This window comes from Gobio gobio, assembly GCF_949357685.1.
Source record: "Gobio gobio genome assembly, chromosome: 1".
NCBI classification, from domain to species: domain Eukaryota; kingdom Metazoa; phylum Chordata; class Actinopteri; order Cypriniformes; family Gobionidae; genus Gobio; species Gobio gobio.
Genome location: NC_137097.1, coordinates 75,953,184 through 76,025,272, shown reverse-complemented (window position 1 = coordinate 76,025,272; position 72,089 = coordinate 75,953,184). Strand labels below are relative to the sequence as shown.

Here is a 72,089-nt window from a genome sequence, read left to right as displayed (position 1 = left end):
ACAGAGAAAAAGACACAAGAAATACCAAAATAGTATTTTATTATTTTTTAAAAGTTAAAGTTAAAAGGGCAGCATAATCACAATTTCATCCTCAAAAACCAGATGAGAAAACAATAAAAACATGAATTGTCCAATATCCTGTCCCAGGGAAAAACAATACCAAAATCCAGTCAAATCCGGATTTCCGCTCCGTATTTTCCTTGCCGCCGGCAAAGAATGTCTGTTTCAGCGAGGCCTCTAATAGCCGACTCCAATCCCGAAGAATCCCGGACCAGGATTTCCGGATGTCCGCGGCGCCGCTCTGCGTCTGTCAGTGGAGAGATCGTGAAATCAATGGGCCGCTTGCTCGTAGCCCGGCAACTTAAATCTCAGATTACTAAAATGACAACTTTCCTTTCCTACTTCAAGTGGACTCATCAACAGTGCTATCGTGTCTGCTGCTCTGCCGTCGACTCCTGGATCTGACACCTTAGCAGAAATGGACATCTAAGAACACCTTCTCTAACTCAGATGTTAAAAACACACACGCGCATCAGCGTGGGAATAAAAAGAACCACTTCCCTTTAGTCAGAGTTTTGTGAGCGTTGACACAGCAAAGTCTGGAATTCGGCTCCATCAGGCACAGGAAATCCAGCCAGCAACAACACCGAGGGAAAAGAAGATCAGTAAAAGTCCGCTTCAGCACACGGCTCGTTCATCTGTCCAGAGCGTTCTCTCTCCCGGTAAGAGATCTAGCGTCCTTTTTATTGGGAGTGATCTGATCAGCTGGCAAATTAGATCGCTGATGTGATTGGGGTTCTACAGGTGTGTCGATTAGTGTTTGTTATTGTTGCAGTTTGTGAAGGAGGAAAAACAGTGCCATCAATGATCCAGCAAAATCACAGCAAACAAGGAAAACCACAGCAAACAATATAAATGTGAATCCACCACAAACAATGTAATAAATTAGTCCACAGCAAACAATATGAAAGTTAAGGCAGAAATTGCTATATCAATCAATAACAATTTCCAAAATAAAATAAGGTTAACCAATCAATCACACTGCTCTACTTATTTTGTATTATATGACACTCCTCCCCCCCTTAACAGTTGTCGTCCCGACAAAGTCTTAGTGTCCATACCTGTCTGGAGGCCTACCCCTATTTTGTCTCTGGGACCTACGCAGGGGTGATCTGTCCCCTGGCTCAGGCCTCACAATAGGGGCTACTGGGTCATCATCCACTGAAACTGCAGGAGGGGCCCAGGCTATGAGCACAAAGGTCAGAGGTAACAAAGGCCCAGGATACAAAGCATTCGAAATATTGGGGTTCACCGTTTCAGTCTCTGGGGCTTGAGGCTCTTCAAGGGGGTTGAAAAGGCAAGGCCTTAAGTGATTCCGATGAATTGTCCTGATGGGGCCTTCTTTTCCTTCAGGCTTTATCTGGAAAACTGGCAGGCCTGGACGTAGTTGGTCAATAACCACATAGAGTTGGGGCTGCCAATGCGGTGCCAACTTCCCTTGTTCTCTACGGCGGAAGTTGCGCAAGAGCACCCGCTCTCCAGGCAACAAGGGGAGTTTCTTTGTTTTCTGATCATACCTGGCCTTGTCCCGCATTCTGCTTTCTCTGGTTTTTGCTGCCACCTGTCTGTAGACTCGCTGTAGGGTCTGGTTGTGTTGGTAAACCCAACCCTCCAAGTCTTGTCTTTGGGTCAATGGTGGCACCCCAACAGCCGTTTCTACTGGCAGGCGGGCGTGTCGGCCAAACATGACAAAGTGTGGGGTCAGTCCAGTGGTCTCATGAGGGGTGTTATTATACATCTGCAGGAGAGTCGGCAAATGATCTGGCCACCGCACTTGGTCTTCTGGACTCAATGTTCCTAAAAGAGACAGAACAGTCTTGTTAAACCTTTCGCAGGCCCCATTTCCTTGGGGCCTGTAGGGTGTAGTTCGAACTTTGGCACACCCATACAGATTGCACAGCTGTGCCACCATGGTCGACTCAAAGGCTGCTCCTTGATCGGAGAGGATTTGTTCTGGACACCCCCATGGCTGGATAAGATAGCGCCAAAGGGCACGTGTCGTAGTGGCTGCTGTCTGGTCTTTTGTGGGGACAGCCCATCCGTACTTGGAGAAAAGGTCTGTTATTACCAACAGATAAGGATAAGTGTCACCATGCCTACCAAGAGACAAATAGTCAATTGAAACGGTTTCCAAAGGGTATGATGTAAGAATAGGCACTAAGGGTTCCCTTTACCTCTGGTCCTCTTTTCTGTTGAGTGCAAATTGAACATTTGGATGCCCAGTCTTGCAAGTCAGCACCCATCCCGGGCCAAAAGAAGGTTTTTCTCAGCAAGCCCTCGACCTTGACTATCCCCATGTGGCCTGAGGCGTTGTGATACTTCTCCCACAACTTATAAGTCTTGTCTTTGGGGACCACGATTTGATAGAGGCTCAACCCTGTATGACGCTCTTGGGCCCTCCGCTTTAACACACCCTCCTGGATGTGTAATCGACTCCATTCCCTTAAGAGGCGTTTTGTTGCAGGTAGGCACGCTTTCCTCTCCTCTGCTCCTGGAAAACAATTTCCAATCACCCAACCCTTCATTTGGGCCACCGTCTGATCTTTCTCCTGCCAATCCCTCCAATGGTCTTCAGCTTCTGTGCTAGCCTCTGACTCCACCACTGCTGTCTCCACTTGGGCCTGTCGGTTGGATCCTGTTTCCTGTGGTAACCTGGACAAGACATCAGCATTACGATTGGAAGCGCCTGGGCGATACTTAAGTTCAAAGTCAAAATTCGCCAGCTGCGCTGCCCACCGCTGTTCTGTGGCCCCCAAGTGTGCCGTATTCAGATGGACCAGAGGGTTATTGTCCGTAAAGGCCAGAAATTTATTGCCCCACAAATAGTCTTTGAACTTTTCGGTGACAGCCCATTTGAGGGCTAAAAACTCCAGTTTAAAAGAACTGTAGTTTTGGTCATTCCTCTCGGTGGGGTTAAGGCTTCTGCTGGCATAAGCTATAACTCTCTCTCTACCATCCTGTAGCTGTGCCAACACAGCTCCCAAACCTCCCAAGCTAGCGTCTGTGTAAAGATGGAAAGGTTTTGAGAAGTCTGCATATGCCAAGATTGGGGCACTCACCAGAGCAGTCTTCAGAGAATCAAATGCCATCTGGCAATCTGTGGTCCAGTTGATGGAAGCATTTCCTCTCCTCATACTAGCAGAACCTACTAGGAGAGCATTCAGGGGTGCAGCTATTTTAGAAAAACCTTTTACAAATCTTCTGTAGTACCCCACGAAACCAAGGAATGAGCGTACCTGCTTAATGGTAAAGGGGATGGGCCAGTTCTCAACGACAACTGTTTTTTCGGGATCTGTGGATATTCCCTCACCAGAGATGACATGGCCGAGGTAGGTGACTTTCCTCTGGAACAGGCTGCATTTATGGGGCTGCAACTTTAAGCCATGGGCTGCCAGCTTCTCAAAAACCTGCTCCAGGTGACTGATATGGGTGTCAAAGTCTGGGGAGTATACAACAACATCATCCAAGTAGATCAGGAGAGAGTCATGGACCTGCCCACCCAGGCACCGCTGCATCAGGCGTTGAAATGTTGCAGGTGCATTACAGAGGCCAAAGGGCATCCTCTGGAACTCGTACAAGCCCAAGGGTGTGGTGAATGCAGTCTTCTCTCGATCCTTCGGGTCCACATCTACTTGCCAATATCCACTGGCCAGGTCAAGGGTAGAATACCAAGCAGCTTGCTTGAGGCTGGTGAGGGATTCTTCTATCCTTGGCAAGGGATAGGCATCCTTGTGGGTTAGGGCGTTCAGCTTCCTGTAGTCCACGCAAAAGCGCCAGGATCCATCCTTCTTTTTCACAAGGACAATTGGTGCTGCCCAAGGGCTGGAGCTTTCCCTTATGACATCATTATCCAGCATGTTTTGCAGAAGTTCCCTCAATTCAGGGTAAAGGCTTGGTGGAACTGGCCTGTAGCGCTCCCTGCTGGGTGGTGCAGAACCTGTAGGTATGGAGTGGAGGACTGCACTGGTCTGGCCAAAGTCCTCATCACCTGCTGCAAAGATGTCTCTCCATCGCTGTAACAGTGAGTCCATCTTCTGTTGTTGGTCTGTTGTTAAGCCATCCCCTTTCAGCAGGTTGACTGGATGGTGATCTGTTGTGCTGATGTGGTTTGTCTGCACATCCACTTCCACCACACCTGGATCTAAAGTCTTCAAAACAAGGTCCTTTTCCCCTCGAATCTGCCTTGGATCAACCTGGAAAACATTAGCAAGGGGGCGGCGTTGAGGTATCAATATGGGGTAAGGATTGAGGTTACGTACCCTTATAGGGAGGCGTCCTTTCACCACAGTAGTAACAGTCCGGGCCACCTGCCACTCGTCATCTCTTTCTGGGCTCTCCACCACAACACAAAGATATGACCCGGCTTTTGCACCATAGAGGTGTGTCCACAGTACCATCTCACTGTTCGGAGGCAAATAAACTGGGTCTTGGCGGGTTAACCTGGCCACTCCAATCTGTCCATCAGATGATTCAGCCTGCGAAACCTTTTGACAGACCGCAAAAGCACGCTCCCATTCCCCCTTCGCTTCACGTGACATAGTTGCACCGAAGACAGTCAGGCCAGGGTGAACCCCTTGAAACAGCTCTTTCCAACAATGTGAAATGACATTCATCCCTAGAATACCCCTTTCAGCACTCAGGCACTCATCCTTTACAATGATAACCCCTTTACCTGGCACGGTAACTCCTCCCACTGAAAAATCCAAGATGGCGTAGCCAGTATATGGGATCTGTAGTCCATTAGCTGCTTTTAGAGAAAGCCAGTGCAGATCTTGTGGGCTTCGCTTCTGCTCTCCGCTCAGCCATTTCTGGAAGAAAGTTTCACTGAACAATGTAACTTGTGAGCCTGTATCAAGCAAGCAGGGCACTTTCACTCCTGCAACAACGACTTCAACTCCTGGACACGTCCCCACCAGGGATGGTTTGTCAGTTTGATTTCCCTGGTCCCCCTCCCCAACCACCCGGCTCTCAGTGGTTGGGGCTGTTAGTTTAACGGCCGCCTCCCCTGTTGACAGTGCCTTTGAATGTGACCAGCCTTCCCACAGCCTCTGCAGATTGGTCTGCCCCGGTCGTCCCATTCCAAAGTCTGGTGGCGCCTGGGGGAGGCAGTATAGCGGCCTTCCTGAACAGCCCCCCTAGGGGATAAAGGCCGATCTCTATGCACCCAAGTCTGAGGAGAAAGTTGGCGTTTAATCTCGTCAGTTAAGGTTTCTTTAATAGCAGAAAGTTGGTCTGTAATTTCTTTTCTAAGTTCGGCTCTTACTGTCTCCCTCCACTCCTCTAGGCTTGGTGCCACCATGGATTGGTTTGTCTGTGGCACAAAGATACGTGAGGCACAGACAGGCTCCATCTTCAACTCAGCTTCTAATGCTCTCACTTCACTACACACCTCAGTGAAGGACAATGTAGGTTTTCTACGCACCTGCCTTTGGAGTTCCTGTTGCACCACACCAGGCCTCAAACCCAGGACAAGCTGGTCCCTAATAGTCATCTCATCCTGGGCAGAGCCCGCTGGTTCCTGCTCCCTCCATGCAGAGAATAATTCCCGGAGACGGAGAATGAAAGCAGAAATGGTTTCCTCTTCCTGTTGATGACATTTAAAAAATTGTGCCCGGATCTGGGCTACTGGTGTTACACGCCCATACAGCCTCTTTAACTCACTCAGCAGGTCTGCACTTGTTAAGCGTCTTCCTGGATTCAGTAGCCTCACCTCTCTTTTCGCCTCACCCTCAAGTGCCCCATGTATAAAGTCAATGTTCTGTTCCTCATTTAACCCTTGTGCCCTCAGCATAGCCTGTACCTGCCCACTCCATTCAGAAAAACTCATTTTACTTGAGTCACCATTAAACTTTGGGATCCATGGGACCCCCATAAACCAAGGCATCATCATTGCATTTATCACAGGCTGACTAAGTGGAACATTTTCTAATCTGGCCCCAGTTCCTTGTGACACATTACACCCTGGGCCTTCAGGCTGCCCTTCATTTTCATCTGCCATTCTTCACTGTGTGGTGTGGAAAGGGAACCCTGCCTGACTACGCCACTAATGTAACAGATTGGAAGTCTGTTAGTTTTAAATAAATTAAGATTCCCAGCCACACCAACACAGAGAAAAAGACACAAGAAATACCAAAATAGTATTTTATTATTTTTTAAAAGTTAAAGTTAAAAGGGCAGCATAATCACAATTTCATCCTCAAAAACCAGATGAGAAAACAATAAAAACATGAATTGTCCAATATCCTGTCCCAGGGAAAAACAATACCAAAATCCAGTCAAATCCGGATTTCCGCTCCGTATTTTCCCTGCCGCCGGCAAAGAATGTCTGTTTCAGCGAGGCCTCTAATAGCCGACTCCAATCCCGAAGAATCCCGGACCAGGATTTCCGGATGTCCGCGGCGCCGCTCTGCGTCTGTCAGTGGAGAGATCGTGAAATCAATGGGCCGCTTGCTCGTAGCCCGGCAACTTAAATCTCAGATTACTAAAATGACAACTTTCCTTTCCTACTTCAAGTGGACTCATCAACAGTGCTATCGTGTCTGCTGCTCTGCCGTCGACTCCTGGATCTGACACCTTAGCAGAAATGGACATCTAAGAACACCTTCTCTAACTCAGATGTTAAAAACACACACGCGCATCAGCGTGGGAATAAAAAGAACCACTTCCCTTTAGTCAGAGTTTTGTGAGCGTTGACACAGCAAAGTCTGGAATTCGGCTCCATCAGGCACAGGAAATCCAGCCAGCAACAACACCGAGGGAAAAGAAGATCAGTAAAAGTCCGCTTCAGCACACGGCTCGTTCATCTGTCCAGAGCGTTCTCTCTCCCGGTAAGAGATCTAGCGTCCTTTTTATTGGGAGTGATCTGATCAGCTGGCAAATTAGATCGCTGATGTGATTGGGGTTCTACAGGTGTGTCGATTAGTGTTTGTTATTGTTGCAGTTTGTGAAGGAGGAAAAACAGTGCCATCAATGATCCAGCAAAATCACAGCAAACAAGGAAAACCACAGCAAACAATATAAATGTGAATCCACCACAAACAATGTAATAAATTAGTCCACAGCAAACAATATGAAAGTTAAGGCAGAAATTGCTATATCAATCAATAACAATTTCCAAAATAAAATAAGGTTAACCAATCAATCACACTGCTCTACTTATTTTGTATTATATGACATAGACAGTGTTTATATCTGAACCACACAATTTGATCTCAGTACTTCTGTGATCATTTGAAATAGTGTGGGTAAAAAGACCTGAAATAGATAAATATTAAGTCTGCATTTTAAAACAAAGGAGGATGGTTAGTTTGCACATCGAAAGATGAAATCCGATTTAAAGCTTGTGACATAAACGCACACATCAACCTGATCACTTTATTTCTACACTGTAAAAAAAAATCCTAATTTTACGGAAAATAACTCTAAATTGTTTACAGTTTTTTCCTGTAATTTTGAATTATGTTTAAAACTATGTAAAATTACAAACAATATTTGTAAATAAACAACTTGACTGTTATTTTAAGGATTATATCATTAATGACAAATTACAGTAATTCTCATTTTTATACAGGAAAATTACTGGATTATTTATACAGTATTTTTCTGTTTTCTTAAATTACAAACAAATGTAAACATTACAGAACTAATTTGTAATAAAATATTTAGCTCATTATATTAATGGTTTATGTCCATAATAACAATTTAACATTCTTTGTCATTTTAATGTAAATCTTATTAGTTTCACTGTAACAATAAAATCGTAAAAAAATGGTAAATGACTGGCAGCTACGACTGCCAAACAAAAACGGTAAAATTAAAGTAAAATATCTTAATTCAAATAAAGTGCAAAAACTTTACGTAAATTTACATTAAAAGTTTGAGAGAGAACTTTTGAGAGAAAAAAAGATTTTTCCTTATTTTAAATTAAGTTATTTTACTTTAATTGTATGTTTTTGTTTGGCAGCCGTTGCTGCCAGTCATTTGACTTCTTTAATTATTATTTTCTTTACAGTGTAGGTGTATTTTTACATTCAAACTGTAATTCTGGATACAAATATAACAAACTATATAGGAAACAAAATATCAAACAATAATCTGTTCAAATCTGCACTGCTCTCCAGGTTGAAACTTTCAAGCCTCTGCCCACACCACAAAACACCAATTAATGAAATATAACAGCAAATAAATATAAATATACACATTTGCTTACTGTAGTTTAAAACAAGTTATTTCTATGGTTGCAAGGTTATTTGCTGTCTTTCCGTGTTCACTTGAGCGTGATTGGTCAATCTGAACGTCATCTAGAAATCTGGCCAATGACAACTGTGCGCGCCTTCTACCGATCAAGTTTGAATATACACCCGTAGCCGTTGGAGTGGCTCGCGGGCGCGGCTTCTAATCTGCAACAGGACTGCTTCGGTCCGTCCATTAATGGCATTACATGGATCATTTTACATCTGTTAAAATCTTATTTTGGACAAATTTTGATTGTGGGATGTTGACTTAGAACGAAAAACATGAATATGAACAGACATTTAAAGGTCCCATGGCATGAAATTTTCATTTTATGAGGTATTTCAACATTAATATGAGTTCCCCTAGCCTGAATTTTGTCCCCAAGTGGATAGAAATGTTGATCGGTGTAAAACCGAGTTCTGGCTGTCTTTCTCTGCCTTTGAGAAAATGACAGGCCAGACGAGCCAATCCTGAAGTCTCCTGGTTTGACGTCCAAGCAGGAGCAGTTTCCTCCCTTTCCTCCGCCCAGAGAATCTGGCACACCCATGCAAACACTCGAGAGATCATTACTTGTGAACGAGTGAACGCTGGCAGTTTCTCAGTGTTTGGATGTACAAATGAAAACAGAAGTCTTTTTTCAGTTCCTTCTGATCTGTGATCAGTGATTTCTTATGTGTTGCTAATTATTTATTATTCGTGCACACACTGCGGCTTCTCTCTCTCCCGACAGAACGGTGTTTTCTATCTTGTGAGTCAATGTTTTTGTACGTCCTCGTGGCGTCTATCTGTTCTTAAATGTGCATACAGTCATGAGTTTCTGCTCAACATCGGCAGAGCCACATCTTTAGAAATAAACCTCACGCACGCCGAAGCTCGGCCTTCAACATCCCCGACCCCCAGTACTGCATCTGGCCCACAGCGGAGGCACCAAACGCGGCGTGAGATTAAGCAGAAGGGGGGTAAGCGTGAGGGTATCCGGCTAGGCTAGCCAGCTTTCCCCACAATAAACTGGATTACATTCGATTACTGCTGTTGTCTTTGTTTGCGCTGTGTAAGTTACTCAATGCGCGTCATTGACACTTTTCATATGATTGGAACATATCAAGAAATAATGCTTTAATCAAACTTACTAACTCGTTCATCTCGCTGTAATGGTACATTGCATGTGTTACAAAGTTGGTAGAATAATGATGAAGACGGAGTCGGCGTGACTGGGACTCGTGTTTATTCAGAACTCTCAGATACAAACACAATAAACTCGCGCTGACAGACAGCGCTCTCATAACTCAGTAGTTACTATAAATAACTGTGTTAGCAATCGCTCCGTCTCCGTGATGTCCGGTTCGCGAACGAATCATTCTTTTGAATCGGTTCTTTTTAGTGAACCGAACCAGTTCACCAAATCGGACTGAATCGTTCTAAACGGTTCGCGTCTCGAGTCAGCGCTGATCCATAATTTACTAAAGTTACTAACTTTCTGACATGAGTGACAGCCCCTCCGACTAGAAATAAACTAATAACCTGAAGTATATTCTTGTAACTACAACAGTTCACCCTGAACTGAGACATGCTGAGAGAACTGATGAGAAGTGAACTCAGGTCCATCCGTCTCTCTGGCAGCAGCTCGTGCGTCGTAGACCTCGTTAAACCACGCCCCCTCCGCTCATATTAAATGCAAAGATGTCAGCCAATCACAACAGTGGGCGTTTTTACTGAAGTCTCACAGCAGACACGCCTCTTGAAGCAGGGCATTCAGCCACAGGGCAAACAGCAGTATAGACAAAATGCCTTTTATTTCTAAATTATGACATTTTATGATGTAAAAATCATACTAACAATATAAGTACACCTCAGGAAACACTATAAAATAATAGAAAAATGCCATGCCATGGGACCTTTAAGTTACCAATGGCGGACAACAGACGGCAGAAGGTAAATAAATCCCTTTATATTTTTTCTACTGTCACATCAATATATAGTGCATTGAAGTGATATGCTAATCGCGAATAACTTACATATTCTGTTTCTGTGTTTTGTTATGTTGTAATACTGTTAAGCTAGGGCTGGGCGCTATGATGAAGATAGTGACTATCCTTAGAAATTTTGCAATTATGTTTCCTTTTTATATCGCGCAATGTAAATATATCCGCGTAGCACTGTACTAACGTTACTTACAGTTATTGACATTTTGATAAAGAAACATGCATGAATGAAGAATAAAGAGTAACGTTAAGCCGCCTTTCTCAGACAGCATGCGATCCCGAAATCAATTATCCTCTCTGTAAAATGCACACAATTATCTGTCATGTGAGGTATTGACTTGATTTAAACAGTCAGTTATGTTTGAAGTAACGTTAGAGTTAAACAGTTCAAGTTAACGCGGGGAAACCCGGATGCGTGTCATTGTGCATTCGTTCTTAAAGGGGCAGCAGATTAATAAACTGCCGTCTCATAATTTGAATCAAACAACAAAAGACTAGAGAAGACCTTCTGCGTTTTTAAGAATCAAGTGATATTAATGCATAGAATATCATACAGTGAAGACTAAGCAGTTTTATTCTGTAGTATTTCTTAATAAAATAACTATATTGTGATATCTTTATTGTGAAATAAAATGTCTCATGTATGTAGAATAATATGGTCATAATGCCCATCCCTGCTGTCAGCTAGTTTTAAGATCAAGCTTGTCATAAAAAGTAAAGGAGCTTTGGAAAGAGTGATCTGAGCACACTGTCATGTTCACTCGTTCCGCAGAGAGGACAGGAAACCACCATCCTTGGACTCTGAAGAATTATGGGCACACCAGGATTTTGGATCTACTGTGAAGTTTTTGTATGTATTTGTATGTCAGTAAGTGGATCATTAATATTAATGTTTAATCAAACAAATTAATATTCATTTGTGTGTGTGTGTGTGTGTATGTTTCTTCCCCCCTCATGATCCAGAAGTTTTGGGAATGGAAATCTGCCACATGATCTTCAGAGGAAGTGAGTATTCATGTCATATCCAACATTAATACTGTCACGGTGGCCTTATGTGTGTGCAAATGTGAACACAGGCAACTCAGCACCAAAGCACAACTCTGGTTCAAACGCGTCTTCTTGAGTATAAAAGCATAGCTCACTCAAAATGAAATCTCCCTCATGTCTTATCAAACTTGTATGACTTTCTTCTGTCAAACTAAATATTGTGAATAATGTTGGTACCCAAGCTACATTGGACCAAATGTTATGGACAATAATCACCAATAACCGTCTCAAAGCTGAGCGGACTCTGTGTTCATAAAGCCAGAATATCTCAATGTCAAATGTTGTTTAAAGGAAAGGTACAAAAACAAAATCCTCCCTGTTTAAGGACTTCTCAGTGAATCAATGTCTTTTTCTTTCTTTCTTTTACAGATCCAGCTGATTACTGGAGATTTGGAAGAGGATTGCTCTTTATCTGCTGTGTCTGTCCCTTCTGGAGCAGAATCAATCATGGACCTGTTGAATGTTTTGATTTATATTTCTTATTACACTATATAGCTTGGATTCTGAATTAAAGGTAAATGTTTGTCCACATATATTATCAGAGCTTTATGGAGCCCTCGGGGCTCAGTTGAATATAGAGGAAAACAATATAAAACATCAAAGCCAGGAATGCAAGAAGTGCTGCACAGGGTGTAAAGTCTCGGTGCTCTTTGGTTGTATGGGATAATTACGTTTCAGAAACAAAGGTAGTCCAAGGCACTCGATGGGTGTGTTGAAAAAGTTAAAAAGCCTTTATTTTTTCATGGCTTAAACATTTAAAATTGGTGACAGGTACACCTACGCGTTGCGGCTTTACATGCCTTCGTCAGGGTGTGTATAACAAACAACATCTCAAGCTCATTTTTAACCAGCCATTAATTGATCAAATTACAGACACCTGGTCACTCTGTGTAAGGAGAGAGAGAGAGAGAGAGAGAGAGAGAGAGAGAGAGAGAGAGAGAGAGAGAGAGAGAGAGAGAGAGAGAGAGAGAGAAAGACAGAGAGAGAGAGAGACAGAGAGAGAGAAAAAATATATATAAAAAAAAATAAAAAAAGGGGGAAAAAAACAAACAAAAAAATATATATTAAAAAAATATATATATAAAAGAAAAACAATTTTAAAGAAAAATAAAAATGATTAAAAAAATAAATAAATAAAAAAAATATATAAAAAAAATATATATAAAAGAAAAACAATTTTAAAGAAAAATTATAATGATAAAAAAATAAATAAAAAATAGAATAAACAATCATAAATATCAAAGATGTATACAAGTCAAAAATGCACGAATTAATATTGTATATAGTAAATGAACAATGAAATTAAGTTAGACATAGAAATACATAAATCAAGTAATTCATATGATTGAATTCAACCTAATTCGTAAACATCAAATAATTCATAATGTAACATATTACTAGAAAGAACTAAATTATATTACAAAAATGGTACAAAATCTAACTCTCCGTTTAAGCCTGGAAAAGAAGTTGCTTTCAGTGTATAGATCCAGAAAGACTCTCTTTTTAAAAGCCTATTAACCCTATCTCCTCCTCTTATTGATTTAGGGATATGCTCAATGCCGATTATTTTCAGTGTACTTGGGCTACCATGATTTGTATCTCTATAATGTATAGCCATAGGGTATAGGGGGTTACAGACTCGAATAGCATTTTTATGTTCTGATAATCTTGTCTTTAATTTTCTTGTAGTCATCCCTATGTAAAAGCAGCCACATGGACACTCCAACCTATACACCACGAATGAAGTATTGCAATTAATAAATGATCTAATTTTAAATTCTAAGTCTGAGGTCACATCTCTAAATATATTGGTTTAATCATATTATCGCAGTGATAACAGTTGCCACACCTGTAATTTCCTGTACTCAAACTTAGCCAGGTGTTTGATTTCTTACAGGGAAGATGGCTTCTTACTATTTTATCTTTAATCGTGGGTGCTTTCCGGAATGCAATAGAAGGAGATTTAGGCATGACTTCTCTTAGATAAGGATCACTCATAACTATTTCCCAATTACTTTTTATAATTTTCTTAATTCTGTTAGCCTCTGTGCTATACTGTGTCACGAAATAAACCGAATTATCAGAATCTTGTGATTCACGTTTTTGTTGTAATAGCTCATCTCTACTAATGTTTCTCACTTTATTGTATGCTCTGTTAATCACACTATTTCTATACCCTCGTTCCTTAAATCTTTGAGTCATATCTTGTGCCTTGATGTTAAAATCTTCTTCCTTATCACATATTCTTTTCAACCTCTGGAACTGGCCAAAAGGAATATTCTCAGTCATCCATAAAGGGTGAAAACTGTCTGCTCTTAATATGGTATTTCTGTCAGTTTCTTTCCTAAAAATAGTGGTATGCAACACTCCATTACTTTCTTTAACGATTTTTATGTCCAAAAAATGAATCTGAGTGTGTGAAAAATCTAGACTCAACTTCAAGTTTACATTGGTATTGTTTAAATATGTATGAAAAGCTTGCAGATCTACCTCAGACCCTGTCCATATCAATATAATGTCATCTATATATCTACCCGACCATTTCACATACTTTAAGTATGGATTTAAGTCAGAAAATACACATTTCTTTTCCCAAAATCCCAAAAATAAATGTGCATAATTTGGGGCAAAACAGGCACCCATAGCCGTACCTTTAATTTGTTTATAGAATTCATCTTGAAACAAGAAAATGTTGTTATTTAATGTCCATTCTGCTAATTGCACAATAAAACATGCAGGTGTCCTTTCAGTAGATGATCTCATTTCTAAATAGTGTGATAATGCTTCCAGCCCATCCTTATGGTCTATGTTTGTGTACAGTGATTCAACATCCATGGTCACCAATATGGAGGATTCAGTAGATTTCATTTTTTTGATGGTATTCAACACATGGGTTGTATCCTGAATAAATGAAGGAAGTTTACCAACCAATGGTTTAATAAAACTGTCCACAAATTTTGAAGCTGGCTCTGTAATAGATTCATTTCCACTGATTATTATAGGTCTCCCTGGTGGATTTTCAAGATTTTTATGTATTTTTGGAAGCATATAAAAGGTGGGAATCCTAGGATTTTTACAAGAGAGAAAATCACACTCATTTTTTGAAATCCATCCCTCATCTTTAGCATGTAATAGAATATCAGTCAGTTCATTTTTGATTCCTTCTATTGGGTTGGATTTCAAGCGCTGGTAGTGCTCACAGTTCTGTAGTTGTCGCAAGGCTTCTTCGATGTACTGATGTCTGCCCCACACCACAACTGCACCTCCCTTGTCCGCTCTTTTTATTACAAGATCATCGTTGTTAGAAATCCAGTTCAAAGCATCTCCTTCTTCTTTTGAAAGGTTATATTGTTTTCGTTTTTTAGAAGAAAAGATCTTGTCAATGTCATACGTTACTTTCTTGTAGAAGGAATTAAGCGTTGGATTGGATGCACCTGGCATAAATGTTGACTTGGGTTTAAAGGTTGTTATCTTCTTGTCATAAGTACGAGTAGCTGCTTCAGATGAATAGTACCAAGCTTTCAGTTGAAGACTACGATGAAACTTGAATAGGTCCACTTTAGTCTGGAATTCTTTAGCTGTATATATTGGGGCATATGTGAGACCTTTTGACAAAACAGAAATACAGCTTGTCGGTAGAGTGACCTTAGAAATGTTGATCACTTCATCTCCCTTGTTCGGCTCCTGGTGTATCTGCCTTGAATAGGGAATCTTGGTCGATCTCTTTCTTCCTCGTCTCGTCTTCCGCTGTCTTGTCTTCTGAATCTCTGATTCGTTCTGGACTTGTTCTCTAAAAAATCTCTTCTGGGTGAAGTCTCCACTGCTGAACGGTCTTCGTCGCTACTAGGTAAATTAAAAGACACTGATCTCTTTCTAGGAGTCTTCGCATTCCATTGTGACCAAGTGTATACCTTATGCTCCTTATAATCATTTTCATCTCTTCCAAATTTTGCCAGCTTATCTTGCTTAAGTTTTTTGGATAGTTGTTCTAAATCTTCTTTAAGTTTCTCTTCAAACTGAAAAAGCGATTCATACCCATCTGATGGAATCTCTTGCTTGATTTTAACAATCTGTTTTTGCATTTCAGTCTTCTGTTTTTTTGCTTCTTCATTTAGTAGCAGCATAAGATCTTGGGAGCATTTGTTTAGTATAGCTTCCCACTTTTGTCTAAACTCTGTTTCTCCATGACCAAACGAAGGACATTTTTTAATTCTGAGTCCTCTTGGGATCATATTTTCTCTCCAGTAATCAGATAATGTGACCATGTGAAGATGTAGTCTCAATTCTTTTTCTGAATGTCTCTTGAGTTCCAAACACAGTTTTTTAAAATATAAAATAAAACATATAAAACATATTTGGAAAATACAAAGCTAACAGTAAATGGCACAATTTGTTATTTTGTTCTGAGGTGAAATCATAACCTCATCATGATATTAGTAACCCTAACTTACAAGAGAAATGACATTTTTAGTTTTTCAATTCCTCCTGGGGCTCTGAAGAATTTGTTTACATAAATTTACATCTGAATAATACAAGTTTCATAATCAATAGTGAATCTGTGACAGTCTTGTAAATGTAAATGTATCAGTTTTGTATTTTTTTGTATTTTTTTTAAATGTGATGAAACTGTTCCACTGTTATCTGTGTTTGAAATGTATTATGTATTGTATTGTTTTACAGACTGTATTTTGTCTTCCAAAATAAAACTGTAAATTTAACACTTTATTGAATGTTTTTTTTATTGTAATAATCTGTAAAATAACAGTTTTTCTGCAGAATTTTTAGTCACTTCAGTCACTTTATTGAAGGTGTTTGATCATAATCTAGGAAAAATCAGTAAAATAACAGTTTAACACTGAATAAAAAATGATAAATGACTGGCAGCAAAGGCTGCCAAACAAAAAACGTAAAATTAAAGTAAAATTTCTTAATTTAAACAAGGAAAGAAATCTGTAAAATAACTTTTAATGTAAATTTCTGTAAAATTATTGTTTTTACACATTATTTGAATTAAGATATTTTACTTTAATTTTATGGTTTTGTTTGGCAGCCGCAGCTGCCGGTCATTTACCTTCTTTTTACCATTTATCTTTTTTTTTTTACAGTGAACACATCCGGCCTTTTCCCAGAGAGAGGAGAGGAGACGCACCAGCTCAACATCACTGACACTGTCTATCACTGACAGCCAATATTCATGGAGGAAATATACAGGCACAAGTTTGGACACCTTTCTGTTCTTTATTATGGTCATTTATTCATACTATGTTAGTGATGGGGATCAGAAACTGTTTGATTACACACATTCTTCAAAATATCTGCTTCTGTGTTCATCAGAAGAAAGAAACTCATACAGGATTAGAACGACATGAGGGCGAGTGAATGATGACAGAATTATCATTTGTGGGTGAACTGTCCCTTTAAGAACATTTCTGAGAAGATTTACACACACAAACATAGATCACTGTAAAAGATGAAATCAGCTCGATCCAGACCTACAGGTGTAACGTTTACTGACTATTGACCGGTAAGATCCGCAGAGAGGAAGAACACCAACACCAGAAGAATGGAAAGAGTGTGTCAGTGAAGGTGGTTGTGAATGTGTGTAGATGTGTGTTAGTTACAGGATCAGAGAACGACACCGTTCCTCCGTCATAGTCCAGATCAACTCTCACACGATCAAGCTTCTGTTTAACAGGAAAACCAAACACCAGTCCGTACTGCACACTCCAGACATCAGTGTTAAAGAAAACACATCCCTTCCTCTGGTTTGATGCTGTAGTTACTCCAAGACTCCAGTCTGAACTCTCTTTAACCTCCACATCCCAGCGGTGTGTTCCTGAGTTAAAACCCTCTGAACCCAGAACACACGGATAACAGTCAAATCTCTCTGGATTATCAGGAGGCGGTTGTTCATTCCATATGTTTCTCACACTGGTCAGATCATCAGACAGGGCGAGTTGTGGATGAGCCGTGTTTGGATCCAGAATCACAGGAGCTGATGAGACACAATCAACAGCTGCTTTTATTCTGATCTTCATATAATGATCAAGAGTGAACCAATCACAGATGATTATGAATTATGACACTCGTCCTGATCAAACACATCAGACATTTTCCTCTGATCACTGTCAGTGTTTTTAGTTACACACTCATTTTTATCATCAGTGTTTAATGGCATCAGAGACAAACATTAAATGTGTGATTCAAACATTTGTGTCTCATCAAGAGAAACTGATGTGTGTGTGTGTGTGTGTGTGTGTGTGTGTGTGTGTGTGTGTGTGTGTGTGTGTGTGTGTGTGTGTGTGTGTGTGTGTGTCTGTGTGTGTGTCTGTGTGTGTGTCTGTGTGTGTGTGTGTGTGTGTGTCTGTCTGTGTGTGTGTCTGTGTGTGTGTCTGTGTGTGTGTCTGTCTGTGTGTGTGTCTGTGTGTGTGTCTGTGTGTGTGTGTGTGTGTGAGAGTGTCTGTGTGTGTGTGTGTGTGTGTGTGTGTGTGTGTGTGTGTGTGTGTGTGTGTGTGTGTGTGTGTGTGTGTGTGTGTGTGTGAGAGTGTCTGTGTGTGTGTGTGTGTGTGTGTGTGTGTGTGTGTGTGTGTGTGTGTGTGTGTGTGTGTGTGTGTGTGTGTGTGTGTCTGTGTGTGTGTGTGTGTGTGTGTGTCTGTGTTTGTGTCTGTGTGTGTGTCTGTGTGTGTGTCTGTCTGTGTGTGTGTGTGTGTGTGTGTGTGTGTGTGTGTGTGTGTGTGTGTGTGTGTGTGTGTGTGTGTGTGTGTGTGTGTGTGTGTGTCTGTCTGTGTGTGTGTGTGTGTGTGTGTGTGTGTGTGTGTCTGTGTGTGTGTGTGTGTGTGTGTGTGTGTGTGTGTGTGTGTGTGTGTGTGTGTGTCTGTGGGCATGTTTTCGTGAAATATCAGGACACAAATGTGTATAATGACATGGGTATTACAAAAAGAGGGTGAAATATGAGGACGTTCCCCATGTCCTCACTTTTCAAAATGCTTATAAATCACAGAAAGTGAACTGCACAGTCTCCTGTGATGGGTAGGTTTAGGGGTCGGTATAAAAACCATTACGCCTATGGAATGTCCTCACATTTCACAAAAACAAACATGTGTGTGTGTGTGTGTGTGTGTGTGTGTGTGTGTGTGTGTGTGTGTGTGTGTAAGTGTAATACTTTGTTTCTGTCAGTTGTGTGTGTGTCAGTTATGAATAATCAATCATGTTAATATTTTCAGATGTAATAAATCTCAGTGTAACTGAAGCAGGTTCTTCTGGTAAACACATCATTATCTGAACAGACCCTCATCATTGTGTTTCTGAAACATGGAAATATGAAAATTCATGAAGCACTTCTTCTAGAAACCCTTTCAAAATGGATTCAGGATTCATTAATTATTGAACAATTATTAAGTTCTCAAATATACCAATAACAACATCTTAAGAAGTATTTTCTCATCATATCCCTTATGGAAAGAAAATATGTTTCCATATATGTATGATCAATAGGGTGATATCAGCTAAATTGGGCCACTTTTTGGTAAATCGCTTGGGACAATAATACAATACCATATATGCCTTTTCCATGTGTTTTTATGATTATTAATCACTGTTTTTGATAATGGTGTGTTAAAATTATGTAAAAAAAAATAATTATTATTTAAGCCCTACAGTTCTTAAAACATCAGCTGTGCCAACTTTTTTTTGCATGAGCAGTTTCAGGTAAAATGGGCCACTGTTTCAGGTAAAATGGGCCGCTGTTTCAGGTAACCAATGGGCCACTGTTTCAGGTAAAATGGGCCACTGTTTCAGGTAAAATGGGCCACTGTTTCAGGTAAAATGGGCCGCTGTTTCAGGTAAATTGGGCCACAGTTTCAGGTAAAATGGGCCGCTGTTTCAGGTAAATTGGGCCACTGTTTCAGGTAAAATGGGCCGCTGTTTCAGGTAAATTGGGCCACTGTTTCAGGTAAAATGGACCGCTGTTTCAGGTAAATTGGGCCACTGTTTCAGGTAAAATGGGCCGCTGTTTCAGGTAAAATGGGCCGCTGTTTCAGGTAAAATGGGCCGCTGTTTCAGTTAAAATGGGCCGCTGTTTCAGGTAAAATGGGCCGCTGTTTCAGGTAAAATGGGCCGCTGTTTCAGGTTAAATGGGCCACTGTTTCAGGTAACCAATGGGCCATTGTTTCAGGTAAAATGGGCCACTGTTTCAGGTAAAATGGGCCACTGTTTCAGGTAAAATGGTAAAATGGGCCACTGTTTCAGGTAAAATGGGCCACTGTTTCAGGTAAAAATGGGCCGCTGTTTCAGGTAAAATGGGCCACTGTTTCAGGGTAAAATGGGCCGCTGTTTCAGGTAAAATGGGCCGCTGTTTCAGGTAAAATTGGCCGCTGTTTCAGGTAAAATGGGTCACTGTTTCAGGTAAAATGGGCCACTGTTTCAGGTAAAATGGGCCACTTTTTGGTAAATCGCTTGGGACAATAATACAATACCATATATGCCTTTTCCATGTGTCTTTATGATTATTAATCACTGTTTTTGATAATGGTGTGTTAAAATTATGTAAAAAAAATAATTATTATTTAAGCCCTACAGTTCTTAAACATCAGCTGTGCCAACTTTTTTTTGCATGAGCAGTTTCAGGTAAAATGGGACGCTGTTTCAGGTAAAATGGGCCACTGTTTCAGGTAAAATGGGCCGCTGTTTCAGGTAAAATGGGCCGCTGTTTCAGGTTAAATGGGCCACTGTTTCAGGTAACCAATGGGCCACTGTTTCAGGTAAAATGGGCCACTGTTTCAGGTAAAATGGGCCACTGTTTCAGGTAAAATGGGCCACTGTTTCAGGTAAAATGGTAAAATGGGCCACTGTTTCAGGTAAAATGGGCCACTGTTTCAGGTAAAATGGGCCGCTGTTTCAGGTAAAATGGGGCCACTGTTTCAGGTAAAATGGGCCACTGGTTCAGGTAAAATGGGCCGCTGTTTCAGGTAAAATGGGCCGCTGTTTCAGGTAAAATGGGCCGCTGTTTCAGGTAAAATGGGCCACTGTTTCAGGTAAAATGGGTCACTGTTTAAGGTAAAATGGGCCACTGTTTCAGGTAAAATGGGCCGCTGTTTCAGGTAAAAATGGGCCGCTGTTTCAGGTAAAATGGGCCGCTGTTTCAGTTAAAATGGGCCGCTGTTTCAGGTAAAATGGGCCGCTGTTTCAGGTAAAATGGGCCGCTGTTTCAGGTTAAATGGGCCACTGTTTCAGGTAACCAATGGGCCATTGTTTCAGGTAAAATGGGCCACTGTTTCAGGTAAAATGGGCCACTGTTTCAGGTAAAATGGTAAAATGGGCCACTGTTTCAGGTAAAATGGGCCACTGTTTCAGGTAAAATGGGCCGCTGTTTCAGGTAAAATGGGCCACTGTTTCAGGTAAAATGGGCCACTGTTTCAGGTAAAATGGGCCGCTGTTTCAGGTAAAATGGGCCGCTGTTTCAGGTAAAATGGGCTGCTGTTTCAGGTAAAATGGGCCGCTGTTTCAGGTAAAATGGGCCGCTGTTTCAGGTAAAATGGGTCACTGTTTCAGGTAAAATGGGCCACTGTTTCAGGTAAAATGGGCCACTTTTTGGTAAATCGCTTGGGACAATAATACAATACCATATATGCCTTTTCCATGTGTCTTTATGATTATTAATCACTGTTTTTGATAATGGTGTGTTAAAATTATGTAAAAAAATAATTATTATTTAAGCCCTACAGTTCTTAAAACATCAGCTGTGCCAACTTTTTTTTGCATGAGCAGTTTCAGGTAAAATGGGCCGCTGTTTCAGGTAAAATGGGCCACTGTTTCAGGTAAAATGGGCCGCTGTTTCAGGTAAAATGGGCCGCTGTTTCAGGTTAAATGGGCCACTGTTTCAGGTAACCAATGGGCCACTGTTTCAGGTAAAATGGGCCACTGTTTCAGTAAAATGGGCCACTGTTTCAGGTAAAATGGGCCACTGTTTCAGGTAAAATGGTAAAATGGGCCACTGTTTCAGGTAAAATGGGCCACTGTTTCAGGTAAAATGGGCCGCTGTTTCAGGTAAAATGGGCCACTGTTTCAGGTAAAATGGGCCACTGTTTCAGGTAAAATGGGCAGCTGTTTCAGGTAAAATGGGCCGCTGTTTCAGGTAAAATGGGCCACTGTTTCAGGTAAAATGGGTCACTGTTTAAGGTAAAATGGGCCACTGTTTCAGGTAAAATGGGCCACTTTTTGGTAAATCGCTTGGGACAATAATACAATACCATATATGCCTTTTCCATGTGTCTTTATGATTATTAATCACTGTTTTTGATAATGGTGTGTTAAAATTATGTAAAAAAAATAATTATTATTTAAGCCCTACAGTTCTTAAAACATCAGCTGTGCCAACTTTTTTTTGCATGAGCAGTTTCAGGTAAAATGGGACGCTGTTTCAGGTAAAATGGGCCACTGTTTCAGGTAAAATGGGCTACTGTTTCAGGTAAAATGGGCCACTGTTTCAGGTAACCAATGGTCCACTGTTTCAGGTAAAATGGGCCACTGTTTCAGGTAAAATGGGCCACTGTTTCAGGTAAAATGGGCCACTGTTTCAGGTAAAATGGGCCACTGGTTCAGGTAAAATGGGCCGCTGTTTCAGGTAAAATGGGCCACTGTTTCAGGTAAAATGGGCCACTGTTTCAGGTTAAATGGGCCGCTGTTTCAGGTAAAATGGGCCGCTGTTTCAGGTAAAATGGGCCACTGTTTCAGGTAAAATGGGTCACTGTTTCAGGTAAATTGGGCCACTTTTTGGTAAATCGCTTGGGACAATAATACAATACCATATATGCCTTTTCCATGTGTTTTTATGATTATTAATCACTGTTTTTGATAATGGTGTGTTAAAATAATGTAAAAAAAATAATAATTATTTAAGCCCTACAGTTCTTAAAACATCAGCTGTGCCAACTTTTTTTTGCATGAGCAGTTTCAGGTAAAATGGGACGCTGTTTCAGGTAAAATGGGCCACTGTTTCAGGTAAAATGGGCTACTGTTTCAGGTAAAATGGGCCGCTATTTCAGGTAAATTGGGCCACTGTTTCAGGTAAAATGGGCCGCTGTTTCAGGTAAAATGGGCTGCTGTTTCAGGTAAAATGGGCCACTGTTTCAGGTAAAATGGGCCACTGTTTCAGGTAAAATGGGCCACTGTTTCAGGTAAAATGGGCCACTGTTTCAGGTAAAATGGGCCGCTGTTTCAGGTAAAATGGGCCACTGTTTCAGGTAAAATGGGCCACTGTTTCAGGTAAAATGGGCCGCTGTTTCAGGTAAAATGGGCCGCTGTTTCAGGTAAAATGGGCCACTGTTTCAGGTAAAATGGGTCACTGTTTAAGGTAAAATGGGCCACTGTTTCAGGTAAAATGGGCCACTTTTTGGTAAATCGCTTGGGACAATAATACAATACCATATATGCCTTTTCCATGTGTCTTTATGATTATTAATCACTGTTTTTGATAATGGTGTGTTAAAATTATGTAAAAAAATAATTATTATTTAAGCCCTACAGTTCTTAAAACATCAGCTGTGCCAACTTTTTTTTGCATGAGCAGTTTCAGGTAAAATGGGCCACTGTTTCAGGTAAAATGGGCCGCTGTTTCCAGGTAAAATGGGCCACTGTTTCAGGTAAAATGGGCCTGTTTCAGGTAAAATGGGCCACTGTTTCAGGTAAAATGGGCCGCTGTTTCAGGTAAAATGGGCCACTGTTTCAGGTAAAATGGGCCACTGTTTCAGGTAAAATGGGCCACTGTTTCAGGTAAAATGGGTCACTGTTTCAGGTAAATTGGGCCACTTTTTGGTAAATCGCTTGGGACAATAATACAATACCATATATGCCTTTTCCATGTGTTTTTATGATTATTAATCACTGTTTTTGATAATGGTGTGTTAAAATAATGTAAAAAAAATAATAATTATTTAAGCCCTACAGTTCTTAAAACATCAGCTGTGCCAACTTTTTTTTGCATGAGCAGTTTCAGGTAAAATGGGACGCTGTTTCAGGTAAAATGGGCCACTGTTTCAGGTAAAATGGGCTACTGTTTCAGGTAAAATGGGCCGCTATTTCAGGTAAATTGGGCCACTGTTTCAGGTAAAATGGGCCGCTGTTTCAGGTAAAATGGGCTGCTGTTTCAGGTAAAATGGGCCGCTGTTTCAGGTAAAATGGGCCGCTGTTTCAGGTAAAATGGGCCACTGTTTCAGGTAACCAATGGGCCACTGTTTCAGGTAAAATGGGCCACTGTTTCAGGTAAAATGGGCCACTGTTTCAGGTAAAATGGGCCACTGTTTCAGGTAAAATGGGCCACTGGTTCAGGTAAAATGGGCCGCTGTTTCAGGTAAAATGGGCCACTGTTTCAGGTAAAATGGGCCACTGTTTCAGGTTAAATGGGCCGCTGTTTCAGGTAAAATGGGCCGCTGTTTCAGGTAAAATGGGCCACTGTTTCAGGTAAAATGGGTCACTGTTTCAGGTAAATTGGGCCACTTTTTGGTAAATCGCTTGGGACAATAATACAATACCATATATGCCTTTTCCATGTGTTTTTATGATTATTAATCACTGTTTTTGATAATGGTGTGTTAAAATAATGTAAAAAAATAATAATTATTTAAGCCCTACAGTTCTTAAAACATCAGCTGTGCCAACTTTTTTTTGCATGAGCAGTTTCAGGTAAAATGGGACGCTGTTTCAGGTAAAATGGGCCACTGTTTCAGGTAAAATGGGCTACTGTTTCAGGTAAAATGGGCCGCTATTTCAGGTAAATTGGGCCACTGTTTCAGGTAAAATGGGCCGCTGTTTCAGGTAAAATGGGCTGCTGTTTCAGGTAAAATGGGCCACTGTTTCAGGTAAAATGGGCCACTGTTTCAGGTAAAATGGGCCACTGTTTCAGGTAAAATGGGCCACTGTTTCAGGTAAAATGGGCCGCTGTTTCAGGTAAAATGGGCCACTGTTTCAGGTAAAATGGGCCACTGTTTCAGGTAAAATGGGCCGCTGTTTCAGGTAAAATGGGCCGCTGTTTCAGGTAAAATGGGCCACTGTTTCAGGTAAAATGGGTCACTGTTTAAGGTAAAATGGGCCACTGTTTCAGGTAAAATGGGCCACTTTTTGGTAAATCGCTTGGGACAATAATACAATACCATATATGCCTTTTCCATGTGTCTTTATGATTATTAATCACTGTTTTTGATAATGGTGTGTTAAAATTATGTAAAAAAAATAATTATTATTTAAGCCCTACAGTTCTTAAAACATCAGCTGTGCCAACTTTTTTTTGCATGAGCAGTTTCAGGTAAAATGGGACGCTGTTTCAGGTAAAATGGGCCACTGTTTCAGGTAAAATTGGCCTGTTTCAGGTAAAATGGGCCACTGTTTCAGGTAAAATGGGCCGCTGTTTCAGGTAAAATGGGCCACTGTTTCAGGTAAAATGGGCCACTGTTTCAGGTAAAATGGGCCGCTGTTTCAGGTAAAATGGGCCGCTGTTTCAGGTAAAATGGGCCACTGTTTCAGGTAACCAATGGGCCACTGTTTCAGGTAAAATGGGCCACTGTTTCAGGTAAAATGGGCCACTGTTTCAGGTAAAATGGGCCACTGGTTCAGGTAAAATGGGCCGCTGTTTCAGGTAAAATGGGCCACTGTTTCAGGTAAAATGGGCCACTGTTTCAGGTTAAATGGGCCGCTGTTTCAGGTAAAATGGGCCGCTGTTTCAGGTAAAATGGGCCACTGTTTCAGGTAAAATGGGTCACTGTTTCAGGTAAATTGGGCCACTTTTTGGTAAATCGCTTGGGACAATAATACAATACCATATATGCCTTTTCCATGTGTTTTTACTTTTTTTTGCATGAGCAGTTTCAGGTAAAATGGGACGCTGTTTCAGGTAAAATGGGCCACTGTTTCAGGTAAAATGGGCCTGTTTCAGGTAAAATGGGCCACTGTTTCAGGTAAAATGGGCCGCTGTTTCAGGTAAAATGGGCCACTGGTTCAGGTAAAATGGGCCGCTGTTTCAGGTAAAATGGGCCACTGTTTCAGGTAAAATGGGCCACTGTTTCAGGTTAAATGGGCCGCTGTTTCAGGTAAAATGGGCCGCTGTTTCAGGTAAAATGGGCCACTGTTTCAGGTAAAATGGGTCACTGTTTCAGGTAAATTGGGCCACTTTTTGGTAAATCGCTTGGGACAATAATACAATACCATATATGCCTTTTCCATGTGTTTTTATGATTATTAATCACTGTTTTTGATAATGGTGTGTTAAAATAATGTAAAAAAAATAATAATTATTTAAGCCCTACAGTTCTTAAAACATCAGCTGTGCCAACTTTTTTTTGCATGAGCAGTTTCAGGTAAAATGGGACGCTGTTTCAGGTAAAATGGGCCACTGTTTCAGGTAAAATGGGCTACTGTTTCAGGTAAAATGGGCCGCTATTTCAGGTAAATTGGGCCACTGTTTCAGGTAAAATGGGCCGCTGTTTCAGGTAAAATGGGCTGCTGTTTCAGGTAAAATGGGCCGCTGTTTCAGGTAAAATGGGCCGCTGTTTCAGGTAAAATGGGCCACTGTTTCAGGTAACCAATGGGCCACTGTTTCAGGTAAAATGGGCCACTGTTTCAGGTAAAATGGGCCACTGTTTCAGGTAAAATGGGCCACTGTTTCAGGTAAAATGGGCCACTGGTTCAGGTAAAATGGGCCGCTGTTTCAGGTAAAATGGGCCACTGTTTCAGGTAAAATGGGCCACTGTTTCAGGTTAAATGGGCCGCTTTTTCAGGTAAAATGGGCCGCTGTTTCAGGTAAAATGGGCCACTGTTTCAGGTAAAATGGGCCACTGTTTCAGGTAAAATGGGCCACTTTTTGGTAAATCGCTTGGGACAATAATACAATACCATATATGCCTTTTCCATGTGTTTTTATGATTATTAATCACTGTTTTTGATAATGTTGTGTTGAAATTATGTAAAAAAAAGAATTATTTTTTAAGCCCTACAGTTCTTAAAACATCAGCTGTGCCAACTTTTTTTTGCATGAGCAGTTTCAAGTAAAATGGGCCGCTGTTTCAGGTAAAATGGGCCATTGTTTCAGGTAAAATGGGCCGCTGTTTCAGGTAAAATGGGCCACTGTTTCAGGTAAAATGGGCCGCTGTTTCAGGTAAAATGGGCCGCTGTTTCAGGTAAAATGGGCCGCTGTTTAAGGTAAAATGGGCCGCTGTTTCAGGTAAAATGGGCCACTGTTTCAGGTAAAATGGGTCACTGTTTCAGGTAAATTGGGCCACTTTTTGGTAAATCGCTTGGGACAATAATACAATACCATATATGCCTTTTCCATGTGTTTTTATGATTATTAATCACTGTTTTTGATAATGGTGTGTTAAAATTATGTAAAAAAAATAATTATTATTTAAGCCCTACAGTTCTTAAAACATCAGCTGTGCCAACTTTTTTTTGCATGAGCAGTTTCAGGTAAAATGGGCCACTGTTTCAGGTAAAATGGGCCGCTGTTTCAGGTAAAATGGGCCACTGTTTCAGGTAAAATGGGCCGCTGTTTCAGGTAAAATGGGCCACTGTTTCAGGTAAAATGGGCCGCTGTTTCAGGTAAAATGGGCCGCTGTTTCAGGTAAAATGGGCCGCTGTTTCAGGTAAAATGGGCCGCTGTTTCGGGTAAAATGGGCCGCTGTTTCAGGTAAAATGGGCCGCTGTTTCAGGTAAAATGGGTCACTGTTTCAGGTAACCAATGGGCCACTGTTTCAGCTAACCAATGGGCCACTGTTTCAGGTAACCAATGGGCCACTGTTTCAGGTAAAATGGGCCGCTGTTTCAGGTAAAATGGGCCACTGTTTCAGGTAAAATGGGCCGCTGTTTCAGGTAAAATGGGCCACTGTTTCAGGTAAAATGGGCCACTGTTTCAGGTAAAATGGGCTGCTGTTTCAGGTAAAATAGGCCGCTGTTTCAGGTAAAATGGGCCGCTGTTTCAGGTAAAATGGGCCGCTGTTTCAGGTAAAATGGGCCACTGTTTCAGGTAAAATGGGCCACTGTTTCAGGTAACCAATGGGCCACTGAATTGTACTAGACATATGCAATTAATGTGAGAAACAACAAATACTCTGAACCCCAAGTGGATTTACACAAACTGAGAAAGTCAAAAATCGTTAGGTTGTGCCCCGCTCTCCCCTATATATATATATTTATATACACACACACACTGTATTAATCTATATACTGTAACACATTAAAATAATATATTTTCCCATATATTTTTCAATATATAGACCATAATTATATGGAAATAGAAGGGATATATAAGTAAAATAATATAACGGATTTTGTAAAAACTGCTGTTCACTCTTTTATATTTCTGGTTGGGAGTAATTGAACGGCTACAGGATGTCCGGTCAGAACATTATGTCTCACACCAGTCTGTACTTCAAGATTATTTATTCGGTTGCGCATGCGTCAAACTTGTATGAATAACATGCTGGTACATGTTCCCTGAGACACTTTAAAGTCTATACAATACAAGCGCAGCATCAAATACTTTACTGATAAAGAACACAGTGAGATTATATGGCATTAATACAAGGTATTTACGCAACAACATAATGTGCAAACCAAATTATTACTGTAAATATTCACGCGGAGTGCGCGGTAGCGCTCTTTCCTGTCTCTTAGCAATAATCACTAATGACGCAAAATACTTACAATCAGTTGCGCGCGCACAATCCACAAAACTGTTAATGGCACTTCTGGCTAATTTAAATGTTAATAACTCTATACAATCGCATCTCTGCAGCCTCCCTCACTGATATCTTGTTTACAACCCATTTGTGAAGGGTGAACTTTTGTACAGATTTAATGATGTGCTCAAGGTAAATCTGATCAATATATTTTGTAATATAACAATATGATTTTTAAGAACATTCTTTATAAGATTTCGAATTCTTCAGTTTTGTCTTAAGAAACATTAGAAAAGTAGCAATTTATGGAATACAAAAAATTCACTTTTTTTCTCAAGTTACAAAATAAGAAATAATTTTATGTTTTGAATCTGAGGAGATTATGAAATTAATAACTTTCTCCATGATCTCGAGAGACTGTCAATAGTTCCTCTAGTAAAACCATCATAATGGAAACTCTTTGAGGATCTTAAAAACACATATGAAGTTCATTGAGTTCACAATATTATATTTGAGCTTCAGTGTTTCAGTCTGAAGATTCACAAGAATCACATGCTTTTGTGTCATGAGAAACCCATGTGTGATTTCCAGTGTGTGTGAGAGCTCAGATCTTCTCCAGACTCACTGTATTGGACGATGTCCTGCATCTTCTTCCAGACTCTGAACGGCAGGTTGCCCAAGTACCGTGGCACATGAATCAAAGCTCCAGAAGCCATCTGTGGATCCGGCTGTGAGATCTGGACTCTGGAAGAACATTCAGGAGTCAGAACTGCAGTGGCTTTGGATCAGAACCAGAGAGACCAGAGACACCAGCAGATCACTCACCTTTCCATTGAGACTGGAAACTCCTGCAGAACAAACACACCATTGATCATCAAGAACTCAAGAACTCAAGAACTCAATCAATCAATCAATCAATCAATCAATCAATCAATCAATCAATCAATCAATCAATCAATCAATGATGTGAAATCAGACCTTCAGAAAGCAGGCGTCTTTGGCTTTCATCATCTCCTCCATGTCTTTGATTGTGTGTGAAAGAGCTGAGATGTGTGTGTTCATCTCCTCCAGCTTCTCCTTCATCATCTGCTTCTTCTGCTCCTCTTCCTCCCTCAGTGCAGTGATTGTAGCTTCTTCTTCATCTCTGAGAAACTGATGAAGCTTCTCAAACTGCTGTTTAATCTGACGCTCTGTGTGCTTAGCTTGAGACTGAAATCACATCACATTCACTTCAATCATCTCAAAGAACTGATTCTGGAGCAGCATGAAGAGTGAGTGGGGAATGTGTGTTAGTGAACTACAACTTTAACTTTCTGCCGTACTATAACTGTAGTAGTAGATGTTCTGTGTGTGTAGTGTGAAAATACACATTATCAATCAAATCCTCAGGTAGAAGCATAATGTTGTGCTAACAGGTTGTTGCCCTCATGAATATTAATCACATGATCTGCATTCGCCCAAACTAATGAGCTAAAATGAAACTGTGAAAGGTGAGCACGAGCCAATGGGATTAGCTCTGGTGCATTAGTCCCGCCCACTGCTGAATAACCAGCTGACAGAGATCATCATTATACACAAACGGTGTGTGTGTGTGTGTTTGTGTGTGTGTTTCAGTCAATAAAGAAACATGTAATTATGACAAATCAGTTCTAATCAAACTTGTAAACATGTCAAAAGAGTCAATCCTCACCTTGATGTGTTGAACGGTTTTCTCAAACTTTCCTTTAACAATTTTATTGTGTTTGAGTTTCTCTTGTAAGGACTTCACTGCTGTTTTGAGCTCCTCCTGGGATTTAAAGAGAACATTTTCAAGATATTAGAAATTTCAGTAATATGATCTTACAAATGTTAGGTACCTGAGAGATTTTGTTTATCAACAAAATAACTCTCATATCTCTCTCTCTCTCTCTCTCTCTCTCTGGTGCATGCTGGGAGTTTGTGGAGGTGCTGAGCGCATGTTGAAAGCGTTGTTGAGAGTGTTTGAGGTGTTTGAGGTGTTCTTCTGTGTTTCCTTTCTGCTCATGTATTATTTATTTTTTCCCCTCGCTGTGATTTTAAAATTATCAGTATAGGAAGAAAAGTTTTTTCGTGTGTGTGTGTTTTGTAGTCGCCGGGATGGCGACTGCCCACGCGCAGGGAACATCACCTCTGTCACTTCCGAAATGGCTGCAGGTGTGTTCCTGAGGCTGGAGTGACAGTGGAGGATTTACTCCTAGTTATCGGTCAGAAACTTTTTGGAAAGGTTTTGGAAACATCGTCTCGGCGTCATGGATGAATAAAGCGATAGTCGTGTTTTTGAAAACTGAATTACTTGTTAGTGAACTGACTGTAAGCGGAATATGGGTGAAGGAAACTTTTGTTCCGGTAACCCCGCTATCTGCTCCAGCGACTAAAGTAATAGTTTCCAATGCTCCCCCCTTCATATCTAATGAAGCTATCGTGAAAGAGTTACTGAGATTTGGCAAGATAGCAAGTCCTGTAAAAGCAGTCCCACTCGGATGCGAGGACGCCGCATTAAAGCACGTTTTGTCTGTCAAACGACATGTTTATTTGTTTCTCAGTTCGCCGGAGAGGACTTTGGAAGTTTCTTTCCGTGTTTCTCACGGCGAGAACTCTTTCATGGTCTATGCGAGTACGGTGAGTTTGAAGTGTTTTGAATGTGGAGATTTGGGCCATAAGCGTTTAATGTGTCCACATAGCGTTGAACAGCGCCCTTCTACATCTCGTGATGAAGGAAATGATGTAGTTAATCAAGTAACGTTACCGGTAAATAACACAGAAGAGGAGAGAACCGAGGAGCAGGATAAAGAAGCTACAGAGGGAGTAGACGAGCAACAGGAGGAGGTGAGTGAGCTAGATGAGAATGCTAGCTGCGTGGAGAAACCCGGATGTGTTTATCTACCTGGAAAAGATGTGAGTGATGATGATGAAGATGATCAGAGTGATGCTGGTGATGTTGTACAGAAATGTGTTTCTGGGGAAGATATGGCTGATGAGACTGAAACTTTATCACAGTACACTGATGATAGAATGAGAGATGATAAAGCTGTAGAGGATTTATATCCCCTTGAGCAGATTAATTTGTTTCTGGATAAGACAAAAGGAAAGGCAGGTGTTGAAATAAGAGATTATTTCCCTGATGTTGACAAGTGTATTGCCTCAGTAATGTGGGCTCGGAAAAAAGTAGCTATGATGAACTTTCACAACAGAAAAGATTCCGTCTTAAAAAGTACTTAACTGTTGTTAGATCAGGAAAAAGTATGGGAAAAGCGAAGGGAAAATCTAAATAATTATAATGGCTGAAAGTTTCTCTTTCTATCTGATCTGGTTTCTTCTTTTCTCTAATTTTCTTATGGAGATCTTAAGGGTTGGTTATCTCAATATCAATGGGATGAGGGATGGGAGAAAGAATTGAGTGTTACATTCTTGCAAGAAACTCATAGTAGTTTTAGTAATGAAGCTAAATGGGGGTTGTGGTGGAAAGGAGAGTATGTTCTCAGTCATGGGACCAATTTAAGTGCTGGTGTGGTGATTCTTTTTTCTCCTACTGTAAATGTTAAGGTGCTATCAAAAAATGAAGTAGAGCCAGGAAGGTTTTTAACCGTTAAAGCAAATTGGTAATTTTAAATTCTTGTTAGTAAATATTTATGCTCCAAATGAGCAGAAAGGAGTTTACTTTTCAAGAAGTTTGAACAAATATTTAGTGAAGAAAATGAAGATGTGTATATTGTTGTGGGGGGGGGGGGGGGGGACTGGAATTGCACTCTTGACAGAAATGGGGAAGAAGCTCATGCATCGTCAGCTTCCTCTTTAGCTGGTGTTATAGACAATTTGAATCTCATGGATGTATGGAGAGAACACAATCCTTCTGTAAAACAATACACATGGGTGAAGGTCTGTAATGATAGGATTTCTGCTGCTCGTTGGATCGGTTTAATATATCTTGTAACTTGAAAAATAGAGTTGTTAGTACAGAAATTATTCCTAACACACTTTCTGATCATATTTCTTTTTTAATTTAGAGCGTAAAGTGGGCCAGCAGAAACTGATGCTTTCATTGAAGGACAATAATAGACATGTTACTTCAGACCCACAGAAGATGCGAAAGCTTGCTGTTGAGTTTTACTCCAATTTGTACGCTGCTGAAATATCTAATGAACATTGCAGAAGAGAGCTGCTAAACGACTTACCGGTGTTATCTGAGGATAATAAACAGTTCTTGGAGACTGATATCTCCTTTGAAGAGGTCTCTCTGGCTGTAAAGGGTCTCTCTTCAGGCATGAGTCCTGGCCTGGATGGACTACCGGCCGAGTTTTATAAATCATTTTGGACAATAATTGGAGATGATTATTTTGAAGTCCTTCAGAAATGTTGTAGTGAAGGTGTTCTTCCAACTAGCTGTCAACGTGCTGTTTTATCTTTGCTCCCGAAAAAAGGAGATTTAACACTTCTAAAGAATTGGAGACCTGTGGCAATTTTGTGTACAGAGTATAAAATTTATTCTAAGGTTCTTGCAAATAGATTAAATAATGTGTTGTATGAAGTGGTGCACAAGGATCAGTCATATTGTGTTAAAAATAGATCAATCATGGATCATCTACATTTAATCAGGAATGTTGTTGATTATGCTTATTGTAAAGATGTTAATATGGGCCTGGTGTCCCTGGATCAGGAAAAGGCCTTTGACAGGGTTGATCATGTTTTTATGTTTGATACTCTTAATGCTTTTGGTTTTGGGGAAAAATTTATTTCAAGGATTAGACTTTTATATGCCGAAGCAATATGTATGATCAAAATGGGTGGTGGCTTGAGTATCCCTATTAAAAGTAGTAAAAGTATATATTAAAAGTATTCCCTATTTCCTCCTATTAAAAGAGGAATCAGACAAGGTTGTCCAATTTCGGGCCAACTATACAGCATTGTGATTGAACCTTTGTTATGTAAAATGAGAAGAGAGTTAAAGGGCCTGCAGATCAACCCCCTAAACTATTCTGTTAAACTCTCTGCCTATGCTGATGATGTCACCGTTATAATCAGAGATCAAAGTGACATTCAGGCGCTTAAACAGACATTAGAGTTGTATGGAAGAGCCTCATCAGCAGTAGTTAACTGGGGAAAGAGCGATGCTTTATGGTGTGGTAGTGTTTTCAAAGGTCCAAATCTTCCTGGTGGATTACAGTGGGGAAGTGCAGGGTTTAATTATTTAGGAGTGTTTTTGGGGACAGAGGAGTTTAAGAAGAAAAATTGGGAGGGCCTCTTGGAGAAAGTGTGTGTAAAGTTGTCTCGATGGAAATGGTTGCTACCACAGTTGTCATATAGGGGGAGGGTCCTAATATGCAACAATTTGGTTGCTTCTTCACTCTGGCATAGAATGGCAATACTTGAACCTCCTGAGGATCTAGTGCGAGGAATACAAAAGCGACTAGTGGATTTTTTCTGGTCGGGACAGCACTGGCTGAAGGCAGCGGTACTGTATCTACCCAGACAAGAAGGAGGCCAGGGATTGGTGGACATCAGAGCGAGACTCAGGACATTCAGAATGCAGATGGCACAAAGACTGCTCTATGGAGTGGATGTGAGCTGGGCTGAAGTGGCCTGTGCCCTCCTAAGAAAAGCTGGAAACATGGGGCTGGACCACCATTTGTTCTAGATGGACTTTGACAAACTGAATTTAAGTGGGCTGAGTGTCTTTTACAGATCATTTTTAAAGTCATGGACACTTTTTATGTTTTCACGGAGTGCAGATAACACAGAAAAAATATGGCTGAAGGAGGAACAGCTCTTTTTCAATTCTGAACTGGAATCAAGTGTTTTTAAATCAGACACTTTCAGAAAAGCCATGTGGGCTGCAAATATGACAAAGATTGGACACTTAAAAGATAAAAAAAAGTTGGATAAGCCCTGAAAATTTTGCTTCAAAACTTGGAATAAAATCAGTCAGGATGGCACAAAATATGTTGACTCAGATTTTAGAGTCTCTGCCTCAGGACTTTCAACAGGCAATGGAGACTTTTGATGAAGAGGCTGATAACTGCGACTTTCCAGAATTGTTTTTTTCAGCAAAGACTGGTACATGGCAAGAAAAGGAGGGCTGTCTTTTGTCTTTTAAGACACCTTTTTTGGCCGCCTTTGGTGATGCGAATAAGAAAGACATTTACTCTATGTGTGTGAAAGTGTGGCATCTTAACACACTACAGAGTGTCAGCGAGTCCAAATGGCTGGAGGTTCTAGGGCCAGGTGAATCCCCTAAAGGACGCTGGAGGTCCCTGTATAAGCTCCCCATTGAGAAACGGTCTGGTGACCTTCAGTGGAGAGTAGTGAACGGGAGTATAGCTACAAACAGACACAGAGCACACCTGGATCCAGAGGTAGGGGTGGGTTGTCCATTTTGTAATGAGGAGGAGACTGTTTTTCATTTGTTTTTAAAGTGTGAAAGGCTTCAATCCATGTTTTATATCTTAGAAGAGTGGGTTCAAAATTTAGGAGAAGTTTTTACTCCAGTACTTTTTTATTTATGGACCAAAGTATATTAAAAGTAAAGGATGGAACATGTTCTGTTAAATTTTCTTTTTGGTCAGGCAAAATTGGCGATATGGCTATCAAGAAAACATCGCATGATTGATGCTGGGTCAACTGATGTGTCTGTTTTAAAGGGATTATTAAAATCTCGTATTAAAATTGAGTTTACATATTACAAATTGGTTAATGATATGGAGATGTTTAAAGGTAAATGGGCTGTAAATCATTGTATTTGTGATGTTGATGTTGATGAGTGCTTACTGTTTAATATAAAAAAAACAAATAAAAAAAACAATGTATGTATAAATGTACTGTAAGTAGGCACAAAAGTTTTTTGTTTGATGGGATGTTTGTTGTCATTATGATTATTTCATAAGGCTCTTATGTATTTATTGATTGATTAAAGAAGACCCAAAAGTCAAAGTCTCTCTCTCTCTCTCTCTCTCTCTCTCTCTCTCTCTCTCTCTCTCTCTCTCTCTCTCTCTCTCTCTCTCTCTCTCTCTCTCTCTCTCTCTCTCTCTCTCCTTGTCTACCCCTGAAGCTAAACCCTTATTGTTAAAAAAAAAACACTTATTCGACTTATCTCTGGTAGTGAGACTCTCTTTCTTTTCCTGTTACAGCTGACCCCTAGCGGTCGTAACATATATAATACATACTGTAAGTTTAAAATAGTGTTTATCTGTAAATCTGTCTTACCTTATATGATGAAACCACTTCACTGATGGGTCTGAATTTGTGATTGTCGTGTTGTTGTGAATCTCTGCACACCACACACACCGGCTGTTTGTCCTCCAGACAGAAGAGTTTGAATTTCTCACTGTGTAAACTGCAGAGCTCCTCAGATCCTGATGAACGCCTCTCATTTCTCTCCTTCAGGAACGACTCACACAAGTTTTTTAACACAAGATTACATGGAGGATTAGTTTTAGAGGATCTTCTCCTGCAGACGGGACACTCCTGAGTTTCCTTGGTTCTCCAGAACTGTTGGAGACACTCTTTACAGAAACTGTGACTACAGGACAGAAGAACAGGAGCCTTGAAGATTTCATGACACACAGGACAAGAAATATCATCTTCAGACAGTGAAGCCATTTTCTCTGTTTGAGATCCAGCAATCTGAACTTTACTTTCACTTTCTGAATCAAGGTTTGAAAAATTGAATAACAAAGAGATTCACAAAACAAAATTCAGAAACAAATTCGATTTAAAATCCTTCTTGAAAATATTTCCTCTTCATTCTTCATTGATCACTGATTGTTTGTGGCTTTTGTCGAGACAAAGTCAGTGTGACCGAAAGGAGAAATAACAAGTGCGTCTCTTCCTGGTAAGTGTTGTAAGAGGGTGGAGTTTCTGATCATGTGAGTGTGTTTGTTCAGTCTTTCCCTCACACTGACTGCAGTTTCTTTCTGCTTCAAGTCCTCCACTATCATCCCTGTCCCACAGAAAGTCTCTTGTCTTAATGCCTGCAGACCAGCGGCTCTTATCAACACCGGTTCTCATGAAGGGTTTTGAGAGCCTTATTAAGAAATGCATCCTGGGAACCAACCCAGAGTCATTTAACCCACTACAGTTTGTGTCCAGGACAGACAGATCCACAGAGGATGCAGTTTCATTTACAATTCACAAAATTATAGCCTACTTGGAGAATAAGGACAGTTGTGCCTGATTACTTTAGTGTACAGTTTGGCATTTAACACTATCATGAGCTCAAATCTCATCTGCATAACCTCCTGTGCTGTGTAACGGGATACTGAGCTTCCTCACTGGCAGATCTCAACATGTTCACCTCTGAAAACACTCCTCCAGCACCTCATAATCAGTGTTGGGCACGTTACTTTAAAAACGTAATTAGTTATAGTTACTAATTACTTCTTACAGATAGTAACTGATAGTAACATAATTACAAAAAGTAACTAATTATGTTCAAATATGTCAAATAACTTGGATGCCCCCAATATTAAATATGTTAAATGAATGAATTGGACACTAAATAGAATAAATTATTATTATAAAACATTTTACATTAATGTACACTATTGTAATGTTAATGACATTTTTCTAGTGACCGATCACCTCTAATATTTTTTAGTTGGCTAAATTGAATTTCTTTCAATTAAATTGCATCAATTCACAGAAATTAAATTTGGCCAACTGAAAAATTTAGATGTGATCAGTCACTAGAAAATTTTCAATTGGAGACCTGAATTTTTTTTACAGTGTATCAAATTCAATACATCATTGTAAATATTTTCAGTAGGCCTACTATAGTGTAAATATAGTGTAAATATTATCAGTACTAAACTACTTCTTTGGTAGTGGAGCTCACGTTATCACCTGGGTTTTAAGCCACTAATTTTGTGGCGGATGATGAGGCGCTTCATTAGATTAGAATTACTTGCCACCGACGTGGAGAGACTTTTTGTTCCTGGGCATAAGCTGCACGTCACATAAACATTCTTACCTTTCACCTCAATGTGGGAAAAGTAGTGCTTATACTTCCAGTTTGCGAAAGCTACCTTTGAAGTCGTTGGTATTGCTACCGCTCTGACTCCTCCTGGTCGTTGGTGTGTGTGACTGTGCATATGCATGTGTGTGTTTGTCATAGGTGTGTGTGTGTGTGTGAACTCAACCTATCAACCTCAACCATGTCTCCCACCCACCAATCATCATCATGTTTTGTGTACCACCCCACCCACCCCCCAACACGCATGGCATGCACGCACGCCTGCACACACCAACCATCCAGAGAAAAAAAAAGCGTTGCCGGTCCGACTGACAGAGAGCCTGTTCAGATGAAAACCGCTTCAATGAGCTCAATTATAATAACGCTGCGTTTTATTCTTAGTAACGCTAACGGTGTTGTAACGGGAGAAATTCGTTTGATTACTTGTTACTGAAAAATATAATTCCGTTAGTAACGCCGTTTATCTATAATGCTGTTATTCCCATCACTGCTCATAATGAACACAGGCGTTCATCTATACGGTTTTAAATTGCAATAAAATGTTTGTGAATTACAACCCCAAATCAGAAAAAGTTGGGACAGTATGGAAAACGCAAATAAAAAACAAAAGAAGTGATTTATAAATTTACTTTGACTTGTATTTCATTGCAGAAAATATGAACACAAAATATTTCATGTTTTGTCTGGTAAACTTCATGTCATTTGTAAATATGCATCCTTTCCTGTCATTCAGACCTGCAACACATTTAAAAAAAAGTTGGGACAGGAGCAATTTAGGGCTAGTAATGAGGTAAAATGTTTAAATAATGATGTGATTTGAAACAGGTGATGTCAACAGGTGATTGTAATTATGATTTGGTACAAAAGCAGCATCCAAGAAAGGTCTAATCCTTTAGGAGCAAAGATGGGCCGAGGATCGCCAGTTGGCCAACAAATACGTGAGAAAATTATTGAAATGTTTAAAAACAATGTTCCTCAAAGAAAGATAGGAAGAGATTTGGATATTTCACATTCAACAGTGCATAACATAATTAAAAGATTCAAGGAATCTGGAGGAATTTCAGTGCGTAAAGGACAAGGGCTCAAGCCTAAGCTGAACAACCGTGATCTCCGATCCCTCAGGCGGCACTGCATCAAGAATCGTCATTCATCTATAAGCGATATCACCACATGGGCTCAGGACTACTTTGGCAAACCTTTGTCAAGTACCACAATACGTAGTTACATCCACAAATGCCAGTTAAAACTGTACTGTGCCAAAAGGAAGCCCTATGTTAACAGTGTCCAGAAGCGCCGTCGACTTCTCTGGGCTCGGAGGCATCTGGGATGGACCATCACACAGTGGAAACGTGTACTGTGGTCAGATGAATCAGTATTTCAGGTATTTTTGGGGAGGAATGGACGCCGTGTGCTCCGGACCAAAGAAGAAAAGGATCATCCAGACTGTTACCAGCAACAAGTCCAAAAGCCAGGGTCTGTCATGGTATGGGGTTGTGTCAGTGCCCTTGGCAAAGGTAACTTGCACTTCTGTGAAGGCACCATTAATGCTGAAAAGTACATAGAGATTTTGGAGCATAATATGCTGCCTTCAAGAAGACATCTTTTCCAGGGACATCCATGCATATTTCAACAAGACAATGCAAAACCACATTCTGCACACATTACAAAGTCCTGGCTGCGGAGGAAGAGGCTACGGGTACTTGACTGGCCTGCCTGCAGTTCCGACCTGTCTCCAATAGAGAATGTGTGGCGCATTTTGAAGCGCAAAATGCGACAACGAAGACCCGTACTGTTGCCCACCTTAAGACTTGTTTGTAGGAAGAATGGGACAAAATTACACCTGAAACACTTCATCACTTGGTGTCTTCAGTCCCTAAACGTCTTTTAAGTGTTGTGAAAAGGAGAAATGGCAACATTACAAAGTGGTAAATGCTTTACTGTCCCAACTTTTTTTTAAATGTGTTGCAGGTCTGAATGACAGGAAAGGATGCATATTTACAAAGGACATGAAGTTGACCAGACAAAACATGAAATATTTTGTGTTCATATTGTCTGCAATGAAATACAAGTCAAAGTAAATTTAGAAATCACTTCTTTTTTTTTTTTTTTTGCGTTTTCCATACTGTCCCAACTTTTTCTGATTTGGGGTTGTAAATTGCATATAAAATGTTCATCCATTTGGATGCGTGTGTGTGTGTTTGTCATAGGTGTGTGTGTGTGTCATAGGTGTGTGTGTGTGTGTGTGTGTGTGTGTGTGTGTGTGTGTGTGTGTGTGTGTGTGTGTGTGTGTGTGTGTGTGTGTGTGAACTCAACCTATCAACCTCAACCATGTCTCCCACCATAATTCCGTTAGTAACGCTGTTTATCTATAATGCCGTTATTCCCATCACTGCTCATAATGAACACAGGCGTTCATCTATACGGTTTTAAATTGCAATAAAATGTTTGTGAATTAACAAGAGCCTTCTACAATCATTGATCTCAACTACAAAATGATTATTTCACCACTATAACTGAAATAAAACAATTATTCATTTACATCAGGAATTGAAATAAAAATGTGTGTACAATGAATGAGGTTCAGTGAGAAAAATATTATATTTGCTTAATAATAATTAGACACACTTCACTGAAATAATCAGGTAAAAATGTAAGTAGAATCTTAAAATTGTCTCCAATTGTTACAGAAAAAAGAAAAAGAAAATTAATTATTTACTGAACAGTCTGAGGAAAGATGTGTTAGTATGTCTCTGTCAGTGTTGCCGTAGTGCTGGATCTCAGCCATGTGATCAGTTGCAGCCCAATCACATAATAAAGATAACGGTAAAGATATAGTTCTAAAAATCATTCTCAATATTAATAGCAGAGTTCACACCACAGCCGTGATATCAGCACAGAGAAACAATATCATTGGAATCACTTTTAGAACGATTTTATCCAGCGGATGAACGATAAAAACATTGACAGCCAATCAGAATCAATCCTGCTGTAACAAGCTCGAGCATCTGAAGAATCAGACAAGGGTGCGCTTAATAACCAGAACAATATTGTGTTATAACAACATTGCTGTTGTGGACGCTAATATAGTTATTATTACAGTTATCTTTATAGTTATTGTTCTTGGTGTGAACGGGTCTTTAGTCATGTGATATGGATTAAATGCTGGAAACATGATCCAGACCTACAGGTGTAACGTTTACTGACTATTGACCGGTAAGATCCGGTAAGAGTCAATACACCAGAAGAATGGAAAGAGTGTGTCAGTGAAGGTGGTTTTGAATGTGTGTAGATGTGTGTTAGTTGCAGGATCAGAGAATGACACCGTTCCTCCGTCATAGTCCAGATCAACTCTCACACGATCAAGCTTCTGTTTAACAGGAAAACCAAACGCAGACAGTCCGTACCGCACACACCAGACATCAGTGTTAAAGAAAACATCTCCCTTCCTCTGATTTGATGATGTAGTTACTCCAAGTCTCCAGTATCGATTTTCTTTAACCTCCACATCCCAGCAGTGTGTTCCTGAGTTAAAACCCTCTGAGCCCAGAACACAGGGATAACAGTCAAATCTCTCTGGATTATCAGGAAGCAGTTGTTCATTCTCGATGTCTCTCACACTGATCAGATCATCAGACAAGACGAGACGTGGATGAGCCGTGTTTGGATCCAGAATCACAGGAGCTGATGAGACACAATCAACAGGTGCTTTTATTCTGATCTTCATATAATAATCAATAGTAAACCAATCACAAATGATTATGAATTATGACACTCGTCCTATTGATCATACACATCACACAATGTCCTCTGATCTCATTTTTATTATCATGACTAAAGCTTAAATGTCTTAACTGTACATTGTGATTTTTGTTATGGTGGAGCCGTTGCTTACACATTAAATATGCACTTTATTTCAGATACTCACACAGCAAAATTAAAGTTAAATCAACACTGCTCAGAGCACATATGGTCCCACTCTACAGAGTGTAAAAGTAAAACGGAAGCAGTGTAAGTTAATGAGACTTACAAGTTAATGAGATAATTAAGTGATGATTGACCATTTGTGATGAACACCTGATGATAATGAGCAGAATCACTGAAGAAAAGAGAAACAAGAAGAACAGAAAAAAGAAAACAAAAGAAATGAAGCTTATGCGCAAGTTCTGGCAGGAAGATTCAATGTTACGTCACTTATCACATTCAGACCTATCCAATCAAGTCATAATTCTCAGAGTATAAAAGATCGGTAATTAACACATGTCTGAGTTCACAGATGCTGACGCCAGCATTGCAGTGGACGATCCGGACGTTCCGTGGCGGTCGATCGCTGGTCCTAATGTGCAATACAGTGGCGTTCAAAGTCCATGTCAGCCTATCATTCTGTTCATTGGGCTGTCGCGGCAACAGACACGCGTTTAGATGCGGAACAATCACTTTCAATGGAGGACTATCTGGGCATGTTATCAAAGACACGGATGATCTTCATCACCATTCTGGCGTCATCACTTCATCACCATTCATCACAGTGATATGTATATGATTATGCATTTCCGATATCGATCGGGTGTAGTATTTTTCTCTTTCTCAAATTGTCGCAAGCATGCGTGCACGAGACGCGCACCTGCTTGTGCGTTGCTCGTTATCGCTTGCTCGTGTTGTAAACTATCCACAGTGCCTCGTAAATGATTCGCATGACACCGGTTACCGTTAACGATTGTATTTTGTTTAGAAAAACTGAAACCGAACAGCTGGCACAGCATATTAGCCTCTATCGTTCTCCCCACGAATGCAAGGAATCCAACACGGGTTTTAAAGCGACATGCACCCATTAATCAGGGCTTCATGATTAACAGAAGTTAAGCTGAAATCGCGAATGGGTTCAGTGTTATCAGATCGCTAAAGTTGAATTAAATATGCTAATTTGCACCCCTAATCATTCTGCAATTTTTATATTCCCCAACGCTCTCCCATATCAAGGTGGTTAACTCACCTAGAGACAGACCTACAGACCATCTCCTCAGTATACCGGACATTCATTCAGGGTTATGTGCTGCTACAACAGCAACTGAACGCAGGATTGTTTGGTGGTCAAGATGGTCGTCAGCATTCTAATATTATAGAATGAGCAAACCTTCAGGTAATCTAAGATTGCCTACGTGTCTTGACAAGCATCAGGTAAGTTACAGTTTATCATTTAACTCCTAATACTTTTTCATGGGGTCTATCGAGACCAACTCATGCACCCACGCTGTCTTCTCCTCACTATGGGCTATCGCAGCCTTCTCTGCGCACCGGCTTATCATTCTCAGTCGCCGCGTCTTTCTTGTACCCTATCCTATCAAGGCTGTACATGGCCTAACTTGGCAGTCATACAGCCTATGTGGGGGGGTTTTTTTGCACCCCGGCCTATCGAGGCAGTATATACGACCTAACGTGGCAGTCATACAGCCTACGTGGCTTTTCGTACCCCGGCCTATTGAGGCAGTATACACAGCTAATGTGGCAGTCATACAGCCTACGCAGCTCTCTGTACCATGGCCTATTGAGGCAGTGAATATATGGCCAACGCGGCAGAACATACAGCCTACGCGGCTTTTCGTACCCCGGCCTATTGAGGCAGTGAATATATGGCCAACGTGGCAGAACATGCAGCCTACGCAGCTTTTCGTACCCCGGCCTATTGAGGCAGTGAATATATGGCCAACGTGGCAGTTCATACAGCCTACGCAGCTCTCCGTACCATGGCCTATGGAGGCATTGAATATTTGGCCAACGTGGCAGTCCATACAGCCTACGCGGCTTTTGCAGTAGCATAACAATTCCCTCTGTTTATTGGTTAACACCTATGTCAATATCCATATCTATTGCATGTTCAATGTCCATATTCTAAGTAATTCTTATGCAGATACTGGTGGTGGTGTCACAGCGTCACATTCTCAGATTATTACTCATGCCGTTTGTCAGTCTCTATAGCTCTTATTCTTCGTCAATTGCCTAACGTGGCCTTTGTCTCCAGGTGGCCTAACGTGGCCTTCGTTTACATGCGGCCTAACGTGGCCTTCGTTTACATGCGGCCTAACGTGGCCTTCGTCTCCAGGTGGCCTAACGTGGCCTTCGTTTGCATGCAGCCTAACATGGCCTTCGTCTACATGCGGCCTAACGTGGCCTTCGTCTCCAGGTGGCCTAACGTGGCCTTCGTCTCCAGGTGGCCTAACGTGGCCTTCGTTTACATGCGGCCTAACGTGGCCTTCGTTTACATGCGGCCTAACGTGGCCTTCGTTTACATGCGGCCTAACGTGGCCTTCGTTTACATGCGGCCTAACGTGGCCTTCGTTTACATGCGGCCTAACGTGGCCTTCGTCTCCAGGTGGCCTAATGTGGCCTTCGTCTCCAGATGGCCTTCGTCTCCAGGTGGCCTTCGTCTACATGCAGCCTAACGTGGCCTTCGTCTCCAGGTGGCCTAACGTTGCCTTAATTTCCATGCGGCCGATCAAGGCTCTGTCTTGTGGCCGTTCAAGGCTGTCGTCTCTACCTGGCTGATCAAGACCCGTCTGTGGCCGTTCAAAGCTTTCGTCTCTACCTGGCTGATCAAGGCCCGCCTGCGGCCGTTCAAGGCTTTTGTCTCTACCTGGCTGATCAAGACCCGTCTGTGGCCGTTCAAGGCTTTCGTCTCTACCTGGCTGATCAAGGCCTGTCTGCGGCCGTTCAAGGCTTTTGTCTCTACCTGGCTGATCAAGGCCCATCTGTGGCCGTTCAAGGAATCGCAGCATTTACGACGGGCGAGTATACAATTCTTTTACAATTTTTGGGGGTGAGTAGGTCCCGTCCTGGAGGAACTAATTTCCTCCACCAATTTTTGGGGGTCGGCTGCTCCCCTGCCTTCATCTTCAGGCAGGAAATGCAGAGTCCGTTACCCTCGTGACGAGCGCTACGGACGGGGCCTACGCCAAAGAACCTCTAATTTAATATTGCTGGTCTGCTAATAAACTTGTGGTGTTATCATACTTTATCTGGTCTCCCGAGTCTTCATGGTAGAAATGAAGCTTATGCGCAAGTTCTGGCAGGAAGATTCAATGTTACGTCACTTATCACATTCAGACCTATCCAATCAAGTCATAATTCTCAGAGTATAAAAGATCGGTAATTAACACATGTCTGAGTTCACAGATGCTGACGCCAGCATTGCCTCCATCCTCCCCACCACCACCAGGTCGGTCCCTGTCTATACCTCCCGGGGGTCGGCTGCTCCCCTGCCTTCATCTTCAGGCAGGAAATGCAGAGTCCGTTACCCTCGTGACGAGCGCTACGGACGGGGCCTACGCCAAAGAACCTCTAATTTAATATTGCTGGTCTGCTAATAAACTTGTGGTGTTATCATACTTTATCTGGTCTCCCGAGTCTTCATGGTAGAACTACAACTGACTTCAGCCACAGCCTTAGATGAAATAACAAGTTCTTATTGAGAATTAACAGAGGGCTAGACGTTTAATTGAAACACCATTATGGTGATCAGTGTTTCATTTAGTTGGGCAGTTTGACTCTTGGCTTTTTATGTGAGTTTGTGGTTTTTGTAACAGTGTTTACTAAAACACATAATTTGTTGCAAGGAAAGCCAGAAATGAAGATGATCAGATGATTTAGTTTTCAGCATCATAAACTAGAATAATTCACAAATATTATCACTGACCAAAAGTGGTTATTTGTTATTAATAGAATATTTTCACAAACAATATTTTTGTGACACAAATCAGACATTCTGAATTTAGAATTTTTTTGTTTATTATGTGGAAAAAATCTGTAGACACACACAGACATCAAGAATCAGCATATGAATCTCAACAATGGTGACATGCTTCATGCCGCAATGCATTCTTGGAGCCACCATAGTATAAAACTCATGGCTCCCAGCAAATATAAATCACATTCAGTTTATTAATTTGTTTATGTTAAAACTATGTAATCCAAATGGATGGACATTTTATATGCAATTTAAATACATAAATCTTAAGTTTAGACTAAATTTTATAGTGTATGCTATGATGAATAAATCTAAATTTTAACAATAACTATAACATGCAAAGACTTAACATAACATATATCATAATATGGTTGGATGCTAATAATGTCGAAGTCTATACGCTTAACCCTCTAGGCGCCACGGTCGAGTTTACTCGACAAGATGCGGCACTGAATAAAACGGCCGATTTTGTCAAATAGGGTGTCAAATTTCGTTTGACCTCCCCTCCACTAGATGGCATGTCATACTTCATCCCCGACTCAAAAAAACGTCATGCTTCTATACAAAATCTTCGAGCAAGAGCGCATTGAATCAGTGCGGACAAACGCGGAGCTAGTGTCCAAGTGAGCCATTTTATCAGAGCAATATTGTCAACGTCAGCGAGTATTTGCATTAGATTATTATTATTTTCTAATGGCATCAATAAAGCTTACCCGCAATGAAGTGTTGGGTCTTTTATTCACAGACCCTGATTCTGAAGGGGAATATCTGCCTTCAGAAGATGAGTATAGCCCTACACCAAGCACAAACAGTGAATCCTTTGCCCAATGTAGATGATCCTTTGCCCAATGTCAGTGGTGGAAACAATGTTTCCCGGGGTCGGAGTGTTCATCGCGAAGTTAGCAGGTGTGTTAGTGTTGAGGGGAATGAGACGGGAGATTTTTACCGCGCTAGCCATGAACAGGGCTTCCGGCAGTATTCTGGCACCGTGCCGGATCTTCGGCGTTTGGCTGCGGAGAAAAATTCTATAAATAAAAAACTGTTGATATCACGTTCGAGTTCATGAGTTCGCCTACCAATGGTTTGAGAGCAACATGCAGAGTCATCTGGCATTGACGTTGACGTCGCCGACGAGCACACACTTCCAGCCAATCAGCGATCAACAGGCAGACGCGCTCATTCATGACTGAATATTCTGCTGTATATTCAAGTGATCGCAATGCTATAGTGGCACAAATATACAGTATCTGCATAAATAATTTGTATCTGTATTAGAGTAAAGAGTGGGAGAGTGATCCAGCGTGGATTACACCTCTTTATAAACATAACCAACTCTGAGAGCACAGTTGAATGGCTTTAATTGAATGACGAATAAGTGACTATGACTCCTGTCCATCATCGTGTGCACACTGACCAGGGCATCTGCAAGTTTTAAACCATAGACTGCTCTGTACTCATCCCCCACAGCTGCTGAAAGAGGTTTGAATCAACGATTATTCAGTTTTGACTGATCGATGCATGACGCCTTTTGGCTGTGGTGTGTGAATTAACGTGTGTGAAACAGAGGCTTAGCCATAATTTTATTTTTGAAGGGTCCCATCTAAAAAATAGGGGGCCGCTATATATTATATAGGCTATATACAGGTCCTTCTCAAAAAATTAGCATATTGTGATAAAGTTCATTATTTTCCATAATGTAATGATAAAAATTAAACTTTCATATATTTTAGATTCATTGCACACCAACTGAAATATTTCAGGTCTTTTATTGTTTTAATACTGATGATTTTGGCATACAGCTCATGAAAACCCAAAATTCCTGTCTCAAAAAATTAGCATATTTCATCCGACCAATAAAAAAAAAGTGTTTTTAATACAAAAGTCAACCTTCAAATAATTATGTTCAGTTATGCACTCAATACTTGGTCGGGAATGCTTTTGCAGAAATGACTGCTTCAATGCGGCGTGGCATGGAGGCAATCAGCCTGTAGCACTGCTGAGGTGTTATGGAGGCCCAGGATGCTTCGATAGCGGCCTTAAGCTCATCCAGAGTGTTGGGTCTTGCGTCTCTCAACTTTCTCTTCACAATATCCCACAGATTCTCTATGGGGCTCAGGTCAGGAGAGTTGGCAGGCCAATTGAGCACAGTAATACCATGGTCAGTAAACCATTTACCAGGGGTTTTTGTGAGCAGGTGCCAGGTCGTGCTGAAAAATAAAATCTTCATCTCCATAAAGCTTTTCAGCAGAGGGAAGCATGAAGTGCTCCAAAATCTCCTGATAGCTAGCTGCATTGACCCTGCCCTTGATAAAACACAGTGGACCGACACTAGCAGCTGACATGGCACCCCAGACCATCACTGACTGTGGGTACTTGACACTGGACTTCAGGCATTTTGGCATTTCCTTCTCCCCAGTCTTCCTCCAGACTCTGACACCTTGATTTCCGAATGACATGCAAAATTTGCTTTCATCCGAAAAAAGTACTTTGGACCACTGAGCAACAGTCCACTGCTGCTTCTCTGTAGCCCAGGTCAGGCGCTTCTGCCGCTGTTTCTGGTTCAAAAGTGGCTTGACCTGGGGAATGCGGCACCTGTAGCTCATTTCCTTCACACGCCTGTGCACGGTGGCTCTGTATGTTTCTACTCCAGACTCAGTCCACTGCTTCCGCAGGTCCCCCAAGGTCTGGAATCGGTCCATCTCCACAATCTTCCTCAGGGTCCGGTCACCTCTTCTCGTCGTGCAGCGTTTTTTGCCACACTTTTTCCTTCCCACAGACTTCCCACTGAGGTGCCAGCACTCTGGGAACAGCCTATTCGTTCAGAAATTTCTTTCTGTGTCTTACCCTCTTGCTTGAGGGTGTCAATGATGGCCTTCTGGACAGCAGTCAGGTCGGCAGTCTTACCCATGGTTGCGGTTTTGAGTAATGAACCAGGCTGGGAGTTTTTAAAAGCCTCAGGAATCTTTTGCAGGTGTAATTAGTTGATTCAGATGATGGTTAATAGCTCGTTTAGAGAACCTTTTCATGATATGCTAATTTTTTTTGTGAATTTTAGGTTTTCATGAGCTGTATGCCAAAATCACCAGTATTAAAACAATAAAAGACCTGAAATATTTCAGTTGGTGTGCAATGAATCTAAAATATATGAAAGTTTAATTTTTATCATTACATTATGGAAAATAATGAACTTTATCACAATATGCTAATTTTTTTAGAAGGACCTGTATATATATATATATATATAAATTCAATAATTTAGCCTACTTAATTTTGTTATAACGGGAAATGATGCACTCAAAATGAGAATCATTGTCTGTCCATTATTTTGCGTGACCATAAAGAAAAATGCCACGTCAATATTGAAAATGTTTGCATCTTAAACCATGAGGGCAGGCCAGTGGATATCATATCGCAATGTGCAAACTTTGCGCGAGAGTTATGCCGGTGAGGGTCTTAAAGGCCAGTTAATTATTCAAAGTGAAAGTAAAAAATTAACCGTTTATCTGACGCTGCATCATGCACGCATATTCTATTAGAGATGACGAGATATTAATCAAATTTATTTTTTAATATTTCACTAGTGGCCTATTGTAGGGGGAAAAAATCTATTTTCGTGAATCGAGAAGGGATGTGTGCTTGACAAGCTCACACCTCTGTTTGCCGCTGTGCACTCAATCCATTACTTTATTTTAAGCAATCAGTAATCTGGGGGCCGGACATGTAAATGAAGGGGCCTCGTGGCTATGGCCCTGGTGTGAAATGCCTGCGAATTACATTGTTTTTTCCGATCTCTTATATTTCTACTTTTTGCAAATAGATTGGCTTGTTCTTACTGTTGACATTGAAAATTATGTTTTTCTGAGGGTTTAGTCAATTAATTTCTTGATTGCCGTTTTGACAGTTTCCACCTGGGCATTTTAGTCATATTTGCTCATTCTCTTTAATGTATTTGCCCTGTTTTGATCCAATTTCCTGAGATTTTTTTGTTTGTTTTTCATCAACATTTTTTGGCACTCTCCAACACACAACGGACTTCCCCCGAACCCCTGTAGAGGGACAGATGTCCACCCAACATAGCTTTACAAAATCCTGTGGGAAAAACTGATCATGATCATTTTGAACTTTACTCCAGTCTAGTACAACAATGTTCCTCAAAGTCAGTAAAGTTGATAAAGCCAAATTAAAATGTCATTGAACAAACTAGATTTGGGCTAAGCCCCGAATCTTTAAAATGTCTGGGTATGTTAGACGAGGTCGAAGTATTCATAGGACAGTTAGGGGGCAACGTGGAGGCAGGATGGGGAGTCGCAATGACAATGACAGTAGTCCGAACTGTGCACACTTGGCGCGCGCTTGTCTCGTTATCTCACTCATGATCTTTGCCTTGCCGTGGTGAGTGATCTTTTGAACAGGTCTTGTCTACTTGTGTTTGTGTGTCATATGAATAATATGTATGTGCCCCATACATGGAATAAGAGTGCCTACTGTATGTAGTAAATGGAAAATCTCTACAGCAAAAGGCCAACCGCTGCATGCATTCGGTTTGTTTCTACCATTTATTAGTAATGATTTACACAGTTTGTTTACTATTTACTATTTATATGAGCATTCAGTATTGTGCAATATAGCATACAGAAGGTGAGGGACATTTTGGGGGCAAAGAAGTGCTGCATTTTATCATTTAAACATGTGATTTTTCATGAAAATTCTATAATCCACGATGGCCACCACTTTATGACATGATAATAGAGTCTGCAAATTAGATGGGAAAATGTAATCCCTACATAAACTTTGGGTCATCCTTAATATTTCTCTAATTTACAGAAAGTCTCTATCTTTTATCACTTTTAAGACATAGCCTTTTGAAATTAAATCAAAATCGAATCGAAATCGAATGTTTTAGGAAAAAACCTCTGGCGCCTAAAGGGTTAATAGATCTGTTTGACATATCGGGGGTCCCTGCTCCATGTCTCTATCACCAGGCCCTGAAAAACGTTGAAGATCCATCTTAAGAAATATTTTACTTTATAATGACAGGGTTTGAAGTAGGGCTGGGTGATAAAACGATAACGATAATTATCACAAAATTGTTTTCCTCGATAAAACGATATCAACAGTTTGATAAATGCTTGATATAATGCTTATGCGCTATGTGAGGATTGGAGCAAGAAAAATGAGCGATAGTGAAGAAAATTCAGCGCTCACGACCAGCTCGGAGGACACAGATATCGTTGACAAGAAAGGTCACTCAACTTAAGTGGTTTGGAGATATTTTGGCTATTTGCAATCCGACATAAAACAGAGCGACGTGCACTGCTTATAGGTTCACCACACGGTAATATAATTATTCAGTTATCTTGCTTCTTCGAAGTTCTTCCATATAGCATTGAGCCCAACACAGCGGTGAATCTACATTAGCCTAATATCAGTTCACACATAGGCTTATCACCTTGTTAGTTGTAGTGGGTGACTTACAACAAGCTAACATTACCAAACTATAATCACTAAAACATCGGAAATGTTTCTAAAATTAAAACGCATTTTTTGCCCATTTGCGTTTTTATGGTTTTACTGCTTACACAATTATTTGAATTAATTTTATATAATTATATTATTGCTATATAGAGTGTAGAGTAAAAAAATGCTGACCACGGTTAAGATATTTCTTTTTTTAATTTATTTTATTTGTATTGTCAATATAATTTATTTATAAGGTTTGGCATGCTGACCAGAAAGATTATTTTATTATTCTATTTTTGTTTATTGACAAACATTATCTTTACAGCACTTTAACTTTGCATTTGCAGTCAGCAGAGCCAAATGCTATATCATTACAGTTCTAGATTTTACTAGAATATATAAAATAAATATCTATATTTATATTCTATTTATATTAATAATATTCTACTCTATTAATATTGATTTTATTAGTAATAAATAAATCTACCTCAGTTTTGATGAATTGTTCCCCTGTTAGGGAAGGATTGTCATGTTTTGACAATAAAGGATAGTTTAAAACCACAATTAACTGCCTGTGTTCTACATCTTTCACTCAGGAGCAAAAATATGCCTTTAAACTTTAAAGAAATAAAGATTTGACATTTATCGTGCTAATTATCGATATCGACTGATATGGAAAATTATATCGTGATTATTTTTTTGGGCCATATCGCCCAGCCCTAGTTTGAAGTCTTCTGATTGTACTATCCTACTCACAAAGTAAATCTGAACAATATATTTTATAATATAATAATTTAAGGACATTAGTACAAAAAGAATCAGTACAACCTAGTAAAAAAAGTACAAAAAAGAATCAGTACAACCAAGTAAAAAAATATTCTAAAATTTTTCCTCAAGTTACAAAATAAGACGAAATAAGCAATTCAGCTAAATGTTATTCTTAATTTTGTGTATAGTTGATAATATTTATTATATAGCAGAACTAGTATGATCTTCACTTACTACAAACTGAAATAATCAGTACTTATGTGTCATTTAAAACTTGTTCAGCCATGTGTGATTTCCAGTGTGTGTGTGTGAGAGCTCAGATCTTCTCCAGACTCACTGTTTTGGACGATGTCCTGCATCTTCTTCCAGACTCTGAACGGCAGGTTGCCCAAGTACCGTGGCTCATGAATCAAAGCTCCAGAAGCCATCTGTGGATCCGGCTGTGAGATCTGGACTCTGGAAGAACATTCAGGAGTCAGAACTGCAGTGGCTTTGGATCAGAACCAGAGAGACCAGAGACACCAGCAGATCACTCACCTTTCCATTGAGACTGGAAACTCCTGCAGAACAAACACACCATTGATCATCAAGAACTCAATCAATCAATCAATCAATCAATCAATCAATCAATCAATCAATCAATGATGTGAAATCAGACCTTCAGAAAGCAGGCGTCTTTGGCTTTCATCATCTCCTCCATGTCTTTGATTGTGTGTGAAAGAGCTGAGATGTGTGTGTTCATCTCCTCCAGCTTCTCCTTCATCATCTGCTTCTTCTGCTCCTCTTCCTCCCTCAGTGCAGTGATTGTAGCTTCTTCTTCATCTCTGAGAAACTGATGAAGCTTCTCAAACTGCTGTTTAATCTGACGCTCTGTGTGCTCAGCTTGAGACTGAAATCACATCACATTCACTTCAATCATCTCAAAGAACTTATTCTGGAGTGAGTGGGGGGGTGTGGGTTAGTTAACTACAACTTTAACTTTCTGAAGTACTATAACTGTAGTAGTAGATGTTCTGTTTCTGTATGTAAAATGGGTCCACTGGAGACGAGCTTGGTGATGAACCCTTGTGCAGTTTATGAAATCAAACGTGAACAATAAATGAAGGTGACTTGACCATGAGCAGACTTGACCACAACACTCACCAACAGTAGGCTAAAACATCAATACACGACAAAGTAACATGGAAAACAAGAGGCTTTAAAAACATGAACTTGGGGAACACATGACTAAGGCAACCAATGAACAAAACCAACCATGAGATACCCCAACCCCGACGTCTGAGGGCTCTGACGTGGTGGGCGTGGCAGCTGAGGGCTCTGGTGTGGTGGCTGAAGGCTCTGGCATGGCGGCCATCTTGGCCAGAGGCTCTGGCATGGTGGCCATCTTAGCTGAAGGCTCTTGCTTGGCAGCCATCAGGGCTGAAGTCTCTGGCATGGTGGCCATCTTGTCCGAAGACAGGCGAAGCAGCCATCTTGTCTGAAGATACAGGTGTAACAGCCATCTTGTCTGAAGATACAGGCGTAACAGCCATCTTGTCTGAAGATACAGGTGTAACAGCCATCTTGTCTGAAGATACAGGCGTAGCAGCCATCTTGTCTGAAGATACAGGCGTAGCGGCCATCTTGTCTGAAGATACAGGCGTAACAGCCATCTTGTCTGCAGGACATCTTCACCAAACGCTGCAGAGGTAGAGCTACTAAAATCATCAGAGACATTAATCACCCTGCAAACTCTCACTTCACCCTGCTGCCATCTGGTAAGCGCTTCCGTAGCCTGATGGCAAAGACTGAAAGACTCAGGAGGAGTTTCTTCCCCCAGGCCATCAGACTCCTGAACTCAGTCACGTGACTCACTTCACCCCCGCACACACATAAACATCCAGTCTTTTAACATTAACATCCACATACTGCAATTGCACTGCACTTTACGTCCCTATTGTTACTGCGTAACAACCTGTAATAAACCTTGCACATTATACTTCTTTATATATACATATTATATATTTTATGTTAACCACTTATTTTTAAGTCTACAGTTTATCTCACTTATCATATCCACATATTTTTTATATTTTTATTTTTATCTTATTTCCTATTTTTATCTTAACTTGATTTATTTATAATTCTACTTATGTTAATACTTTTTATTCTAATTTTATTCTATTTCTATTTAATTTCTTGTAACTGTTATTTGCACTGTCCATGGAGCGGACCTGTTTACATTTCACTGCCAGTTGTATATTGTGTATATAACTGTGTATGTGACAAATAAAACTCTTGAATCTTGAATCTTGAATCTTGAATCTTGTCTGAAGATACAGGCGTAACAGCCATCTTGTCTGAAGATACAGGTGTAACAGCCATCTTGTCTGAAGATACAGGCGTAGCGGCCATCTTGTCTGAAGATACAGGTGTAACAGCCATCTTGTCTGAAGATACAGGCGTAGCGGCCATCTTGGCCAGTGACTCTGGCATGGCAGGCATGACGTGAACAAGCTCTGCTGTGGTGGTCGTGGAATGAACACATCCTGACATGAGGGTTGGGGTGTGCAAACATAATCCTCTATAAGACGGTTACTTTGACGGAGGCAAAGTAAGGATTCTGAAAACGTAGGTCCATTGGAGGCGAGCTTCGTGATGAACCCATGTGCATTTTATTAAATCAAACATGAACAAAACACAGACTTGCCTGGAACATGAGCAGACTTGACAATGAGCCGATGTGATGAGCAGACTTGGACATTAACATACTTAACCACAACACTCATCAACAGTAGGTTACAACAAATTAACATGGAAAACAAGAGGCTTAAAAAGGGGAACACATAACTAAGACAACCAATGCACAGCTTTTGGCATGTTTGCTGTTCTAATCAAACTTGTAAACATGCCAAAAGAATCAATCCTCACCTTGACGTGTTGAACTGTTCTCTCAAACTTTCCTTTAATGTTTTTATTGTGTTGAAGTTTCTCTTTTAATGACTTCAGTACAGTATTGAGCTTCTAGAATTGAAAGAGAAATATATAAGATACCAGAGATTTCGGTAATATGATATTATATTTAATAACCTTAAATGTTTAATCTGATCTGTAAATGTGTCTTACCTTATAAGATGAAGCCACTTCACTGATGGCTCTGAATGTGTGATTTTCGTGTTGTTGTGAATCTTTGCACATTAAACACACCGGCTGTTTGTCCTCCAGACAGAAGAGTTTGAGTTTCTCACTGTGTAAACTGCAGAGCTCCTCAGATCCTGATGAACGCCACTCATTTCCCTCCTTCAAGAACGACTCGCACAAGTTTTTTAGCACAAGATTACATGGAGGATCACCTCTTGAGGATCTTCTCCTGCAGACGGGACACTCCTGAGTTTCCTTGATTCTCCAGAACTGTTGAAGACACTCTTTACAGAAACTGTGGCTACAGGACAGAAGAACAGGAGCCTTGAAGATTTCACGGCACACGGGACAAGAAAGCTCTTCTGCAGATACATTAAGTGAAGCCATTTTCACAGTTTCGGCTCCAGCAATGTAAACTTTAATTTCACTTTATGCACAATGGTTTCAAAAACACCACAAGAATCACCAAGATCTGCTGTCTGTTCAGAAACAAACTTATCAAAAATCCTCATTGAATGTGTTTCTCTCCATTCTTCATTGATTCTTTTTTTTTCTTTTGTTGAAAGAGAAGAGAGTCAGTATGACAGGAAAAATAAGTCAGTCTCTTCCTGGTTAGTTCTGTAAGAGGGTGTGTCATGTGGGTGTGTTTAAACAGGTCAGAACAGGAACATCAGTGTTTCTTCTGCCTTCAATTTTAAGAAAATGCATTCAAAACGAACCTACATTGAAACTATCAAGTATAATGCAACAAATACACCTTGATTCACACAAATATTGATAGTAAAAAGGAACTTGTGTTTAATTTATTGCACTTTATTTGTTGTGGAGTGTGTTTGAAACTTACAGAGTTTCTCTAGGGTCTGTCATGTACAAAATCTTTGTCAGAATGATTTCTTCACATCTGTGTATTGTGCTGGTCAGAGGTGGGCAGAGATCGGTAGAGTAAACAAAACCATCTTGGGTTGCCTGTGTAACCATGTCATGTTCTCTGACTAGGGAATGAGACGCTGCATAACGATGACGCAATGCAAACGCCCTTGGGCGGTGCTAATTATCTGAACCCGTATAGAATCACGCCAATTCAATGGCTTCTCAGTTGTGTTCCTCAGATTTTTGAGAATTGCTAAAGGGCGGCAGATTGCGTCTTAGCAGTAAGGAATTTATCGACCTCTGAGCTGACATTCTCCAAAAAAAAAAACAGACTGGGAGATAGGGGTGTCCAGGTGAAAGACTTTATTGTCAGGTCAGGTCAGAAGCTCTGCAGAGCTTCTTGACCGTTTCTGATGTCAGACCCCCAACCTTATCCATTTCCAGGAAGTCTGCCTAAAGAATGGCCATGGCCATACCTGCTTGGTCAGCCGCCATGTAGGTTTTGCCCATGAGGGCGGAAGTGGTCCTACAGGGCTTAGAAGGGAGAAGAGGGCAGGACTTCCAAGAAGGAGCAGAAGAAGGCAAAATGTGAACCGCTGGAACGCTAGTAAAGCCCTGTTCCACAGAACCAACTAGGTTGGTGAAGTCAGAGCCCACTACATTAGTCAGACGAGCGTAAAAATGGTGCTTCCAGGGTCTTGAGATCTCGCAATGAAGATCGCTAAAAATGGCAGCTTCCTTCTAATGGGGTGCAAATTAGATTGGCCACTCAGAAAACGCTCATTGAGCTTAGAGGACTGAGAATCATGAGGCTCGTCATGCCACTCAATGTTGAGCTTCTCAGTAGCGCAAATTAGCACGTCCACAAGCTAAGTGTAGCCCGCAGAAGGCCACGCTTCCTGGCCATTTGTTTAGATAAAACAAATGGAAAAAGGATTTACTTCAGATAAATTTTAGGACAAACATGCAGTTTGAGGAGTTTTAGTCTAAAAGACACAAGAAACAACTGCCTTTTAACAATTGTCTAATTGAAACATCCAAAGCTATTCTACAAAGTCTGCACTTTTGGATAACAGTGAGAACCAAGTTGAATAATTTCTGAATAACTTTAAAAGTGCGAGTTTAAAGTGCGAGCACATAAATTACACCAAAAAGTAAAGCAAATACATTAGGGAGGTCCTCAACATCATCAATTTGCTCTTCCACCACCACAGCTATGCTCCTTGGGATTGCTGTTAACTGTTGCCACATCATCTTCAACAACATCAGTGAGGACACCAACTTTGAATCCCTTGGTGCAGGTTTCTTCACAATCAGTTATCATCGTCTTCAATTATCAAACAATCATCACTCAATTAATCACTTAATTATGTAATTAACTCTAAAACTGCTTCAGCTTCTGGTGGCTCCCATATAAACACAGAGCGGTGTTAATTTAACACCAGGGATTTTGCTGTGAGGGAGAGTTGAGGACACTAAGGTAAGTCATGCTTGAAATATTCTCTGCAATTTCACATGATCCTGCACTGAAGTAGAAACTAGTGATGAGAAACTTTCTGAAGCATTTGAGGCTTTTATCAAATTGTGCTGAGAAATGGTTAAGTACTCAAAAGCTTTTCAACATGGTGCACACCGACATCTTGTGGTCAAAATGTAGAAAACCTGCCTTTGCGACCCAACCATTATTTGATTGTTTCATATAGATAATAACTCAGTTTATGCCACAAAATCATACAAGGCAATAAAAGTATTTAGTCTATATAAATGTTTCACGTGCCCTTGAACTTCCACAATATGAATAAATCTGAGTCTGAGAATAACATTATGAAAACATTAATAAATGGGACAAATTGTGTACAGTGTTGTGCTGTTTAGTTTTTATCAATCCGCTTCAATCAACACATGGATGCAGCCTTATTCATATGCCTTAATTAATTAACCCTATGAGTTAATTCATAGTCAAGGCTCGGCATACATTATCAAAAATAAATTAAGATTATTGTGGAACGGTCAGTTGAAGTGTTTGTGAACTGCACAAAACCACACATGTAAATGTTTATTCGTATTATGATTTATTCTTATCAAAGAATCGAATGACTCTAGAAATATGCACTCTGCTACAGTGCTTCGCTGTGAGATGTACATTTTTTTCTCGCTTCATGTCCCATATAGTAGAAACAGCTTTCACTCAGAAATTGCTAGTAGACTTCACAAAAAACTGCAAAGAAACAGAAAATAATACATTACATTAAACACAATTCTAATATTTAGTAGAAAGAATGAAATGTTTTGTTTTTTTGTAAAATGTTCTGGATTAATCTTTATCTACAACTTTTTACAATGTGTACAAAATTGCACCTTTTAAGGTGCAAGTGCTGTCACTGGGGTGGTACCCTGAAGGGTACATTTTTGTACCTTAAAGTCAGGGGTAGGCAAGTTCGGCCCTAGAGATCTGATGTCCTGTTTAGCTCCGACCCTACTAATCCACCACAGTATGGCCCTGTCACCCTAATGGCACCCTAAACCCTCACGGTCTTCCTCTGAGTCCGCACTTTCATGACGTAATGCCGCTTTGACTGCCGGGAAGAATTCTGCACCAGTGCAGGCTCGGCAGAAGTGCACGTCTAGGGCACATATCAACCTCAAAGGGGGGGCGCTCGCGAGCACCCTTCTGAGACCTAAAATGACATATGGGACACCCTGCGGTCTCGTTGACTTGACGGACACGCGCACGCAGCGGCCATTGTAAGTCCACAAGACCGAAAGTGCACATGAAGTGTGCCATTTGGGACAGGGCCTATAAAACTCATGGCTCCCAGCATGCATTGCAGCATTAAGTATGCCACAATTCTGACATCGGTGTGCATGCCAAATCTGTGGCAAGAAAGTATTGTTGGTGAATAGTATTTATTAACATTTTTAGTCAGTGATGAGTTTAGTCAAACATTTCTCTTCATGATAATTTTTGTTAATGGCTTTTGATTTGAATAGATTATGAGTTTTGTTAACACTAACAAAAACCACAAACTCACATAAAGGCAACAGTCAAACAGGCCAACTAAAGGAAACACTGATTACCATAATGGCGACCAAACATCAACATCTAAACCTCTGTTAATTCTCAAAAACAGCTTCTACCCCTGCTCTAAGTAGAGGAAAACAATGGTATAGTTGTACCCTAAGGACCAATTGTGTACCTTTTTAAAGGTACAGTTATACGTTTTGTTCCCTAAGGAGTGTAAGGAGAACCAACAATGTAAAATATAAATTAAAAATGTTCTTCTACTGATAATAATTTATTTAGCTTAAAAAGCCCACCCAGCATCTGTTGCATTTCCAGAGGATCAGTGATATGGTGAATTGTTCTTCATATTCATCATCTGAGAATGAGGGACGCATTTCTTCTGTTGAGTCTTCTGATTGGTGCTCAGACCTTTCATATTCTGCAAATGCCCAACTCTAAAAATCATCAGGAGATCACAAGAATGGCCATCCTACGTGCTACTGAAAAGGTCTGCGAGAGTGTTGACAAAGCCTTCAAAACGGTATGATTATATATTTATAATTTGCACATAAATCTGTGTAGCAGAGCCACAAGTGACATTTTAACAATGAGGAATGATGTTGGTGCCATGTATTTTGTTTTTATAGTAACACAGACACCAGCTTCTAGCATCAATATTATAATTATATTTATTTATTTATACAACAGTTTGTTCTGGTTCTGGTAGAGAACAGCTTCATCTCGGCCAGTCCTTCGGGAATTTGCCATTGGCTCTTATGTAGATAGTGGTTAAACATGAGGTATGATTCATTTGGGATATATTAACTGGGCAATGTTTGGTCTTATTCATCTATTACTTGTTCCAGAGCAAATCAATTTAGCTAAGACAAAGTTAAGTTTCAAATTTTTATTTAACTGAAATCCCATAGGCTACTATAACTAGTGCTGCTTTTGTACTTTTGACTGAACTGTTTGCATGTTTTTCCTATTGTACAAACTTATACTTCTAATATTGTTTATTTAAAGGTGCAGTGTGTAATATTTATGAGGATCTATTGAAAGAAATGTAATATAATATACATAACTATGTTTTCAGTGGAGTATAAAGACCTTACATAATGAACCGTTATGTTTTTATTACCTTACAATGGGCAATTTCTATCAACATATTCTGCATGTTTCTATGTAGCCCTAAACGGACAAACTGCTCTACAGAGCACTAGCTACTCTCTGCTCTATCCAACATCTTTGTCCTGTGTTGGCCACCGTAGCTTCGAAAGGGAGGGGTGAACGGTGGGCTGTTGCAATGCGCAACCTCACCACTAGATGCTGCGATAAATATTATTGTTCAATATATTATTTTATATAAATGCCGTACTTGGTACTGAGAAAGGGTCCGTTAGGGATTGTGATTTTGGCTTCAGTGAAAGTTACATTGCACATTAGATGGCAGCAAAGACTGTCTTTATGAAGTAAGTAGCAAAGACTTTTATATTGAAGGGACTGAAACAAGGTTGTAAAGGCAGCGTAGGTATTTTAAGAAACAAGGGAATGAAACGGAAAGAATAATAAGCAGGCTAAGAATGGGACATCGCAACCTTGATGCTGCGTTCACACCAAATGCGAATAGAGCGCCAAATTCACGTTTATTGCGTCTAGTTGAACGCTTGGAAATTTTGAATCCACTCACGATTCGACAGCGAATTAGACACGCATATAAATCAAGCATTTGAAGTGAAATTGATGCGCGTTCAGGGCGCTCCAGGAGCTGTGCCTGGATGATGGCCGCTTTCAGCAGTACTTTCCGGCATTTATAAAGTTAAATAGCCTAAAAATATAAAGTTATGAAACTTCACTTTTCCCTCAGTCAAAACTATTTGGCAGGCAACAAATGATAGATTCATGAGACTAAAGACCACCTGTTATATCGACACAAGATGAATTAGATCTCATGTTTAACCACTACAGAGACATCCGAGCCAGCGGCAAACGTCAGAAGGACTAGCCGAGGAAAGGCTGCTCTTGCCGGGGCTAATGAACGCTGAGCGCCTGCTGATCGCCTGGATCTCAAAACTCCGAAAATAGCAGATAACATTTTCAAATAGGTGATCGCTTTATAAATAAACCACAGATTAGAGCTTTAAACAACTACGTTCTCTGAAAAAGTCTTAAACTACATTTTGTGACACAATAACAGTAGTATTTTTTAATTACGCTGGGTTTCTCATCAGCTATTGACTTGCCATTAGTTTATGACGTCATTCACCACGTGACAGCAGTAAGCAGCCTCCTGATTGGTAAACGCGGCGCAAACAGACACCAGTTCAGATTTTTCAACTCGGGCGTCAGGCGCGAATTCACTTCAAACGAGCGGATGCACAAAAAGCACCACTCGGGCGTATCGCGCAAGACGCTCAATTTGCGCAAACAAAACATGTCGATCGCACCGCAGGACCTCCAGACGCGCATCAACGCATCTTTACATTGACTTAACATGGAAATCACTCGCTCCAGACGCGCAGCATTACTGATGTGGAAAAACATCCAACAGGTCTGTGCACTCAGTGTCAGGAATATGAGACAGTTGAACATGTTCTTATTTGACAAATTCACTCAGAAAAGACAAAATGATGCCTCAATTACAGAAAATGGGACGAATAGTGTTTAGAAACAAAATGTTCGAAAATTCCATTGGTGATTTCAAATATGAAATTTAATCGTAAGCTTGGAGAATTTGTTTGCCCATTCAAAGCTGCACTTGCATGACTGAAATGGCAAAGATGAAATTACTTGGTCTTTGGTTTTTCATAGAAGTTAATGCAGGACAAATTGTCAAAAGTTTAAATATAGTGAAATGATTTAAAATCGCCCCTCCACCCCTTCACATCAGAAATGTATGATACAAACACAACAGGACATTAACAGAGCATTCTGGTCAGTTTCATATTGCAACAAAAATATTAATATTGTCTTTAGGTCAAACTTTACTTAATTCTTCAATCTTTTTTTGTTTGTTTTATGTCTTATTCTCACTGAAGTGCCTCCAAACTTGCAGCAGTACCATTTAAGATTTTCAAAACTTCAAGAGAAATACAGTTTTCTTATGAACGATATGAACATTCATTATAGTAAGAATGTGTGTTTGTTTGTTTGACTTTCTTGAACAGCCAGAGCCACTGGACTCAAAGACACTGGCAGACGCCTGCAGTCGAAAAAACTTTGAAAGTAACTTTGAAACATCCATAAGGTTGATCTCATTTTACAATGTGCTGAGAGATATAGCAAATATCCCTGGTCAGCGTCCGGAAGAACATTTTGACAATGAAAAATTTCAGAAGGGTAAACGATCAATAGCCAGTCGAATGAAGGCTATCACAGATTACATAGAAGAAGAGGAATTTGATAACGCAAGAGAGGAGCTTGGGAAAGTCCTCCATACTTTACAGGTGAGCTAAATCTGCATTCCTCTGAATGAGAATCATGCAACTGTGATAGAAGTATTAATTTGGTATGAGCTCAATATGACCAACAGATTTCAGAAATTCACAACATTTACTAACTCAAATGTGTCGTTTGGTATATGAAAGGATTTCTACAGCCACAGTGACTGGATTGAGCTGGGAAACACCGAACCCTGTACTGCCCTGATCAATCTCGAGGAAAACATTCCCAACCCTGCAGGTAAGTGTTTGTGTGGGTGTGTATGTGTGTGTGCGTGTGTGTGCGTGTGTGTGCGTGTGTGTGCGTGTGTGTGCGCGTGTGTGCGCGTGTGTGCGCGTGTGTGCGCGTGCGTGTGCGTGCGTGTGAGTGTGCGTGAGTGTGCGTGTGTGTGCGTGTGTGTGTGTAGCAATAAAACGTCAGCATCTTTCTTCCAGATAAGGACATGAAGACATGTGATGATTCTTCCAATGGACCGTCTGAAAATATTAAGGACCGCGTTATTAAGGGAAAGTTTCTGACATCAGGATACGCTAGAAGATTCAAACCAAAAGGTTAGACTTGTGATCACAGATGGGTAAGAGACATTTACTGTATGAACTATCCTTTCAATTTACAATCAAAGGTTTGGATATATCTACTTATTCTTTGCTAAGATTGTTTCACACACATCACCGCACAGTCATGAAAACTGTTCAACACAAGTCTGAGAACGGGTTCGTGAATCAAACTCTTCTATCCGAACAGCTTCTTTGACCGGCCTCTAAAAGCACTGGGTTATTTTTTTTCAACCCAAACTCTGGGTTAAGGCTTTTGGGTAAATTTTTTTTTTTAAATCTTTTGATAGAGACTGACCACTGCAGACCGGGAACACCCCACAAGAGCTGCAGTTTTGGAGATGCTCTGACCCAGTCGTCTAGCCGTCACAATCTGGCCCTTGACAAACTCGCTCAAATCCTTACACTTGCCCATTTTTCAACTCTGAGGACAAAATGTTCACTATCCCACCCACTAACAGTTCCAATGGTTCTCTGTGTGCCTAAACTACTTCACTTGTCCATGTTTGTGGTGCTAATCATGGAATATCTGTGAAGACTTATTATATTTCAGTCTGTGTGTTTCTGGGCAGCAGTGAAAGCCTGGCCTTTGGTTCTATAGCGGGAATATTTCCATTGGCAGAAGAAAAGAAATTAACAAAACAACTAGTCAGTAAGTTATTCAACAATTTTCAGTGTAGCTTTTAAAACGTCTCTGTTACGTATTGTAACCCTCGTTCCCTGAAGGAGGGAACGGAGATGTACGTCGGATGTCACCGACAAATTGGGATCACTTCAGGGAGCCCCATATCAGCTTCGAGATATAGAGAACAGGCCAATGGGCCTTTGGCGTGCGAGATTTGCATCTCGCGCTCCGCCCCGCACTGCGGATATAAACAGGAAGCGAGAGCAGCACACTATTATTTTTCACTGAGGAGCCGAACTAGTGACTCAGCCATGCAGTGACGATACAGCAACTATGGCGACGGGACGTACGTCTCCGTTCCCTCCTTCAGGGAACGAGGGTTACCATACGTAACTGAGACGTTCCCTTTCAGTCGGTCACGTTCGACGTACGTCGGACGTCACCGACGAATTGGGATCCCTTTGGAAAACGCCACAGTTACTACCACTTCCAGCGCCCAGCGATGAGCCCCTCAGAGGCTCAGACCCCGTCTGTTCCGGGTGGGAAAACTCATGCAGGGAGAGTCACACTGCTGTTCCGCAAGACCCACACAGCAGACTGTTGGAGAACACTGGGAAGCATGCCCGGAGGGCCGCTGCGGAAGCCACATCATGCCCGGAGGGAGTTACAATGTGGAGAACACACGTATGGACTGGCCTTGGGCAGTGCAACATACGGAAGTCCCAGGGGTGGCTCCGGGCAATTACGGCGGGAGAACAACACCGTACTGGGACGGCAGAGGACTCTGCCGAGGGAAAGACACGGGCTCGCCATAGGGAGCTGTACCGTGGAAGAATACACATATGGGACCGCCGTGGGGGTCTAACCCAGCCTAACACAAGTTCCACCAATGCATACGAGTGTTAAACCTGGACGCTCCGCCATATCCGACTGCCGTGGGTTGCAGAGGACTCGACAGGGTTCGCCTATCCCTAGGGGAACTCGACTGGAGCAGAATAAGCGCACTTATCCGTTCCATGGGGAAGGGAATGGCGCAGCAAGCCGGCACTAGAACGGGCACTCCGGTGTTACTGACTATGGGAGGCGAGCACACGGGAAGCTACCGGCTCTACACGGAGGCTATAGAATCTAGCGAATGTGTTAGGTGTCGTCCAGCCCGCAGCTCTAAAATATCTGTCAGCGAGGCGCCACGAGCCAACGCCCAGGAAGAAGCAACACCCCTAGTGGAGTGGGCTTTTAACCCGAGCGGGCAGGGCACGTCTTGGGTTTCATACGCCAAGACGATGGCATCCACTATCCAGTGGGCCATCCTCTGCTTGGAGACAGCCTCTCCCTTCTGCTGTCCTCCGTAACAGACGAAGAGGTGCTCTGAGGTCCTGAAGCTTTGCGTTCTGTCGACGTAAGTCCGCGGGGCGCGGAACGGACCGAGAAAAGCTAGGGCTGGGTCTGCCTCCTCCGAAGGCAGCGCTTGCAGGCTCGCCAACTGGTCCCGGAAGGGAATGGTGAGAACCTTGGGCACATATCCAGGCCGGGGTCTCATGATTACATGAGAGTTACCAGGCCCGAACTCCAGGCACGATTCGTCGACCGAAAATGCCTGGAGGTCCCCTACCCTCTTGATGGAGGCCAATGCAGTCAGGAGTACTGTCTTCAGTGACAGGATTTTCAACTCTGCCGACTGTAAAGGCTCAAAGGGCGCTCTCTGTAGTGCGGTTAGCACCAGAGTTAAGTCCCAAGAGGGTATAGAGGGAGGACAAGGCGGATTTAGTCTCCTCGCCCCCCTCAGGAACCTGACGATCAGATTGTGCTTCCCAACAGACTTCCCATCTACCATGTCATGGTTTGCGGCAACATAAACTTAGAGGGTGGAAGGAGACAGCCTTCGTTCCAACCCATCTTGTAGGAAGGAAAGCACTGAACCGATCGAGCATCTACGGGGGTCTTCTCGGCGAGAAGAACACCAAGCGACGAACAGGTTCCACTTCAACGCATAGAGGTGCCTCGTAGAGGGAGCTCTAGCGGAAGTGATGGTGTCAACCACATTCTGTGGCAGGCCATCTAGAACCTCCGCGTCCCGTCCAGGGACCAGACATGGAGTTTCCAGAGGTCCGGACGCGGGTGCCAAAGGGTGCCCCGTCTCTGAGTCAGGAGGTCCTTCCTCAGAGGAATGGGCCAAGGAGGTGCTGCTGCGAGGAGCAAGTCCGGTTGGACCAATACAGGGCAACCAACAGGACTTGCTCATCGTCCTCCCTGACGTTGCACAGTGTCTGTGCAAGAAGGCTCACTGGGGAAAACGCATATTTGGGTAGGCCCCGGGGCCAGCTGTGTGCCAGAGCATCCGAGCCGAGGGTCCCCTCGGTCAGGGAATAAAACAAATGGCAATGGGTCAAGTCCGGGGCGGCGAACAGGTCTACCTGTGCGGTCCCGAAGTGATTTCATATCAGCTGGACCACCTGGGGATGGATTCCCCACTCTCCCGGGAACACCTGCTGACGTGAGAGCTCGTCGGCTGCAAGATTGAGCAGGCCCGGAATGTGAATGGCATGAAGCGACCTCAGATGCTTCTGACTCCAGAGGAGGAGGAGATGGCGGGCGAGTTGTGACATGCGACGGGAGCGTAGACCACCCTGTTTTCTTTGACGTACGCAACGGCCGCCGTGCTGCCCGTACGGACCAGAACGTGCTTGTCTCTGAGCGGCTCCTTGAAGCGGCTGAGTGCAAGACGAACTGCTAACAACTCCAGGCAATTGATATGCCATTGCAGTTGAGGCCCCGTCCACAGACCCGAAACTTCAAGCCCATTGCAAATGGCGCCCCAGCCGGTGGATGAGGCATACGTTGGAGATAACCGCATGCCTGGACACTTGTTATAGAGCAGGGGTCTCCAAACTCGGTCCTGGAGGGCCACTGTCCTGCAGAGTTTAGCTTCAAGAATTTGCAGATCCAAGATCGGCCATAACGCGCCGCTTTCTTGGGTACAATGAAGTACAGGATGTAGAACCCAGACTTCATATCGGCTGGAGGGACCGGCTCTATCACGTCCTTTGCCAGTAGGACTGCGATCTCCACTGGTGAAGTGAATGCCCCTGAGCTTGGGGGAGCACCAGGCGAACTGAATCGCACAGCCGAGTCTGATGGTACGGACGAGCCGGCGAGACGAGCTGGGAAGCACTAGCCAGGCTCCCAGTGACCGTGCAAGCTGACCAACAGTACCACAGACATACCCGCAGCGGGGCAGCGTAGCGGCGTGCAGGGACCTGACTCGGGCGGCTTGATAGTGGCCCGAAGTGGGGTCTGAGTGTGCTGTGCAGCACTACCTGCTTCCGCTGAGGGGGTGTGTGGGGGTGTGGGAAGGCTGCTTATGTGCATCCCCACAGCCAGCACCCCCTGCTGGCGATTTGGAGAGGCACCATGGGGTGACAACGCATGGGAGCGTCGTACACCGGCAAGCGCACTCTCCGATTGAAGGAGGGGCTGAGCGTGGCAAGGCTTTGTGGCGTGGCACACGGCCTGCCTCACCTCCTTCCTCAGCGGGGAACAAGAGCGGCGAGGCATAGCGTTGCACACTGTCGTCCTCGCACCGCTGAGAAGAGGGGAATGAGAGTGGCGAGGCTTTGTAGCGTCACACACACTCCAATTCTCACCCTCTTGTGGGGAAGGGAATGAGAGCGGCGAGGCTTTGTAGCGTCACACGCTGCCATTCCCGAACTCCCGAGACCCAGAGGTATTGGAACTGCTCTTAAGAATTTGGGTATCACTGGCTGTTTTTAACACCAGTAGACCACCCGCGCCGAGTTCTTGCTTATTCAAAAGGTGAGCCTTTACTGATATTACGGTGTGATTTTGATGTATTCATGTGTTTTTTTATTTCCAACCCATTTGGGTTAAGTTTAACCGCTCTGTTATTTTAATCAAACATTGAATTGCCCAGCTTGTTGGGTCAAACATCCAGGCCTAACCCAACTCAGCGCTTAAACCAAAATGACCCAAATTGTGTTGTTTTGAATAAGATGAAGCCTGATAATTTGGGTAACCAGCTTAATTTGGTACGCCTTGGGATGCCTTTTAAACCTCTTTTTTTTTCTCATTTAACTACAACAAATGAAGAATAATTTTAGTATAGTAAAGGAATTCATATGGAGGCATATATATATATATATATATATATATATATATATTAGATGTAAGCCCAACGTTCAAAAGGTTTTAGTGTGTGTAGAGATAAAACCACCACTAATTTTGACAGGAAAGTGCAGCCATGGAGGTTTTCCTTATTCCCCGGGTGGCATTAATAAGGATTACCGTGATTCCAGTCACGGTTCTCTCCATAATAAAGCTGCAGATGTTGCCATCAATGCCAGTGTGCAACTGCTGGAGAAGATCTTGGGGAGGTTGAAAAAGGACCCAGCTCTCAACTTCTTAAGGTGGGGGATTAACCAACTTTAGGGAGTTAAAATGATTTGATTAATTACATTTTAGTTTATTTTTACAGACGTGTGATCCACCAGTTGAGAGTTACTGATGGTGTCTTTTTTTCTCTCTCAGACTGATGGGGCTTCATTCAGAAATGCCAAGGGGGGAATGGAAACCTCTCATTTCTTTCTTTGACTTCAAACAGAGATATCCGGATGCAACCGAGGATGAATATGTTGAGGTTTAAGGCCAGTGTGCGAACAACACATTTAATACATGTGCATTAAATAACGTTTTTAAATCTGTGTTGCTTCCTGACGTTCATCTTGTTCCTCATGCACTGTAAAAAATGTAAGGCCTCTCCAATTCAAAATTTTCTAATGACCGATCACATCTAAATTTTTCAATTGGCCAAATTTAATTTCTGTGAATTGAATTTTATCCATTGTGGCAACAGTCTGTTAACATGGGCTCACTTAGAAATAATATGTTGAGCCAATGGAAAAATGTAATTTACCAACACTGTAAAAAATGTCAGGCCTCAACAATTTAAAATTTTCTAGTGACCGATCACATCAAAATTTTTCAGTTGGCCAAATTGAATATCTGTAAATTGTTAATTCCCAGATATTAAATTTGGCCAACTAAAAAATGTAGATGTGATCGGTCACTAGAACATTTTTAATTGAAGAAATGTTTTACAGTGAAACTGTGAGGTTGGTCCAATTAAATATTTTAAATTGTAGTAACAATTGTTTATTTCTCACTGTCCCAGAAGACAAATATGACTAAAAACATAAATATACTAAGCAAAATACAGAACACCAACAACAGGTTTGACATTTTATCACATTACTTTATTAACAAGTCAATTCCAACACAGGATATTTGGTGAAAATACCTTATTTTCAATAAGGAAAAACTCTGAATAGTCAAGAAGTCTTGTGCATAACAGAATGTCTAACACAGCACTGCATAGGGTAAAACCTGCAAATAAAAACTAACATTAATGGCAAAGTTTATTTTAGACATATAAGACATGAGGAAAATAAAACTATTGGCTAGACCATTAGGCTACCATGTGGTAAACGAGAACACACTCATGAAACCAATGAATGCATGATTATACAAAATGTCTTTTAAACTTCATACCGGGTCATGAAGCAAAACTCTGGAGAATAATCTCTATTCCCTTGGGAAAGTTTGTCTCGGTCTTCAGCACCGTTTGGCTCTGCAGTCCGCTCGCCGCATTTGAAATCTCTCCACACGAATGGTTTTCCTCAAGCGCATTTTGCGTATACAGTTTTTCGGACGTAGGACTTGTTCACCCGACATGGATTTTTCACTTCGACTTCATAGATTGACTGAGCACAATTAAATATGTGAAGTGAATATACAATTATAAGTTTGAGTGAAGACCTTGAGCTATGATTAGTACAATGCATCTTTTTGCATGGGTATAATTATTTGGAAGTCATTTATTGGACCAATATGTAATGATACATTTTCAAAATTTTTCCCCAAAACTTTTTTTTACAGTGTGTGATCACTGGAATCATAATCTCTACGAGATTGTATATGAACATGACCTGATAATTTACCCACCTCGATTTCATTCAAGATGAAAACGAAAGAAATTACGTTTTTGAGGAAAACATTCCGAGATTTTTCTCCACATAATGGACTTCAATGATAACCAACGGTTGAAGGTCCAAATCAATGCAGTTTCAAAGGAAGGGCTTCGCTCTGCACGATCCCAGACCAGGAATAGAAAATTATCAGGAACTTTTAATTTTAAAGTCCTTTAAACATCGAACTATAATCACCCTCTGAATCTTTGAAATAAAAGTAATTTATACAGTATAAACTTGTGAAAATGAAAGTATTAAATACAATTTGTTAAATAGTTTTATTCATTATCATATTTGCCGTTTTATTTTTGTAATGTGTTTTTGTAAAGTCATGTTATAATATTGTTTTGAACGGCGTGTCATTTACAATGGTTACTATTAAAGTCCCAGTGAACCGGAAGTTGCAATCGACTTTATTTCAGTGATTTGACGTATTTCCGAGAGAAACGAAATACTAAATGAGCAGAACAGAGGGCGTGGTTCGTTTTTTCACCCCTGTGACCTGATTGGATATAGAAACGTAGGCGTTTCATTCAGAAATGGAGGCAGATCTGAACGCAAGTTTGCAATCAGTTTAATGATAGCATGTGGAAGCCCAAGCCGTCAAACAGACGTCATCAAAAAAGGCCTACCAATGTAGAGGGGAGGAGCATTTTCAGATTTTGATTAAAGATTACGAAGCCAAATAATTTTTTGATGCGGATCGACTTGCACGGATGGATTGTTCACCACTAAATTTTTCAACTAAACATCGAAATAAATCTAATTAATAAACTAAATTAACCATTTAAACTAAATTACTGATCTAATTACTGATCTAAAGCCCACACTGCCACTGTATGATAATTGAAATGAACTGATGACATCAGCGTTTTCTCCAGAATGGTTATACAGCTGAATAAAATTATGTTGCTTTATTTTCCTGTTTAACACTGTAAAGCTGCTTTGAAACAATCTACATTGTTAAAAGCGCTATATAAATAAAGTTGACTTGACTTGACAAAACTAGCAATTCGCGCTAACAAAGTAAATATGGTCAATTTTCATTTCATGAGGACTTTAACTGTTTTCATTGTTTTTTTTTATGTTTTGTTTTTGCGGGTGTGGTGAATTAGTATTAAAACCAGACCAAAAATCGTAATAATCAAACCAAATCATAATAATTAATAATATAGGGAGCCCACAACAACGACGACGACAACAACAACAAAACATTTAAAAATATATTGTCCCGTTTTTAATTAATAATAACAAATGAGATTTTTAGAGTTATTTTGACCTCTCAAATAGGAAATGTCCCCGGTTTCCATTTCAGAAATCTTAGGCTAGCCACCTTACTTCATTCACACACCTGAGCGTGTGTGTCGGACCTCCGTGTGCTCCAGCAGATGTCGCTGTGGTGTTCTCCATCTCTCGGCGAGTGTGTGTGAACAGAGCTGAGGTCTGTCCGTCGAACACACGGCTTCAGTTCTGAGGCGTTTCTTGTGTTTACGCGGCTCTCTGACACGCTCACGCGCCTGCCAAACAAACACAGGTGCGGAAATAACAGGGATTTCTGGGATTTTTGCGGGCTACCGGTGGAAAGACGGGAAGGAGGCAGAACAAGGCGGCTCTCTGTGACACCACCACCAGCCGAAGAGTGTGTGTGACGGGATAAATAGATGGAGTGAGCGAGCGATCGGTCACTACTGAGGGTGTGACTGTTTAAAAGAGGGAAGGTTTTACCTGTAAACCGTTAAAGCGCTGATTACCATGACCTTTGAACTGTAGCGGTGTAAATCAGCTATCAGCACAAATATAGCGTAAACAAGGATTATTACAGTACATTTCACAAGAAAGCATTTCTAGAGATTTAGCGTAATTCAACATTTCTTTGTAATTATTTGTAAAATGTAATATAACATTTCTGAGTAAAATTTGTTTTTAGACCAACATTCATTCAAGGTGTGCGGAAAGTATGTTTGTGTGGATTGCAGTCTTAAAATAAAACTTTATGAACATGTACTTTATGGTTTTAAAACATATAAAAGCACAACAAACATAAATATTAGGGGTTTTTTTATGTTTTATTTTTTATTTTCTCGGACCTTCATAGCTGGCATTGACCCCTGAATGGAGTCACGATAATAATCATCAGACCCTCGCAGGTCATGTGACTGTCTCCGCAGAATCTATGTATGTGTGTATTAGGGTGTTTCCGGCACTGTCAGGTGTGTGTGTGTGTGTGTGTGTGTGTGTGTGTGTGTTTCCGGCACTGTCAGGTGTGTGTGTGTGTGTGTGTGTGTGTGTGTGTGTGTGTGTGTGTGTGTGTGTGTGTGTGTGTGTGTGTGTGTGTGTGTGTGTGTGTGTGTGTGTGTGTGTGTGTGTGTGTGTGTGTGTGTGTGTGTGTGTGTGTGTGTGTGTGTGTGTTTGGGGAGTCAACACAGCAGTTCCTGTTCTGGGTTAAAAATAACCTCAGAGACTAAAATTCCTCTCTCTCTCTCTCTCTCTCTCTCTCTCTCTCTCTCTCTCTCTCTCTCTCTCTATCTCTCTATCTCTCTATCTCTCTCTCTCTCTCTCTCTCTCTCTCTCTATCTCTCTATCTCTCTATCTCTGTCCGTCTGCTGGTGTGGTGAGCAAGACGGTCCAACCTCCAAAATAAAGCCTCTTCAGTAAAACCCTCTTCATATTAACAACATTTGGCTTCTTAAGCTGTGATGTGGATATTTCATAACTCTCATATTTCATATGGAGGTCAATGTAAAGCCCAAACGTCTGTTGCTAACTTTCATTAAAATATCTTCATCTGTGTTCAGCGTAAGAATAAAATTTGTACGGTTTATTACAAGACTTGAGTAAGTGATGACAAAAAAATCATTTGTTCAATCAATCGTTTTTACACTCTCTTTGGCTTTGAAAATGCTTTTAAACACTTGTACAATCAAACGTTCCCATGTGTAGACATATTTGCTGAGTGCAGTACCACAATGGCCAATCAGAGGCATTTATCAATGTACTCAACAGTGTTCAAAATACATTTTTGAGTGAACCAACCCCTTTTAAAGAAGTAGTTCACATTCATCATTTACACGCCCTCTTGTCATTTCAAACCTGTATGAATTACTGTCCTCTGCAGATATGTGAACAATGTTGGTAACAGAAAGGCACAGCCCTCATTCACTATTATTGTATGGACACAAAACCAATGCAAGCGAATGAGTTGCTCTTAACAACATTCTTCAAAATATATTCTTGTGTTCTGTCGAAGAAAGTCACACAGGCTGATGTGTAAATAATAACACAATTACTTGAACAACTTTTAAAGCGATGTGTCACTACCAAATCTCCAAAATTTCCCCACATTTTACTCACCCTCAAGGCTTGAGTTAAGACCCCAGAGCCATGTCGAGCAGTTCTTTGATTGATGGATGCACTATTTGAAGCTTAAAGTCAACAATTCACTCCCATGCTACCGCTTGGAAGTAAAATGATACATAGGATTATAACGTTGCCTG

At 41.1% G+C, this 72,089-nt stretch overlaps 1 protein-coding gene across 5 annotated transcripts; it reads right to left on the bottom strand.

The window, feature by feature from the left end:
* Positions 1-16,425: 16,425 nt before the first annotated feature.
* On the bottom strand, positions 16,426-54,689 carry LOC307124949 (E3 ubiquitin-protein ligase TRIM35-like; the record flags this gene model as incomplete). Of its 5 annotated transcripts, none has more annotated exons than XM_079814464.1 (7): positions 16,546-17,319; positions 28,614-28,732; positions 28,814-28,836; positions 28,967-29,197; positions 29,679-29,774; positions 35,204-35,542; positions 54,382-54,444. In XM_079814464.1, the coding sequence occupies 7 exons, from the start codon at positions 54,442-54,444 to the stop codon at positions 16,832-16,834; spliced, it is 1,359 nt and encodes a 452-aa protein (XP_079670590.1). In that variant the 3' UTR covers positions 16,546-16,831. The 5 variants fall into 5 exon arrangements, with proteins under 5 accessions (XP_079670587.1, XP_079670590.1, XP_079670588.1 ...); XM_079814460.1 differs by lacking the exons at positions 16,546-17,319; positions 28,614-28,732; positions 28,814-28,836; ... (1 more) ...; positions 29,679-29,774; positions 35,204-35,542 and adding exons at positions 39,548-40,652; positions 40,999-41,067; positions 51,275-51,393; ... (1 more) ...; positions 51,596-51,826; positions 53,848-53,940 and having other exon boundaries at positions 54,043-54,679; XM_079814461.1 differs by lacking the exon at positions 54,382-54,444 and having other exon boundaries at positions 16,426-17,319; positions 35,204-35,850.
* Between the last annotated feature and the right edge of the window lie 17,400 nt (positions 54,690-72,089).